Here is a 72089-nt window from a genome sequence, read left to right as displayed (position 1 = left end):
TGTTGCTGACTAACTTTGCCCGCTAATTGGCCAGTCAGGGGAGGATATAACTCGTATCGTTGCACTGATTTTCGTTAATGCGGACCACGTTGTCCGTCACGAAACTAATGTCGTCAGGCTAATAGGACGTAAGCCGTTCTGTCCTCTTTTAAGGGCTAGAGGATACTACTCTCTTTTTTCCGTGGAAACTCCACTGTTTTTGATAAATTGTCAGCGGAAACCGGACATCAACGGGTGGTGAATACGTTACTTGGTTTTGGTGGTCTTTTCTGCGGTTCGGGTGGCTTAGGAACGTTTAACTATACCTACTTATTATTCTAATATTGACATAATGAAATTAGATTTTGATTTTAATTCCAGTTTAGTTTACACTCTTTCGATATATGTTAAATAATTGCAAAAATACCTCATTTTTCAGAAGCGTTACGAGTGGTGAATTTACACTTCTCGCTTAATCCTACCAAGTACGCTAAACACGAATTGTATAGACGGTGCATTTTCTTATTTTGTAAGCATGATGTTTTAATGGTTACAGTATATCACTACTGAATTGTTCCGAGGCCCGACATTTCGTTTAAAAGTTATAAGTAAAAAAGTGAAAATTACCTGACACGATTTTCTCCGGAACCAAATGACCGATTTCAACGATCTTGGTATCGAATGAATGCTCTTGTTAACGCTAAATTTTTCGGGTAAATTTTAAAAGTTATGCTTAAAAAATCTGTTTTGACAAGGTAATAATCATCGCCTGTTTCTTAGAGATGACTAAACCGATTAAGGCGTTATTAGTCTCACTTGAAAGGTAACACAGCCTAATAGATCACTATTGATTTGTTTTTTGATTGGACGTTTAATTTGAAAGCTATGAGCAATTGAATACAACACATTAAAATTTACAATAATTTATAACGATTTCATGAAAGATGATTCATCTAGTTTGAATTATTTTGGCATCAAATTAGAGATTTTAATGCTGCAAATATATCTGCAAAATTTCAGAAGAATCGGTTTTGCCGATCAAAAGATATTAACCTTCCAACACTCGCGCCAACTTTTGTAACACGGTTACTCGCGCGCACAATGCACACTAGAATTTTGACTGGGAAAACTTGGTTTTAGGTTTATGGAACCTCCAGAAGAATTTCTTGAAATTAAAAGTTCAAGAAATTCTTCTGGAGATTTTGATTAATCCCCCTGAAAGTGAAACAAAAAAATTATTTTTCTTCAGTTTCAATATAACACATTGATATGTTCTGCAAAGTTTTAGAACATATTATTAAAAGAAATTTTGTGGGATACAGCAACCTTCTATCTATTCAGCGAAGATACAAAAATCGTATCCGTATATGAATTTGTAAAATCAGTTTTTTCTATTTTAGCTCTTTTTGTAATTGTTGTATGACTTTTTCATGAATTACAAAATTGTATAAATAGTAAAAATACACAACTTTGGTGAATGTAGTATACCTCTATGTTTGTTTGTTTAGGTACTGTAGAACTTTGATTAGATGCCTTAATTTTTACCCCGAATGACTCCACTACCAACAGACGAATACATTTTAAACATTTTATATTTGCTGATAGTTTTGCTGCATACAGACTCAATTTTTCCATATGAAGAAACGAGAGGGCCAATCGCGGTACACCTCACATGCTGATTGCTTCATTTCTGTGATGGCAGTTTATTTCTATCTTCCCAGCTGATCTATTTTCTCAACAATTTAAAGTATTAATGCATTGAATAATTATGACGTTTTGTTCATAACAAGTTAATTGAAGAATATACGTTAGTTAAACAGCGATTTGTAACTTTATAACAATATGGTATTCAAAAACCTACACGTGTTGCAACAGCGTAAGTAACCGAAGGTTAATAAAAATTGTGGAAATTTATTCAAGAAAACTTTATTGATGTCAATCAAAAAGAATGGCATTACAGAAATTTATGCATAGTTCACAAACCTATAAACTAGACTTTTACTACGCAAGGTATATGTTAAAGAATAATATTTCCTCTTACAACTTGCTTTTACTTGCACTTACTCAGATTGACAACCAACTTACCCTTACTCAGTAATTTCATGAAAAACAGGATCTATCAAAATTTATAGGTGCTGCTATTTTGTTCAAATTTTGTAAACTTATTCAATTTCCAAAAATTTTATGAAAACCAACGCACTATGCAACGTTAACCAATAGATGAATTATGTTCCGAAGACGTGTCGATTTCTATCTCAAAGAGCAAGTAAGACCATATAACAAAGGTTCCTTTCGCCACTAGATGGATTAAATCTGGTTTTCTTTCGAAGAAAGCACCTAAAGTCTTTTGCGTTTCTCTTGTTCCAAAGATAGGGTAACGACCCCAGAATACGCCCCTTTTATCAGGTTTTTATGCTGAAAAATGAATAAATCGCCATATTATTACACCCAAAACTCGGGGAGAATATTTTGTTGTATTTGAGCAATAATCTATTACTTTTTTCGTCTTATGACCGTACATTAGACGAAAAGAGTAACAACCTAAAAGTAACAAAAAAATGACAGCTTCATATATGTATACGTTTCTGCAATAAACCACACATTCGCAAATTGCACTATATGTGTTAGTTAGAGATTAGTCCTTGTAGCTGTATTGATGCGATATTCGCTCATTACTCTATTCTTCACTAACTAAATTTAGCGCTAACGTATGTGTACACTAGCACCGAAATCAAGCAGTTGTGATTTTAGAAACCTGTTTCCAGTTTCCAAACCACTCTTCATGGATCCATTCGCAGATCGACGTCACTTGTGTCCGTTTGCATCTTGATAGGGTATAATAACCAGAACAAGACGTTTTTGTACTTGAGTTAATTTCTCTTATGAGAGAAAAGTTGATTGTTGGTAGTTAATTGATTACCCGAAATACCCGAAATTATGTTTACATCTTTAACAATATTGTCATATCATATTGTTGAGCTGTATTTTTCACATTAATCTTACAAACAGAATCTGTAACAAGAATTCTAACGTATTTGCACGGAGAAGATTTGCAAAATGTGACATGTTTTGCCTTGTAAATAGTTTAATAGATTTTGCTAAAAATACAATAATAAGTCGCTTAGAACACTCTGTGCACCATATTCGTGCCAATTTTGTTTAAATTGTAGCTTATTGTGCCGGCAAGGATCAGATCAGTTCAAACTTGTGCTCGTTTGTTCAGTACGACAATGTTAAAAATTGGCAAGGCTGCTAAATTTTTTGCAAGATTTTAAAGTTTAGGTTTCAAAAAGGTGTCACTTGAGTGCACAGTGTGCAACAAATTGTACAATGAATGTACCGCAATTGTGATTAATGAGCTGAATTATGTAAGACATTGTTCCCTGGAAGGTGCCGAGCACAATGTTCTCAGCGACTTTCCGCTTCTAAAAATATTCGTTTGATGAAAATATTGACATTTATACAGTAATTATCGAACTCGGAAAATAAATAAATTAAAGTGTATTTTACGTTAACTTTATCCTGTTTCCAGTCGAATATATACAAAACTAATTATAAGCTAGAAAAAATTATATGCCTGGGTTCATAAAATGAAAAGGGTCTCTAACTGGTAGATGAACCCTATATTTGAAACCGATTACATGTTTGCATGACCAGAGCTGCTAGTATAGTTTAACTTTTGCAAATTAGTATTCGTTTGCATATCAATTCATTTATTTTCAGAGCGAACGATTAAAAATAAGTTCTATAGTTTATGTTTTCTAAGCGAAACTATATTCTACACTCTTAAATGATTCTACCTGTAAATAGGTCAGATTTAGTTAAAGCTAGGTTGAAACTACTCAAAAGGCCCTTAAAGTGTACAAACTCAAACTTTGGGTAAAAATTTCAACCAATTTTGGCTACTTGCTACCGATAATTGAATTATTCTCTATGACAAATACCGCACTTGTAAGTTCCTACTACCAATTTTTTGGTTGAAAAACTACTCAAAATCTGAGTTTGTACACTTTAAGGGCATTTTGAGTAGTTTCAACCTAGCTTTAACTAAATCCGACCAATTTACAGGTAGAATCATTTAAGAGTGTAGTATTCAATGACCGGTAAGAATAAAATAGTATGCTTCGCTTCTTCCGTAAGGCTTACACAATAAAAGCAATACAAACTGTTTTATTCATATGGCTCAATAGAACAATTTCTCGTTTACTCGTTCAACGTTGTACTTTAGCTGGAAAAATATATTGCAATTTAGTAAACAACCATGATTTTCAAAATATCCGATAATGGATAATTAGTTGCTTTTCGTCCAGAAATTCTGGCCGCGCAGTTTTACTGTATTGGAATACGCAAACAAAACTTACCAATACGCCCACACTTTACAGATGCAAACCAGGGAGCTGGCAGGCAGCCATATTTTGCAGCTAACATCGAACATATTGCTAGTCGGCAACAACTTTTCAAATGACCAATCTGCAAAATGTAAACAAACCGAGTAAGGGTTATTCTCTGCTGGGCTAGCATAGGAAAAGAAACCTCCACGCGGTTTATTTACATTTTTTAAATTGGCCCGTTTGAAAAGCTGGTGCCAAAGAGTTTTCAAATGTCGCTCACGTCCCATCTGATGCTCCTGTCAGTACGAGTACCAAAAGGTTGCTTAGATGTTTTGATGATTGCACAAATGGTAATGCTGTCGTCATCTTTACAATAAAAAACAACCGGACAGTTCCGGATGATAGTTTTTAGCCGAATAATTTTCGTTCGAATACGGCCCGCGGTTGCTGTAATTTGTTATAGAAAGGAATAGGGCTGCTAGTCCTCCGATGCAAACGGTACCGGTTAGCAAATTCAACTTACAACGCAAATTCACATTCAGCGTTTTTATTGAGTGCTATCCAACAGTCATGCTATGAATGTAAATCAAAGCGCAGGCGCAAACAACAAACAGTTGGGATGTATAATGTATACAATATGCATTAGTATATGTTATTATTCAACCGGCGACAAACGCTATTACTCTTTAAGTAACAAAGTTGTTACTAAAAGAAGAATTTTTCGTTATTCCATTTAAAGTAATAGTTTCAAGTTTTGGGTGCATTGTTAATCCCCCTGACGAATTATCTCTACAGGAGAAAATACTGTTATAACCATTGTAGTGGCGCACCCTTGGTGTTGTCGATAAAACAGAGCAGGCGATGTGTGTGAGAGAGAAATAGTGTCGAAGTGTGAAAGGCGAGAGGAGTGACAGAGGCGGGAAGGGACAGAAAGAAAGAGGAACTGGGGACAGGCTTTTGAATAGAACGGACTTGTAAGTTTAGCGTCGCGCGATATCATTTAAATAAATATTAAATGTAACTAAATATACACGACTAGTTTCCATGAAAACTATACCCCGCTACATCTGGCGACGAGGATGATGGAAAAACTGGTAAGTATATAACAGAGTTATTAATCGTGGAAAAAATCCTAAAATTGGCTTGTTGTAAAATGCCTGGTGGTGGCGTAGCTCCAAGCATCAGTGAAAAGAGGTTACAGCTAAGAAAAAGGTTTTTTTATGCTTTAAATTCTTAGTAGATTACTCTGAGGAGTGTCGTTATATATGTTCTGAGAACTAAACCTGTGTGTGTACATACTTTGAGAAGTATATGCTCCGAGAAGCTTGGATGTTATACGGAGAATAAACTTGCCTTTGAGAAGGCAGAGTGTTCTGAGGAAAATAAATTTGCCTTTGAGAAGGCAATGTTCTGAGTGATTAACTATATGAAAGTTTTTTTTTCACAAAGATAATTTTAAAAGCTCAACATCATTAGATATGTGCTCATATCTCGTGCTCATGTGCGCATATGCTAATATGCGTGTACTAATTTGATTTTAATGAATATTGCTGAATTACTAATGTCCAAAATAACTTAAAGCAATGTGTTAAATTTCGATTGGCAGATTGACGACGCCCGTCCGATTCCTCCTTTCCGATGTGAGGAAATCGGGAAGAACCAACTAGCGAAGGAATGGAAGAGCTGGAAATCATCTTTAGAAATTTATTTTGATGCATACGACATCACAGACCAACGGAAGATGAGGGCCAAGTTGTTACATTTTGGAGGAAAGCAGCTACAAAAGGTGTACGAAAATTTACCTGGTGTTGACAAATTACCCGCAGTTTCGATAAAAGAAAACTGATGTGATATTGCTGTCTCTAAGTTGGATGAATATTTTGAACCCGGACGGCAGTATATTTTGGAACGGTGTCGCTTACGGAAAATACACCAAGAAAAGGACGAACGGTTCGCTCACTTCGTTCTGCGTATTAGGCAACAGCTAGCCGACTGCGGGTTTGAGAAAAATAATGCTGACATTCGTGATGTGTTAATGGAAATTTTCGCTATTGACGTGATCGTGGAAGGCTGTGCTTCGCAAGAGCTTCGACGTCGAATCTTGCAAAAGGATATAACCTTGTCGGAAGCAGAGGAATTGGGTGCCATGATGGAAGGAGTAGAGCAGCAAGTTAATGATTTGTCGTCTTACCGGTAAGAAACAACTGCCAGAAAAAGTGTTCCGAGTAGAAGCCAGAGAAGTTGCTAGTCGTGCCCCAAGAGTTTTCAACCATAAGCTACAACATTACCGACAAGTTACATGTTTCAATTGCGGCACAAAAGGACACGTTGCTACTTCTGCTGAATGCAAGGCCCGCAATCAGATATGTCGCCGATGTAACAAACTAGGTCATTTCGAGGCAGTTTGCCGAAAACGACCAGCATCTAAATTCAAACCCTCAAGCTACGGTTCGAAGACAAGCAAAGTCCGCTTTGTTGAACATGCTGAACGGGATGAAACCGTACAACCTGTTATAAACCCGTCTCAGGACCAGGTTTCGGAATCAACTTACAAATCATATTATTGCTTTCATTTCGGGAATGAGTCGAATGTTCTTGTCTGTGCAGTTGGTGGTGTTCAGCTGGAGATGCTGGTGGACTCCGGATCGGACGTCAATTTAATCCATTCGTCAGCGTGGGAAAAGCTTAAGCAGCAAGGGATCAAGGTCCAGCAAATGCAAAAAGGATGTTGTGAAGTGATCAAAGGATATGGAAGTAACGTACCATTGCGTATTTTGGGATCATTCTCGACTGATATCGAAATTCATCGGAAACGTGAATTAGCTAAATTCTTTGTTGTGGATGAAGGTCAACGCTGCATCTTGGGAGATGCTACGGCGCTTGGAGTATTAAAAATTGGAGCTGAAGTAAACCAGTTGGGTAATGCTGAGCCGAATGTTCCTTTCGGTAAAATCAGAGATGTACAGGTTCAAATCCACATGGATTCTTCGTTCAAACCAGTGTTCCAGCCAGTGCGCCGCGTTCCGCTTCCCTACGAATCTGCTGTAAATAAAAAATTAGATCAGCGTTGGCACAGGATATAATTGAGGTAACTTCAATTTTTTTTTTCTCCAAATATTTTTCTTTCCGTGTCTGAAATAAATAAAACAGCTAAATCAGTTGTTCATCTCTCTAGTGCCAAAATCTATCCCAACAAATTTAAACCGAAATATAATCTTACCTTTTTTTATAAAAACAAAAAAAAAGGTTTATTTTTCACGCTTACCCACACTCAGTTTCCCTTCTCGTCTGTTTCTTGCTAAATGCATAGGAAAGTAGCACACGTTGAAATAATTAATTTTTTGCAGGTCAAAACAGGACCAGCAACCTGGGTGTCGCCGTTGGTAGTGGTTGGTAAAGCCAATGGGGAGCCTCGAGTGTGCTTAGATCTGCGACGGGTAAACGAAGCTGTATTGCGAGAGCGCCATCCTATGTCAGTAGTAGATGAGTTGCTCGCACGTATAGGAAAGGGAACAATTCGAAGCAGACTCGATATCCGAGATGCGTTTCTACAAACAGAGCTAGCCCCAGAATCGCGGGACATAACCACGTTTATCACGAGTCGTGGGCTCTTTAGATTCAAAAGGCTTCCATTCGGGCTAGTATCGGCCCCCGAAATTTTCCAAAAAGTAATGGAAGAGGTATTGGCTGGATGTGCAGGTACGATTTGTTATTTAGATGACATATACGAATATATACAATATTCGATTGAACGAAGTTTATCAGCGTTTGCAAAGACGGGGAATTGTTTTAAATCACGAAAAATGCGTTATCGGTGTCTCTGAGCTTCAATTTCTTGGTCATATAATTTCTGCAGATAAAATTCGGCCTTCACCATCTAAAATCGATGCGCTAGTGTCTTTTCGGCAACCGAATAACGCTGCTGAGGTTAAAAGTTTTCTGGGGCTTGCAAACTATATGCATAAATTTATCAACCATTTGGCATCTCTCGACGAATCTCTAAGAAAGTTGACAGAACAATCAGTGGTTTTTAAATGGGAAAACGAGCATCAGAAGTCGTTTGAATCAATCAAAAAAGCACTTTCAAACAGCGCGAGTCTTGGACATTTTAATATAGATCATCATACGTCAGTGATTGTAGATGCAAGCCCTACAGCTTTGGGAGCTATACTAGTACAGACAGATGGGAATGGACAACATCGAGTAATATGTTATGCATCGAAATCTCTCACTAAAACTGAAAAACGGTACTGCCAAACAGAAAAAGAGGCATTGGCGGCCGTTTGGGGCGTTGAAAGATTCCAAATGTATCTTCTAGGTAAAAGATTTGATTTAATCACTGACTGTAAAGCATTACAATTTCTGTTTGGGCCACGTTCAAAACCCTGTGCCCGTATTGAAAGGTGGGTGTTACGGCTACAAGCCTTCGATTATAACATAAAGCACATACCAGGAGAAAAGAATGTGCCGGACGTATTTTCCCGATTATCTACCTTGGAACCAACACCTTTGGTTATTCGGAAGAGCTGTTTGTCAATGAAATAGCAAGCATGGCTGCTGTAAGATGGGAAGAAATTGAGAGCATAAGCAGACAAGATGATGAAACACGGCATCTTTTAAACACGATTTCTTCCGATCGTTTGTTTGAACTTCCAATAGAGTACCGTATTATCGCCAAGGAACTATGCCAAGTAGGAAATGTTTTGATGCGAGGAGACCGAATCGTTATTCCCAAATGCCTACGTGAGAAGGTGTTATCTTTGGCACATGAAGGTCACCCCGGAACACATATGATGAAAAGTCACTTACGTTTGTCTGTTTGGTGGCCTAAAATGGATAAAGATGTTGAAGCATATGTAAGAAAGTGCCGTGGCTGTACGCTTGTTGCTGCTCCAGAAGCTCCTGAACCAATGGTTCGCCGTGATTTACCGTCTGCTCCCTGGGAGGACGTGGCAATAGACTTTCTAGGTCCACTTCCCGAAGGGCAGTTTTTGTTGGTTGTCATAGATTACTACAGCAGGTATTTCGAAGTAGTCGAGATGAGTAGCATTACAGCGGAAAAAACAACAGAGGCACTAAGAAGCATTTTTAGTCGTTTTGGCGTTCCTGTTACGCTCATCGCCGATAATGCTCCACAGCTAAGTGAAGATTGTGAGGAGTTCTCAGCATTTTGTCAAAGCTACGGTATAAAACTTATCAATACCGTACCTTACTGGCCTCAAATGAATGGCGAAGTAGAGCGGCAGAATCGAACAATACTGAAGCGACTACGAATTTCTCAAGAATTCGGACAAGACTGGAGGGCAGAGCTACAGAAATTTTTGTTAACTTACCGTGCTTCAATTCATCTTACAACCGGTCGATCACCGGCTAAATTGATATTTGGACGAAGAATTCGCACCAAGCTTCCTAAACTGGTGAACTCCTGGTTGAACGATGAGGAAACTAGAGATCATGATAGAATCCAAAAAGAGAAGGGTAAGGAGTACAGTGACAATAAGCGACGAGCCAAAATAAGGGATATAGTTGTTATATCTTTTAGCGTGCATTATACCTTACCTTACATACTAAATTACTTTGATCTGTCAAAAACAAACTACCGTTATAATTCTCTCTGTAATTCAATCGAAACCACGCGGAAAATAAAAACGTTTCACAATGTTAAGTGATTTCTTTTGCTATTAAAAGTTTCTGTCCGCCCGATTACAACAACTGACGCCGAGGATGGCTACTTCGCGGACAAGTGCGGATGCGGATGCCGCAGTTAGTGTGATTCCAGCTGGAATGCAGTCGACATTTACAATCGAACCATTCGATCGGCATAAAATGAAGTGGTCGCGTTGGGTAGAGCGACTGGAAGGTGCATTTCTTTTGTTCGGAGTTGGCGCTAATGCTAAGCTTCCGATGCTGCTCCACTATATGGGTGGAGAGACGTACGATACCGTGTCGGATAAGATAGCACCTGTGAAACCGCGAACGAAAACCTACGACGAGATAGTGCAACTGCTGGAAAACCATTTCAATCCGGAGCCATTAGAAATTTTAGAAAACTTTCGGTTCAAGTGCCGTAAACAAGGCGATGAACGTGCCGAGGAATCAATCGATGATTACCTCATTGCTTTGCGAAAGTTGGCTATTACGTGTAATTTCGGACAATACTTAAATACGGCTTTACGGAATCAGTTTGTGTTCGGGTTGAAGGACTGCAAAATACAGTCGCGTTTGTTGGTAGTGCGTGGACTAACTCTCGAACGGGCTCACGAAATTGCAGTGTCGATGGAGTTATCGGTAAAAGGTGGTCAAGAAATTCACTCACGGCAGAGTAGACCTGAATTAAATTTGGTTGAGCACCCGGCAACAAAACATGCTAAGTACAGAGCAAAAAAAGCGAATACAGCAAGTAAGGTTATGGCGAAACCTGATTCGAATAAAAAGGCCTGTTATCGATGCGGCGGTGCGGAGCATTTAGCTAACAAGTGTCCGTACATAAAGTCGGCTTGTCATTTCTGTAAAATGACGGGACATATACAGAAAGTGTGCTTGAAAAAGAAAGGTGACAGGAAAAGTGATGCTAACCAAATGGAAGAGAGTGACGTACATAACACTGCAGTTACTACGGAAGAAATCTGTGGTGTTGATAGTGCGATCGATTTTAAAAGTAAAGCTGATAAATTTTGGCTGAAGCTGAACGTGAATAAAATGCAGGTGAATTTTGAAATCGATAGTGGCTCTCCAGTTGCTATCATGAGTGCTCCCGATAAAGAAAAGTACTTTCCGTCTACGAAATTGCTACCGCCCGATTTGGAATTAGTGAGCTACAGTGGAAACTCGATCCAAATTTGCGGTATGTGCCTAGTTACTGTTCGATATCGTGGTGCAGACTACCAGCTTTCGTTGTACGTTGCAGAGAATAAAAAGCATCCCTTGCTGGGAAGAAGCTGGATGAAAGTGCTGAAAATCGATTTGGGTCAATGTTACGAAGATGTGTATACGATTTCGGCTAGCTCAACGACGAGTGCTAGTGAAGCGGTAAAAAGATTATTGGCGAGATACGACAACGTGTGTGATAAGTCCATGGGGAAAATTAACGGACTTGCGGCTAAATTGCAATTAAAGCCAAATGTGCGTCCGGTATACATGAAGGCAAGGCCGGTACCGTTTTCTATACGTAATGCAGTCGAAAGTGAGATCAACAATTTGCTAGAAAATGGAGTGCTCGTTAAAGTTAATCACAGTGCGTGGGCGACACCGGTAGTCCCAGTAATGAAGCTTAACAATAAAGTGCGTCTTTGTGGTGATTACAAACTAACGGTAAATCCCAATATTGTGGTCGATGACCATCCCCTGCCCACCGTCGAAGAACTGTTTGCTAATGTGGCAGGAGGTGAGAAGTTTTCGAAAATTGATCTTTCGCAGGCGTATTTGCAGTTGGAGGTTGATTCAGAATTTCAAGAAATTCTTACGTTGAGTACGCATATGGGGTTGTACAGGCCTACACGATTGATGTATGGAGTGAGTTCGGCACCTGCGATTTGGCAACGGCTAATTGAGGAGGTGTTGAACGGCATACCTGGCGTTACGGTGTTTCTGGACGACATTCGAATTACAGGACCAAATGATGAGGTTCACTTGCAGCGTCTGGAAGAAGTGCTTAAACGGTTAAGCAAATACAACATGCGAATCAACCTGAGTAAGTGCCAATTCTTTTCTGATAAAATCGAATATTGCGGTTACCAAATAGACCGGAATGGTATCCATAAAGTGCGCAAAAAGATCGACGCAATACAAGATATGCCCGTGCCCCAGAACAAAGAACAGGTTCGTTCGTTTGTGGGACTCGTTAATTACTACGGTCGATTCTTTCCACATTTGAGTACCGCAATATACCCGCTAAACAGATTGCTACGAAATGACGTGCCATTTCAATGGACGAAGCAGTGTGAGCAAGCATTCAGAAAGGTGAAAGAAGAGATGCAGTCTGATCGGTTTTTAGTTCATTACAATCCGAAGTTACCGTTAGTACTAGCTACGGATGCATCACCAGTAGGGGTTGGTGCTGTGCTAAGTCACGTTTTCCCAGATGGCTCTGAACGACCGATCCAGTATGCGTCACAAACCTTGAATGAGACTCAGCGGAAATACAAGCAGGTAGATCGTGAGGCGTATGCCATGGTGTTCGGTATTAGGAAGTTTTACCAATACTTGTATGGGAGGAAATTTACAATGATTACGGATAATCAGGCTGTGAAGCAAATTTTCTCGGAAACTAAGGGTCTACCAACAATGTCCGCGCTACGAATGCAACATTACGCAATATTTCTTCAATCGTTCGAGTATACAATTAAATTTCGTCCAACGAGTGAACATTACAACGCTGATGCTTTTTCCCGTTTGCCAACACGCCAGTGTACGCCCGAAAACGTTGTCGAAGAGGTTGATTTATTGGAAGTCAGTATCATTGAGACCCTACCGTTGACTGTGGAGAATCTTGCGAAATCTACAGCTGCTGATGCTACTGTGAACGTACTGGTACAAGGTCTAAAGAATGGGAAGGTGGTCGATGCTAAATCTCGATTTGGGATTGATCAAAGTGAGTTTTCGCTGCAACAAGGATGCTTCATGCGAGGAATTCGTGTTTACGTTCCACCTGATCTACGACAGAAAGTGTTAGCTGAGTTACATTCAACACATTTCGGGACTTCGCGCCTTAAGTCGTTAGCCAGAGAGTACGTCTGGTGGGAGCAGATCGACAAAAGTATTGAAGAACTGGTAAAGAATTGTTCTGCTTGTCAACTTACGCGTCCAAATCCTGTAAAAGTACCGACGCATTGCTGGGAGAGGCCGAAGCAACCATTCGAACGTGTACACGTGGACTTTGCTGGTCCATTTATGGGTCACTACTTCATTGTATTTGTTGATGCGTTTACGAAGTGGCCTGAGGTGAAAATGTTACGTGACATCACGACCAATACAACCATTTTTGCCTGCAGAGAATTTTTCGCAACCTATGGAATACCATCAGTGTTGGTTTCTGATCACGGTGTACAGTTTACAGCAGCAGAATTCCAAAGGTTTTTGAAACTGAACGGTGTGTACCACAAAATGGGTGCGCCGTACCACCCCGCGACCAACGGACAGGCGGAGCGTTTCATACAGACGTTTAAGTCAAAAATGAAGGCGATGAACTGCGATAAGTCGAAAATGCATATGGAACTTTGCAATATTCTTCTTAGTTACCGTAAAACTATACACCCTGCTACAGGAAAATCTCCATCCATGATGCTTTTTAACCGACAGATTCGATCACGACTTGACTTGATGATACCAGTTCCTGATATGACTACAAATAATACAGAAATGAAGGTCAAAACTTTGTGTGAGGGAGTGAGAGTTGCTGCTCGTGACTACATGGGAAAAGACAAATGGAAATATGGATTCGTCGCGGAAAAGCTCGGAAAACTACACTACAGCGTTCAGTTGGACGATGGTCGAGTATGGAAACGCCATATAGATCAGTTGCGAGAAGTTGGAGCAAATTTAGAAACTGTGCGACAAACTCCGATTAACGTTGAATTCGAACCGAACGTTAGTTCAGCGTTTCCGCGCGTTTCAGCAGAATTTGCAGTGAGAACTGAGGAAACCGTTGAACCGTCACCAGCGCCACCTAGTGAGCAGCCTAGTATCATTCAGGAACAATCTACATCTTTTTCCCCGTTACAACAGCCAGTTACATCCGCAGTACCAGCAGACCTTCCACGGCGATCTACGAGAACCATTAAACCACTTCAAAGATTAAACTTGTAGGTGCTCGCCATTCTCAAGGGAGGGGAGAGCTGTTATATCTTTTAGCGTGCATTATACCTTACCTTACATACTAAATTACTTTGATCTGTCAAAAACAAACTACCGTTATAATTCTCTCTGTAATTCAATCGAAACCACGCGGAAAATAAAAACGTTTTACAATGTTAAGTGATTTCTTTTGCTATTAAAAGTTTCTGTCCGCCCGATTACAACAATAGTAGTGGGGGATTATGTTTTACTCAAAAGGATGAAGAGAGATAACAAACTAAGTACCGAATATATGAACGAGGAGTTTATCGTATTGAACAAACTAGGAGCAGATGTAACCGTGAAATCATTAGCTAGCGGAAAGGAATACAGGAGGAATATAGCACATGTAAAGAAAATAGAGAAAACGGATACAACAACTTCAAGTTACGGTAATGCGGACATAGGAATGATTAATCCTCCAGATGGACCAGTTTCGAGTTCTTCATGTGAACTCAACACGCAAGAAGCTGTTTTGGACCATGCAGAGAAGCGAAAGCGAAGAGAGCCTTCTTGGTTTGAACATTATATGCCTCATTACATCAAGAAGTGTTGAGGGGGATGTAGTGGCGCACCCTTGGTGTTGTCGATAAAACAGAGCAGACGATGTGTGTGAGAGAGAAATAGTGTCGAAGTGTGAAAGGCGAGAAGAGTGACAGAGACGGGAAGGGACAGAAAGAAAGAGGAACTGGGGACAGGCTTTTGAATAGAACGGACTTGTAAGTTTAACGTCCCGCGATATCATTTAAATAAATATTAAATTTAACTAAATATACACGACTAGTTTCCCTGAAAACTATACTCCGCTACAACCATCAATGTTATACAATAAAGTGTTCCCTTTTTTAATCCACGTTTCCCCAAGAATTATCACATCAATAGGGATTGTTAGCTGATCAACTGACAATAATATATCATCAAACTTATTTTAATCATTTATTCCTCTCACGTTCCACTGTAGCACACGTAGGTGTTTGGCTGGGACTTTCTCATAAGCTGTGTTGAAATCATCGATATGATCGTGGTAATAATTTAGGATTTGATGCATTTTAAGTAGGAAAAAAACACATTGATTAACAAATATACTTTATAGTTTTTTTTATAACTTTTTCTTAATTCTTTTGACGTAGGACTACGTCTTACGGCAAGTTTTGAGATAGGGTGTCATTCCAAAAAATCGAAAAATGCGAGCGTCACGAAAAATGAAAGGTTTTGAGCGCTAATAGCTCAGCGGTTTTCCAATCGATTTTCAATATTCTTACACCAATCGATTGGAAAATCTTCTAAGAATTGACCCAAATAAAGAATAGTGTGGATTCGTGATGTTGAACTAATTGAAAAATTGAAAATAATGAACCTATGTTTTACCGGAATTCTCGCTTCGTGATTGGTTGTTGGAAATGACGTCATCAAAGTAGAAACGCATTTTCACGCTTCGGCTTATAATTCAGTCAATTTTCAATAGATTTCCAAGATATTTACACCAATTGATCGGGAAATCGATTGAAAATATAGAAAAAACTATTGATTTTGTTTTTGAAATTGAATTTGAAAAATTGTTGTTTTTGAATTGATTTTGAAAATTTGAATTATTTTCATATTTTTGCCTTCCCTCGTCAGTGCTTCCCTAGCACGGATGACAGAAATATATACGATATAAGCTATGGGTTAAGCTTCCTTATGATTGTATTTAATTTACGCCCTATAGAATCCGATCGAAAATTGTTGAGCTTCAGCTGTTGCTGCTTCCCACGGATAAGGCAATGAAGACATGCAAATTCACCAAGCGAGGTGTTGGAGCTGGAGCACTCAATGATCGCTGCCGTGATGGAATATCTGGCGACAGGAGTTCTGGAATTGGGAGGACATATGTTGCTCGCGATAACGAAACGATCAAAATTATCGTCACTTGCAGCTGGCCATCCGCAACAACGAAGAGTTGAACAAATTGCTGTCCCGTGTCACCGCTGCTATGAGAAGTGTCTCCGAACATCCAAACTGTTTTGTTGCTGCCCAAGAAGATGGAAAAGAAGGCTTAAATTTCCAGCATATCACGTCGAAACTTCGTTCTTTTAAGAACGAAACATATGTTCATGAAGATTTGAGGAATTTTCGCTCACAGATTTAAATTCCATTTAACTTAGATTGATCTGATTGTTCGCTTCTCTCAAATAATTTTAACCGATCACCTCTCGCGCTGCTGTTCGCTTGTTGCTGCTGGACGCTGGTTGCGCTGGTTGCAGCCAACAAATATACTAGCTCCAAGTAAATGTGTTCGGCCAAGCGTCAAAATAAATGAAATTGGATTTAATCAAATGAAAGAGTTTTAGTAACATCTTTTGCATCTTAGCAACACAAATTGATCCATACAGTAATAATACGTAGCGTAATTTTTCTTTGGCAGCAAAAGACAAACGGCTCACTGGTAACTTTGCTCTTTTGTTCAGACTGAAATTGAAATGCTCTATTTTTCATTTCACGTAGATGATAGAATGAAGGACCATGAAAAATGGGTGTGGTCGTTTCTTGCCGCTTGCTCTGGTACATAATACGTGGTAAGCCGGCGAACAGCATTATTCAAACGCTAGCTGAGCTAGTGCCAATATCGTTTCCCAGGCAAACGGAAGTCACGTACGACTCGTGCACGTGTTGATCGGCGGCTGACCGTGTGACCGTGTGTTGGAGCTGAAGCACTCATTTCGCTGCCGTGATGGAATATCTGGCGACAGGAATTCTGGAATTGGGAGGACATATGCTGTTCGCGACAACGAAACGATCAGAATTATCATCATTTGCAGCTGGTCATCCGCAACAACGAAGAGTTGAACAAATTGCTGTCCCGTGTCACCGCTGCTATGAGAAGTGTCTTTCCGAACATCCAAACTGTTTTGTTGCTGCCCAAGAAGACGAAAAGAAGGCATAAATTTCCAGCATATCACGTTGAAAAACCGTTCTTTTAAGAACGAAATATGTGTTCATGAAGATTTGAGGAATTTCTGCTCACTGATTTTAATTCTATTTAATTTAGATTGATCTGATTGTTGACTTCTTATCAAATAATTTTTACCGATCACCTCGTGGTTTTGTTCGCTTGTTGCTGGTGGTTCATTTCGTTGCCGTGATGGCCGTCTAAACTGTTTTGTTGCTGTCCAAGAAGACGGAAAAGAAGGCTTAAATTTCCAGCATATCACGTCGAAAAACCGTTCTTTTAAGAACGAAACATGTGTTCATGAAGATTTGAGGAGTTTTCACTCACAGATTTAAATTCTATTTAACTTAGATTGATCTGATTATTCGCTTCTTTCAAATAATTTTAACCGATCACCTCTAGCGCTGCTGTTCGCTTGTTGCTGCTGGACGCTGGTTGCGCTGGTTGCAGCCAACAAATATACTAGCTCCAAGTAAATGTGTTCGGTCAAGCGTCAAAATAAATGAAATTGGATTTAATCAAATGAAAGAGTTTTAGTAACATCTTTTGCATCTTAGCAACACAAATTTATCCATACAGTAATAATACGTAGCGTAATTTTTCTTTGGCAGCAAAAGGCGAACGGCTCACTGGTAACTTTGCTCTTTTGTTCAGACTGAAATTGAAATGCTCAATTTTTTATTTCACGTAGATGATAGAATGAAGGACCATGAAAAATGGGTGTGGTCGTTTCTTGTCGCTTGCTCTGGTACATAATACGTTGTAAGCCGGCGAACAGCATTATTCAAACGCTAGCTGAGCTAGTGCCAACATCGTTTGCCAGGGCAAACGGGAGTCACGTTCGACTCGTGCATGTGTTTATCGGTTGCTGACCGTGTGTTGGAGCTGAAGTTCCATTTCGCTGCCGTGATGGAATATCTGGCGACAGGAGTTCTGGAATTGGGACGACATATGCTGCTTACGACAACAAAACGACCAGAAGCATGAAGCATCCCACGTCACTTGCAGCTGGCCACTTGGAGTGGTATTTCATCGTGATTCAGGACCACACACGAACGGTTTCGTTGATCGCATAGCTGCTGAGGCTTTCCGGTTGGTCCGTTGCAACCAGCCGTGCCTGGTTAGCGGTTATCGGTACTCCAATTTACCGATCAGAGAATTACGTTTAATGCGTTAGTGCAAGTTTATTGCAAGCAGGAGTTATGATAATCAAACAATCGGTTCTTTTAAGGGCCACACAACGATTGAAGAGTTTATTATATTTTCTTGCCCAGTTAATACCATAATTAACACAGTCAACGAGGGAACAGATGAATTTTTCGCCATTGCGGACGACCAACCAATGACGGTAATAAGTTTTCTGGTCACAGGTGACATTTTTTGCGACTTCCAATACGTCTGCAGGTTGTAAATGCTTTATCCGTGTCCTTTTGTAAGCCGCCAGAAAAGCTGCGCAAAATTTTCAACTTTTTGAAAACTCGCGCGTACCGTCTACCGATTACCAAAGGAAAAGCACTATTCAACGTAGAAACATATCATACAAATTTATTTACTGTTTGGTTTAGTTACTAACTTGGTTTCGTTTTAATAAAATAAATTCAATCAATTCATGGATATAACTCCAAAATCGGTTGAGGATTGAATGTATACAATGTTTCCACTTTGATGACCGATACGGATGTAGCTTGTATACATCAAGAATCGTATTATTATATACATGGATACATCCTACTATCGCTACAAAGAGACTTACGTGGTCCTACGTCACCTATGTGGTCGTGTCTTGTGCACAACCCCTCAGATTTTTACGCTTAGGGGACGGAGAGTGACTAAGAGGGGCAGAGTACTGAGCTACTAGACGGCTCAAGTCTTCCCTGTTTTTTATCATAACAGGTTTAGATGTTTCATCCCTTTTAACAAGAATATCACCTCCTCTTCCTGGCCATATATATTTAATTTTTAACGATTCTTGATATTCGCGCATTTTTTTGAGAAGTTCTATTCATAGAGGAGTTAATTCATCTCGTATTGTTACGTGGGATGGTTTATTATTGATTAAGAGAGATTTTTTGATTCCTGTTGAAACACCCAAAACTCGGGGAGAATATTTTGTTGTTTTTGAGCAATAATCTATTACTTTTTTCGTCTTATGACCGTACATTAGACGAAAAGAGTAACAACCTAAAAGCAACAAGAAAAATGACAGCTACATCTATGTATGCGTTTTTGCAATGAACCACACAGCTGTAGCTGTATTGATGTGATATTCGCTCATTACTCTATTCTTCACTAACTAAATTTAGCGCTAGCGTATGTGTACACTAGCGCCGAAATCAAGCATTTGTGATTTTAGTAACCTGTTCCTAGTTTTCAAACCACTCTTCATGGATCCATTCGCAGATCAACGTCACTTTTGTCCGCTTGCATCTTATAGGGTATAATAACCAGAAGACATTTTTGTGCTTGAGTTAATTTCTCTTATGAGAGAAAAGTTGATTGTTGCTAGTTAATTGATTACCCGAAATGCCCAAAAAGTTATGTTTACATCTTTTACAATATTGTCATATCATATTTGTCGAAAATAATAAACGCGTGGACTGTATCGTATAATTGTCTTTATTCTTATAAAAGCGGAAAGAGAAAAAATATATCAGTGTGCGTAGAAACGCAATAATGAAATTTATAAGTTTGCGGGGTGTTGCCAGTTTTGTTTGTATGACCCAACATCCTCCCGCCGGCGATAGATATCTTAGTCACATCCTCTGTACCTGTCGCTGTCATCAATGGGAAGAACCGCTAGTTTGACTATAGAACGCTGGAATACTCCAGTTGCAGTTTTTACAGAGACGACGCGTGTGTAGGCATCCTGGCCTGGATGTAGCTCGGTAACTCTCCCCATCTTCCATTGGAGTGGTGGGATGTTGTCCTCCTTCATTAGCACTAAATCACCTACACGTACATTGGTATGTTGCTTGTTCCATTTCTGTCGTTGTTGCAGTTGCGAAAGATAGTCTACGGACCAACGCTTCCAAAAATCCGAACGCATTTTCTGGATATGTTGCCATCTTGAAAGTGTGCCAGGTTTGATCGCATCGTATGACGGTTCTGGAATGGCGTTTATAGCACGTCCAGTCAATAAATGAGCAGGCGTGATGATCTTGAAGTCGGTCGGATCAGCTGTTTGTGCAATCAAAGGCCGAGAGTTTAGCATGCCCTCAATTTGCACCAAGAGCGTATGCCATTCTTCTTCCGTTAGTTTCGTTTCTCCCGCAGTACGTCTGATAAAATATTTCGTTGATTTAACTCCGGCCTCCCAGAGGCCTCCTACATGGGGTGAACGTGGCGGTATAAAATGCCAGCGAATTTCCCGTGGCATACGAAAATCTTCAATTGCATCGATTGTATGCTGCTGTCTTAGTAAAAGGTAAAGCTCGTGCAGCTCGGAACTAGCACCTGCGAAGTTAGTAGCGTTATCGCTAAACATATCTGACGGGAGCCCTCGTTGTCCAACAAATCTGTGTAAAGCCGCTATAAAACACTCGGTTGTGAGGTCGAATACAAGTTCAATATGGGTACATTTGGTAACCATACATATAAAAAGCGCAACATAACCTTTTGTGTAAACCGGTTTGCGAGGATGTCCCTTACGAATGTAAATTGGACCTGCGAAGTCGACACCAGTGCGCTCAAACGGACACGCTTGCGTAACCCTATACTTCGGCAAGTCACCCATGTAATAAATATTTGTATCGAATGGCTTTACTTTAAAGCATTGTATGCACTTGCGCAATTGACTTCGAATAACATTTCGACCGTTAAGAATCCAATACCTTTGTCGCAAAATGGAAAGCGTACCACTTGGTCCTACGTGAAGGTTTTCATTATGAATAGCTTCAATCAAAAGTTTCGTGACACGATGTTCAGCTGGTAAAATCGCAGGGCATCTTTGTTCGTAGGCGACGTTAGCATGTTTGATCCTTCCATTAACTCGAAGAATTCCAAAATCATCCAACCAAGGGTTTAAACTTTGCAGTCTTCCAACGTATTGATCACCAGAGGGATTTTTCTGACACTACTCGATTTGACGGATCTCTGAATATAAATGATGTTGCTGGAGTAAACGTATGATCAAATTCAACGACAACCGCAGCTCACTAACCGTTAAATGCTTTGTTTTTACTTCGTCGTTAGTCTGCTTCCTGGCGAATGACATAAGCCAGCACACGTTGTAATTTTCGAAACGAACTGAACCGCGGTAGTACTGGAAGTTCATCGTTCACGGACACAGCTAAAGAAGTGTGAAATTTGACCACTGTGCCACTATAATTTATAGCAGACAACAGCGGTATTGTCTTATCATTTATCTATTGGCATGAGCATTGGAGGCTCAATTATTCTTAACAATAAATCAGTCTTAAATTAGCTTACTGTAAAAGCGCATGCGTTTCACTGTCCGAGATCCGAAATTAACGGCCCCCAGATTCAGCTAAAAGGGTTGTTACAAAGCTGTAGACAGGATCTGAATCTCGGATTAACAGAGGAGATAACAATTTTGTAGTAAAATCGAAGTGGAAGCTGGTTAATATATCCTGTATGATGTCCACGTTTCATTAATTTCATACAGTGGTGATCGCTAGACAAAGGAGTGACCGTGACAGACAAAAGGTCTCTTGGGTTTGATTGCGCGGCTACTGTTTGTATGCTTAGTGTAGTACGCAGAACAAGAGAAGCCCTTAGTATTCACGAGACAATAAGAAGTCGGTGAATTGTGCAAAAGAAAATCGGGTCGTTCACGTGGTTCGGTTGGAGAGAAAATCCATCGCCGGGGATTTGTCTGTCGCGTGTAAGACATATCCACCGTCGGGGATTGATCTGAGTCGGATCGAAGTGTAGATATTTTCCATCGTCGGGGAATCTATCGAGTCGAAAAACATACCACACGGAAAACTCTACCGTCGGATAGTTGTTGATTAGCTGCAGTCCCCAGGCTGGGTTAGACCGTTGAGCGCCGGAGAAATTATCTAGTTTTTGCGCGTTGGGATGTACAATGTCTGATTCGGACACATTCGAGGAAGCAGCTAGTAAAGTGACGGACAGAAAAATCAAAGTGACGCTACAGAACAAAATGGAGAACGAGTTAAAAGCCCAAAATGAGGCATTAAAATTGCAAATCGAACAATTGCAGCTTTCCGGCGGTGGAGAGGGGACATCGACACCACGTCCGCCAAATTCGTATCGTTTGCCCGATATGCGTGAGTTAAGAGAATATGTTTCGGAATTCTATCCCAAGTCACCGACCTGTATGTCTGCCGAAGCATGGGTGAAAGCTATCGATGATACGGGAAATAGTTATGAGTGGACGGATAAAATAAAGCTTCATTGTGCTCGGTTAAACTTGGGCGGATGCGCAAAGCTTTGGTTTGAAGGCTGCCAGAACACCGTTACAGAGTGGGAAAAGTTCAAATCGGAAATTGTGAAAGGGTTTCCTGCTAAAAAGAACCCCGTTTATTACCATAACCTTATGTCGGCTCGTAGTTGGAAAACTGGAGAGATGATTGAAGAATATGTTTATGAGATGGTTGCCATGGGGCGCAACGGAGGCTTCACGGAAGATGTTATTGTGACATACATCATAAGCGGGCTGAAACAATTTCTTCAAAAATCCAGTTTGTCGATCGGGAAGACGGATACGGTGCAGAAACTGTTAGAGCAGCTACAATGGGTGAATAACGTTGAGTCGGTATCTTCTACTAGCCGCAGTGGGACCAACGGTCGTGAAAGACAAAGTACGAGTCTGAAAACAAACAGGATTGCCAATGAAGAACCTATTTGTTACCAGTGCAAAGAACCGGTACATGTGGTGAGGAAGTGTCCAAAGGTCAAATGTTTTCAATGTTCATTGGAAGGTCACTTGAAACGCGACTGCAAAGCTAATGTAGGATTCAAAAGTGAACAGAAGCGAGAGGTAAGAATTTCCACCGGTGGAACGAATTTGATGCGTATGGTGGACAAAAAGAGCCTGTTTCGAAAAACTGTAGAGTTAGCTGGAAAGCAATATGAAGCACTCATCGATTCGGGTGCGGATCGGTCGACCGTCTGGGAGAAATTAAAGAGCCAGATGGGGAAAATAAAATCGTGTAACTTTTGCTTCAAGGATTTGGAAAAAGCGATAAGGTGAAAGTGAAAGAAGTAGTCACGGCTAGGTTGATAGTGGATGGCATATCGCTAGATGTTTTGTTGGCGGTTGTTCCAGACTGGGCCCAAGATGTGCCAGTGATCCTGGGCAAAGACATCATTGAGCGCGACGAGATGATGATGATCAAGAAAAGAGGTGAAGTTCGATTCGAGTGGGATGAAGAGGTTCGAGGAAACGTATCGGATACATCATCGGAGGATGAAGTTCAGGTGGCTAACATCTACAAAATTGATTGGAGCGATCAAAAGGAAGAGATTCGGTGTGAGCAAGTGAACAGTGAAGGATCGGCTGAAAATACCCGAAAGCTGGTAAAAGTGATTCAGGAATATCGAGATTGTTTCGCGTTAAAAATGAGGGAGATGGGGAAAGCCAAATCATCGGAAATAAAAATCCAACTCGTCGATAAGGATCCAGTGTTTATTATACCGCAAAAGATGGAGTACGCTAAAGAAGCCGCATTAGCCGAGACAGTGAATGACCTGTTGGAGGCCGGCATCATCGAAGAGACCGAATCTCCGTTCAATAGTCGTGTGGTGTTAGTGCCGAAAAAAAACAAAGCATATCGAATGGCCATTGATTACCGTCTACTAAATTCGAAGACCGTAAAGGACAGATTTCCCATGCCGGATATAGAAACATGCCTAAACAAACTCGAAGGGTCGTGTGTGTTTATCGCGGTAGATTTATTCAGCGGACGCGGACGAAAACGCGGAATAGTGATTGTAGCCTATATCGACGATCTGATTGTAGCAGGACGAGAGGAAGAAGAAGTGCTGTCGAAATTTGTAATCCTATTAGATGTGGTGCGAGAGGAAGGGTTCACAATTAACTTGAAAAAGAGCTATTTCTTTATGCGCAAGGTGACTTTCCTCGGATTCAAAATTTCCGGCGAAGGGATACAGCCGGGAGCAGCAAAAACGGTTGCAGTTGCAGAAATCGCTCAGCCAAGAATAGTACATGAAGTTCGCCAATTTCTGGGGTTGGCTGGCTTTTTCCGGCGTTTTGTTAAAAATTTCAGTATTATAGCAGCACCGATGTACAGTCTTTTAAAGAAAGATGTGGAATTTAAATGGGGTGATCAGCAGCAGTTAGCGTTTGAAAACCTCAAGCAAATTCTTATCACGCGTCCGATACTGGCGTTATATGATCCAAAAGCTGACCTGGAACTTCATACGGATGCATCGAGTAGCGGTTTGGCAGGAGTTTTATTAATCAATCAAGAAGGTGGCTGGAAACCGCTTGGGTACTTCAGCAGAAAGACGAGTTCAAGTGAATCGAAGTACCACAGCTACGATCTCGAAGTCTTGGCGGTGGTGGCCAGCGTAGAACGGTTCCGGTTATATTTGCTCGGACGGTTCTTTGTCATACGAACTGATTGTTCGGCTGTTCGAGATACTTGTGCAAAACGCGAGATGGATGGGCGGATTGCTCGGTACTTCTTAAAGCTGCAAGAATACGATTTCCGTTTAGAGTATAGAAGCGGATGTCAGATAAAACATGCGGATGCGTTGAGCAGAAATCCGGTGGAAGAGTCCAGGGATGAGGAAACAGTGGTGGAAAATATGTTAACGATCGAAATGAGTAACAATGACTTTTTGGTCTCACTTCAAAGACAGGACCCGAAGCTCATTGACATTATAAATAAACTGGGTAGCGACCCATTATGCGATGAAGATCGGCAGGTAAATGAGTGTTATGTCATAGAAAACAATAGGCTTTATCGTCGGATTGAAGGGGCGAAACGATGGGTTGTTCCAGTCAGAGTTCGTTGGAGAATAGTAAAGAGTTTCCACGACGACCGTGGACATTTTGGCGAGAAGAAGGTGTTGAAAATAATTAAGGAGCAGTTTTGGATTCCTAATATGAGGAAGTATGTTCGAGGCTACCTTAAAGCATGCCCCAAGTGTGCTTTCATCAAGAGCAAAGTAGGTCGCTAGGAAGGTTTTTTGCACCCGATCCCGAAAACACCGATACCGTTTATTACCATTCACATGGACCATTTGGGGCCATTTATTCGCTCTAGCAAGGGCAATGAACATTTACTCGTGCTGATTTGTGCGTTTTCAAAGTTTGTGGTGATAAAAGCAGTTAAATTAACGCAGACTGGACCGGTACTGAGCCTGTTAGAGGAAATCGCGGCTACATTCGGATTTCCGGCAAGGTTAATCACAGACCGTGGGACAGCATTTACTTAAAATGCATTTGAAAAATACTGTCGCGATAATGGAGTTGAGCATGTGAGAGTAGCCGTTGGGACCCCACGTGGTAACGGTCAAGTCGAGCGAAGTAACAGAACCATTTTGGTGGCGTTGCGAGCCATGATCGACGAGGATGATCGCAAGTGGGATAATAATGTCAGGCAGATCCAGTGGGCGATTAATAATGCACCGAATTCAACAACTGGAGTTACACCTACATCGTTGGTTTTATCATTCAAGCCCAGAGACTACGTGTATAACGAGCTAATTATCGCGCTACATGACGGATCTGATAGCGCGGTACGCGACGCGGATAGTTATCGAACCCAAGCAGCAGCTTCGACGAGTCAACGACAGTGTTCACAGAAAAAGTATTTCGATCAACGAAGAAAAACAGCTGAGCGGTATAAGGTCAATGACCTGATATTGGTGAAGAAGGACCAGTTCATGCCCGGAAGTAGGAAATTAGAGCCTCGATATAAAGGACCTTTTATGGTAGCTGAAGTCCTAGACAACGATCGGTATCGGATTGAGGACATACCCGGAAGCGATAGACATGGAAGGCGTTTCCGCACGGTTTACTCAGCAGACAGAATAAAACGTTGGTGTTCTATTTCTGAATTGGACGAAATTGGCGGAGACGACGACGAAGGCTAACGGAGATCACATTCTGGAGGTTATTGGCGCAGTTGAATAAAAGTTGAATAAATTTTCTTATTGTTGTAAAATTACTAATCGGTGGATGATGAGGGCATTCTGGGTTATTCTGGGTGTCCAAGCTGTGAAATTTGACCACTGTGCCACTATAATTTATAGCAGACAACAGCGGTATTGTCTTATCATTTATCTATTGGCATGAGCATTGGAGGCTCAATTATTTTTAACAATAAATCAGTCTTAAATTAGCTTACTGTAGAAGCGCATGCGTTTCACTGTCCGAGATCCGAAATTAACGGCCCCCAGGTTCAGCTAAAAGGGTTGTTACAGAAGTGTATTTCAATTCAGGTAGCTCACCAGGCTCCTGCAGTTTCTCTTCCTTGTAGGGATTTTCTTTCAGGTATTCCAGTCCATACCACCATGTTGTGTTTCGAATCATCATTTCTGGATATAGACCTCTAGTTAAGAGATCTGCGGGATTGTTATTTGTTCGTACATATTTATAATCGTAAGTAGGTTAGCTCTAGCACCTCCGTAACTCGATTCGCGACGTATGCCTTCATAGCACGAGGATCCTTCTTCAGCCACCATAAAACAATTTGTGAGTCGGTCCAAAGCACCTTTTGACTAAACTCCAATTGCAGAGCCGTTTCAACTTGCTTCACTAGCCTTGCCATCAACCGAAAAGCGCACAGTTCAAGTTTTGGAATTGTTACACTGGATGCCAATCGTGTCTTACTGGTAAGTAAATGAACTGTGACGGTACCATCATTCAGGATGCTGCGTAGATAAACACAGGCGCCATATGCTTCCATTGATGCATCCGAAAACGCATGGAGTTCCAAAGAAATTCTATTAGAGGAAAAAACTAGCCTTGGCACTTCTAAATTGATCAATGATGGTAACGCATCTCGAAACTGATGCCAGCTGCGTATCTGTTCTTGCCGTAGCTCTTCGTCCCAAGGTATTTTTAATCTCCATAGTTGGCGCATGATAAATTTAGCAATTATAATTACCGGTGCGAGTAATCCTAACGGATCAAATATCTTTACAATCTCCGAAAGAATATAGCGCTTAGTAACGGGATGCTCGTTCGAGTAATGGGTTCGAGCCGAGAGCTCGTTGGAGGTGGACGTGCTGTCTGCATCGTCGTGTTTAGATGTGTCGTTAGTCGCGAAGACGGGGAATTAAAGTGCCGCTGTGGTATGCCAAGTGTTCGCGAAAACGTAATCTAAAATTTCGCGCGTTAAAGTGTTTTCGAAACGCGCCCCAAAATAGAATCAGAATGTTCTGATTTCTATCAAACGAAAGCTACCGCCATCAGTGCGGGGCTTTTTATTGTGTTCTCAGTGTGCTCCATATTGCCGCTAAAGGCAAATTCTGTTGTGTTAGTGCCTCTCGCATATCTCTCAATCAAGTGATCTTATATGGTCAAAAGCACCAAAAGTGCCGATAAAGTGTATTCAAAGGGCAAATTATTGAGTACTAATTTCAGGATACCAAAGCAAATAAATTTTTGCAGTGTTTTTCTGGTGGTCGAAATTAAATCAACAAGAGTAACAAATTTTGCGTGACGGAAATCGCAATGGTGTAGTATGGAACGGCGCGTCGGACGAATGCAAGCGAACGGTTCGCTTGTATCGGACGGTGTCTGACGAAGCGGCTCTTGCTGGCAGCTTTGTTAGTGGAGGGAAGTGCTTCAATTGTTATAACTGCCCATTTCTCCACGGCGCGCGGCAGTGAAACAATATTGCGTTCGAACTGAACAGAGAACGAAGAACGTGGATGTTCTAGTTCGATACGGTTCAGTTCGTGCGCTCTTTCATCTTATCAGCTGATTGACTATATTAACAGACATATTAGGGGTGTTCGCGTAGCGCTTGCTGTGTTGCGTAAACGGTGTATTCCGTGTGTGCACTGCCGCTATTCGCATTACAGTCCCAGTTTCTATGGAGTTGGAGCAGTTATGCGAGTAGCGGCAGTATATACATGCATGCGCAACGTAGCGGGCGCTACGTGAATACCCCTATTCTGTTTGCTATGTCTTTCAGTGATTTTGGGGGAAGAAGTGTAAATGCTGCTCAGCGGCGGATATCAACCTTGTAACAAGGTGGCAAAATTTCTTTTGCAACACCTTAAGTTAAATTGCAGTGTACTTGTCAGATTACTGACCAGTCGCTGCATACTTAAGGTTCAAACATGCATAATTGATTTGTGGGGATTCAAGGGCGGTTCTCATGCTCGGAATATGGGGGGTGTTCGGGGAAAGTTGTCATTTTGTACTTTGCATCTGTCAGAACACCATGATAAATTTTCGTGAACATATCTTTGGTTTTTGAGCGCGGAAACTGCTTTTGAAATTTCCTGGAGCTCATGATGCGTGTTTGAACCTTAATTATCACACGGCTATCATTCAGCTTGCTGAATCTTTTATTGTGTTTTATGTGAATCCAGCTACGGTACACGTAGTTGTATCACCGTATCACGTAATTTGCAACTGTCTTGCAGTAGTACAATTACGTCAGAAGATCTTCGGATCTTACATCTTAAATGAATCAAATTTCAGGAAACTGACATTGCGAGACATTTTGATGTTTCTTACCGAAACCGGTATTGAGCTAATGTGCTCTTATTTATCATGTGTATACCCCCCAGGGGGTGTACTATTGATAATATAACTACCAAGGATTACAGCACCCCCTCGGGGGTACAGTAATCACTAGGTATCTATGTGTTTTTGTGTTTGTAAAATCCTCTATCCACCCCTTCCTATTCCTTCTGTTTTCCTTCCCGTCCTCATCAGGTAAATGATGACACGGGCAAGATGGGCAAGGTACAAATCTTCCACACGATTGTGAAGAACGTGCTGCTCGAGCCACAAATGCTGATACCTGAACGGGATGCTCGTGGTCAGAGTGATTAATTTGAAATAAAAACGTCTCTTTGCTAGGGTTCCATAGCATACCTAATGTTTTAATTACGTTGTTGGTACCTTGTTGTTTCAATGCCATCTGATTTTCTCGAATCGAAAACGGTGCGTAACTTCGTAGTAGATGACGTGGGCTTAAGAATGGCGTGATGTGGTAAAAAGTATCCCGTTAAAACATCTTCAGATGGATCGATGACTCGACAGTGGCCAAGCGTGATGTATTCTTGAATAAATGCACAATAAGCTGTTTTGAGATCAGGATCCTTAGCAAGCTTTTTCTTCAGGTAAGCGAATCTCTGCAGCGCGTGTTGTTTGGAATCACCAAGTTGATTCACCTTTTCACGAAACGGCAACTTAACTACATATCTTCCGTAAGCAACTCTGGTATGAGTTCGATTGTAGAATTCCTCGCACATTGCTTCCTCTGACTGCAGTGTTGTATCAGTAGGTACCTCTTCACATTCCCAAAATTTTTGTATAAGTACATCAAGGTCTGCTTCTTGTGATGCAACATGACACTGCATGACTTTGTATGTCCAGCTTGAAGAGTCAACTAACCCTCCGACTACCCATCCAAATGATGTCTCCTGTAGATAAGGCAAATTCTCTGCAAGTTTTACCTTACCTGTCTTCAGTAGTTCGAAAAAGTGTCCGATACCGACTAGCATGTCTACTCGTTGCGGGCGATAAAATCCAGGATCCGCTAGAAAAAGACCAGTAGGCATCGGCCAAGATGACGAGTCAATTTAATTCGCAGGTACAATCCCTGTGATTCGATTCATCACCATACACTCGATGGTACGTGTGGATTTATCACTCCGAGATTGCACTTCCATTTGCACTAACATTGTTACCTTCGTTTCTGTGCCGTCAATTCCTATGATTTTTACATCTACGGGATGTCGCCTTAGTTGTAGTAGAGTGGCTATTTTTTCGGTTACTACTTGTGATCCACAATCAAGCAGCACCCGACAAGGTTGTGCTGCTCCGCTGTTGTCAAAAGCATTCACAATTGCAGTACATCCCCAGTCGCACACTTTTGTCATTTCTGGTTGCTGCAACCTATTTATGATTGAATTTAGTCATTAATCGGTTACCACAACTAGTAACCACAATAACAACTGTGCTAGTAGGGATAGCAAGGCCCGTTGTTGATAGACCGTACATGACGCGATGATTGACGACTGCGTAGAGGCATCGTTGTTTGTAGTAGTAAAGCTTTCCGATTGCACTTGAGGCGACGAAGTAAGTTGCTTACGCAATCCTTCTGTAGGTGTGTTTGAAGTAGTATTCAAATGCAATGTTGAGTGGTGCCGCCTTCTACAGTATTTGCATGACATTGTAGACGTGCATCGAGATGTGATGTGTCCTTTTCGTAAGCAATTGTAGCAAACTCCGTTAGCTTTTGCTTTCTCGTAGCGTTCGTGACCTGAAAGCTTCAAAAAGTCTTCGCATTGGTGGTTGGGATGAGCTTGCCCACAAAACGTACACTTTATTTCGACCGATGCTGCCAATGTTGACATCTTCAATGGAGGAATTTTGGCAGTTGTGCCAGAACCAAATGTTTTCTTTTGCTTTGACGAAACCAACGTTGGGCAAACCCGCTCTAACACTTGGCAACGGGTAGTCAAAAACGAAATCGTATCAGCGGAATATCACGTATAATCGCAGGAATATCACCGTGTTTAATACTGCTTTCCCAAAGCTTGCGAGTATCCATGTCCAACCGAGACGCAAGGATGTCGGCGACCAGAATATCAGATAGACCAATCAGCTCATAGTTGAGAAATTTAAGCGCTTCGACATGACGCTTGCATTCATCCACTAAATTCCGCAGCTGTTTTGCATTCTCGCTATCCATCGGCTTTAGATTTAAAAGACTACTGACGTGAATACCAACAATTTTCCTCCTGTCCTCATATCACTGTGTAAGAAATTCCCAGGCTGCTGCAAAATTGTTGTCGTTTATTGTTTGTTGGTTGATTACTCCTATAGCCTCTCCTATTAAACATTTGTCCAAGTGGTAGAGTTTCGTTGCATCGGATTGGCCGGGGTACTTGCTCATCACGTCTGTAAAAATGGCCTTCAATTTGAACCAATTCTCCGGTTTTCCGTCGAATACAGGTAATGGTGTGTGAAGAAATGATGTCTGTCGTGGCTGTGGAGCAGCTGCCATGTTGACATGCGGAGCTCCGTCTAACGGATTTGCTTCCTGCTTCATTCGCTCAAGTAACCTGCACACACACGATCTCACATCATTGTACAACTCTTCGAACTCGATGTATTTCCCTTCCTGTTCGTCGGCATTTCCCGGCACCAGCGCGTAGATTTTATTCTGGAACGCGTTGAACTCTTCGTATGCGGCGTCAATTGTTTTCATATAAATGCGTAGTAGAAATTCATCTGCTGCTATTCCTTCCTGTACGTTTCGTTGTATTGCATTTTTAATGCGCGTAAGTTTTCCTTTCACTGTGCCTCGTTGATGCACTAGAACCTGAAGCTCGTCCGCCATCTTCTTTTTTTGTTTCTTCTCGGCTTGGAGTCGTCTCTGCTCCCCAACTGGTGTACTGTATAATTCCGGCTCAACTTCACTCCTTCTCGCGGGTGTCGATAACATTTAGACTGCTAAACGATCGTACTTTCCAAAATTACTTCTTCCGAGATTAAAAACATTGATTATCCGGCGATACGGGACTAAAATGTCGAGAATAATAAACGCGTGGACTGTATCGTATAATTGTCTTTATTCTTATAAAAGCGGAAAGAGAAAAAATATATCAGTGTGCGTAGAAACGCAATAATGAAATTGATAAGTTTGCGGGGTGTTGCCAGTTTTGTTTGTATGACCCAACAATATTGTTAAGCTGTATTTTTCACATTAATCTTACAAACAGAATCTGTTACAAGAATTCTAACGTATTTACATGGAGAAGATTTGCAAAATGTGACATTTTTTGCATTGTAAATCGTTTAATAGATTTTGCTAAAAATACAATGCTAAGTCGCTTAGAACACTATGCACCATATTCGTGCTAATTTTGTTTAAATTGTAGCTTATAGTGCCGGCAAGGATCAGATCAGTTCAAACTTGTGCTCGTTTGCTCAGAACGACAATGTTAAAAATTGGTAAAGCTGCTAAATTCCCAGATTTTAAAGTTTAGATGTCAAAAACTGCAAGGTATACAGCCCTACGGGTTGTAAGAAAGGTTGACGTAGGACTACATCAGATCATCAGATCAAAGACTAATGTAAACTGCATTTCTGGCATATGTATGTTTATAAGAATCTGTGAGTGCCATTGTTTAAGTGAATGTTTAAAAGAGAAGAACAAAATATTCAGATTCAATTCTTAATTTAATGCAATGCTGACTTTGAAAATGCGTGGACGGGGGTTCATAACTACAATGCCTGCAAGCTTTGAGGCATAGAAATTTCTTTTAAAAATCACTTGTGTGCATTATAAAGGTTAAAATGGTAATGAATTATCCTCCTACCACAGGGGTGAGGGGTCTCAAAGCATCATAAAATAAATAAATTCAAAATAATTCATGCCTCCAAAAAACCCCACACGCCAAATTTGGTGCCATTTGCTTGTTTAGTTCGCGAGTTATGAAGAAATTTGTATTTCATTTGTATGGGATCTCCCCTTCTTAAAGAAAGCAAAGGTTCTAATCCATCATAGAAAAAATTCCCCCCCCCCCCCTGTTAAAAGACGGGTGGGTCTCATTATACCATAGAAAAAATTCCTGCTTTCTAAAACCCCCACATGCCAAATTTGGTTTCATTTGCTTGATTAGTTCTAGAGTTATGAGAAAATTTTTATTTCATTTGTATGGGAGCCCTCCTTCTTAGAAGAAGAAGGGGTCTCAGTACACCATAGAAAAACATCTTACCTCCAAAAACTCTCACAAGCCAATTTTGGTTCCTTTTGCTCGAATAGTTCTCGAGTTATGAGGAAATTTGAATATTATTGGTATGGGGGCCCCCTCCTAAAGAGGGGAGGGGTCTTAATTTACCAAAGAAAAAATTCTTGCCTTCTGAAACCCCTATATTTCAAATTTGGTTCCATTTGCTTGATTAGTTCTCGAGTTTTGAGAAAATTTGTGTTTCATTTGTAGGAGCCCCCCCTCCCCTCGTACGCCCCCCTTAAAATTGCTCTCTTACCCCCCTTATTGCAGGTCATTTTATCTATCCAACGACATATAAATTGTTCAGTTTCGTTCAGTAGTTTAGTAGTTATTAGCATTTGAAATCTTTCATTCAAACGTTACACTTCTATTTTCGTTTTCATAAAGTGCTACCCAGTACCAGTATAGTAAACAAAGACGTAGTCCTACGTGAAAAGGTGTCAGGTATCAGGTATCAGCATCTTTGGCTCGAGCAGCACGTTCCTCACAATCATGTGGAAGATTTGTGCCTTGCCCATCTTGCCCGTGTCATCATTTACCTGATGAGGACGGGAAGGAAAACAGGAGGAATAGGAAGGGGTGGATGAGGAATTTGGACAAACACAAACATATATATATATACCGAGAGATTTTTGTACCCCCGAGGGGATACTGCAATCCTTGGTAGTTAACTTATCAAAAGTACACCCCCTGGGTATACTCATGATAAATAAGAGCTTATAGCTCAATACCGCTTTCGGTAAGGAACATCAAAATGTCTCGTAATTTTAGTTTCCTAAAATCCGATTCATTTAAGACGTAGGATCCAAAGATCCTATGACGCAATTGTGCTACTGCAGGACAGTTGTAAATTACGTGATATGGTGTACCGTAGTCGGATTCACATAAATTATAATGAAACGATTCAGCTCGCTGAATCGTAGCCATATGTTAATTTAGTCTGCAGTGACCAGTCAGTGATCTGACAAGAATACTGCAATTTACCTTTGAGTGTTGCAAAAGAAATTTCGCAACCTTCTCACAAGGCTTAACAATGAAACTTTTCGTTTGACGACAAGTTTCAAGATTTTCCCAATAACGTACATGTTCAGATGAAAACCAAGATCGAATCTTTTGTTTTATCCAACATGCCGCAATTGGTAAAGCAGGTTCCGGTCCTAAAACCGACTTTTCTGCTCCAGATCTTGCTAGTTCATCAGTCCATTCATTTCCGGTTATACCAGAATGGCCAGGAACCCAAACCAGATGAACGGCATTTAGAATGCTTAGTTCTTCTAATTGGGTGTGGCAGGCGATGACTGTTTTAGATTTAGAATTTGCCGCACAAAGGGCTTTTATAGCGGCTTGACTGTCAGAACAGAAGTAGATAATCTTGCCTATCAGTTCTTTCTGAAGTGCAAACTGAGCTCCGCACATAATTGCAAAGATTTTAGCTTGAAAAACGGTGCAGTAACTACCCAACGAATAGGATTCCTCCAATTCCAGCTCACGGCAGTAAACACCAGCACCCGCGCGACCTTCGTACAAGGAACTATCGGTATAACAGACCACATAGTCGGAAATTTTCCTTTCCATGTAGCCTGACATCCAATCCTCTCTAGGAGGAAAGTCACTTGAGAAAATCCTATACGGGAAAGTACGCATGAGCGTTACATCGCTAGGAGCAAGGGCAAACTTGTCCTCAGCAACAATTTGCGACCACAATCGAGTATGGCCAGTGGAACCGTCCACAGACTGCCAAAGGCCAATCGCGTGTAGTCGATAAGCACATATTAGTGCCTCTTGCTTCAGGTGGAAGTGTAGAGGTTTAATATTGAAAATAGTTTCTAGGGCGGCAGTAGGAGTTGTAGTAAATGCACCAGACATTGCCATTAAACACATCCTTTGAAGATGGTTTAGCTTTGTCTGGACAGTCACAACTTCCCCTCTCTGCCACCATACAAGACAACCATACGCCAGTATTGGTCTGACAATGACCGTGTATAACCAGTGTATGTATTTGGGTTTAAGCCCCCAAGAGTTGCCAATTGCTCGTCTACATTGCCCAAAGGCCATGCACGCTTTTTTAATTCGGAAATCAATATTTGTGGACCAGTCAAGCTTGGAGTTGAGAATCAACCCCACGTACTTCACTTCGTTCACAACATCAACATCCGAATCGTAAAAGCGCAGAGCGCGAGCTCCATTGGTATTTCTACGTCTTGAAAATAAGACGATAGATGTTTTGCTCGGATTTACCGAAAGTGCAGTTTCTTGGCACCACGTTTCCACGACGCGTAGTGCCTGCTGCATTAAGTCAAATAATGTGCTTATGCACTTTCCAACTACTAGGATGAGATAGTCATCCGCAAAACCATATGACGGATAGCCTAGACCATTGAGTTTCCTCAATAGGCCGTCCGCCACAAGGTTCCATAAAAGAGGCGAGAGAACGCCACCTTGTGGACATCCACAAACACTTTGCTTCCAAATGCTTGCTCGCCGTAAGGACGAAAAAAGCAATCGGTTACTAAGCATTTGTTCTATCCACTTTATGATTATTGAAGGCACATTATGATAACGAGCAGCCTCCAAAATGTAAGCGAAAGATACGTTATCAAACGCGCCTTCAATATCCAAAAAAGTTCCTAAGCAAGATTCCTTTTGTGAAAAAGCAACCTCAATTTTATCCACCACATCATGTAATAAAGTGGTTGTAGACTTGCCACTTTGATAAGCATGCTGTGCTGAATGAAGAGGAACTTCTACTAAGCTTGTTTCGCGGATGTGGTGATCAACAATTCGCTCAAGTGATTTAAGCAAGAAAGACGTTAGACTGATTGATCTAAAACTTTTTGCTTGCTCGTATGTCGCGCGTCCACCTTTAGGAATAAACTTAATGGTTATTTCACGCCATTGAGTTGGGATGTACCCAATAGCAATACTACACACAAACATCCTTCTCAGAATGTGTTTGAAGTACTTGAATCCTTTTTGCAGTAGAATAGGGTATATTTCATCTGTTCCAGGAGATTTGTATGGAGAGAAGCTGTTCACGGCCCACTCAATCGCTTCAGTTGTGACAAGTCTCCGAGCAAAAGCCCATGAGTCTAAGCCACCTAAAACGATTTCTGGATCGTTTCGAACTTCAGGTTCCACACAGCCCGGAAAGTGACTATAAAAGAGACATTCCAGGATTTCATTGTCATTCGAACAGTATTCACCGTTCAAACTTCGAATGTTATTAACCTGATAATCTTTCGATTTTGACAGTATTTTATTAAGTCGACTTGCCCCGCCGAAACTGAAAACGTTGCCACAGAACCTGTGCCAGCTCGTGCGTGCTGAAGATCGTAGAGCCTTTGCATAGGCTTTCCGGGCCTGCTTGAAAGGCTCCACGCCAACCCTCCGACGTCTATTCCAGGCTCTCCTGGATCGTTTCTTTAGTTCCGCGAGATGAGAGTTCCACCACGGTGTTCCTCTAGTCGTTTTAATAGTTTTTAGCGGGCAAGCTACTTCAAAAGCTTCCGCAATAAAAGATGTTGTGACATCTACAGCCACATCCAAGTCGATCGATGACTCAATCGTCGGTTCGAATCCTTGAAATTTCGTCGCCAGTTCCTCCTCAAAGAGTTCCCAGTCAGAAAATCTCGGATTGCGAAATGTTGCAGCGTTCAAGACACCCAAATTATCAAAATATATAAAGCAATGATCAGATATTGGTGTCTCATTTGAAACATGCCATTGTACCAACTCATGACTGATCCTGTTAGAGCAGAGTGTTATATCTAACACTTCCTCTCTACCAGCTCGTATGAAAGTTGGACAATTGCCAATGTTGAGTATTCCAAGGTTGGTACTACTCAAATATTCCATCAAATTAGAGCCTCTCAGATTGATATCCGAGCTGCCCCAAATGATGTGATGAGCATTGGCATCACTGCCTACAATGAGCGGAAGCCCATTAGATTGGCAGTATCTCACCACATTTCTGAAATCGTCGCTGGGAGCCGGTTCATCGTGTGGTAAGTATGCAGAACAGTAGACATAGCGCCTATGGACATCATCCACGACGAGTTCTACTGTGACTGCACAAATATCTCGAGTAGTCAACTCAGAGATAAGGCATGCACTAATTGACCTATGCAACAATATGCATGCCCTGGGCATCAAACGAGGATTTGTCATACCAGTTTTGCTGGAAACAGCAAAGTTCTGGTTTCCAATATCCGTCGAATGAAAGTACCCCTTGCGAAAATATGGCTCCTGAACCAATGCGATGGTGACAGAGCCATTAAAAAGTTTTTCGCATAAATACAAATTTGCTGCCCATTTGTGTTGAAGATTTATTTGTGCGACTCTAACTATTTGACTAGCGGAGTATATGCACAAACAATCTCCAACACAGATCAGACAGCAAATTGTAAGCGAAGCCAATTAAGTTGGCCAGAACGCACTTGGCGTAAAACCCATAAGGGAAATTGGGCAGGACTACTATGCTGTTCCCACGAAACGCAAGGGACAACAAAGATCGACCGTACCAGAGCCCCGCAGGGCACAGTAGGGGCAAGATACCCAAAGCACTCCGTTCGCGACTGGCATGTTTTCACCCCTCCAGCCATTCAGTCATCGGCACGGAGATAGACCTTGACTTAGGGGCACCTGATTTGTCGACTCCCGGCAGGATCAGGTCTCGTGGCTCAATTTTTGCCCAAACGTACAATTCGGCACCGACCGCCAAAGGGCCTAAGTGCAGATGGTGTAAAACAGACCGATTAAGAGTCTCTCTCTCTCTCTGTGCTAAGCCAGCTGAGAAAATAAGTCTCTCCTGGTGTGCTCACACCCCGCAGCCGCGCCCTCCGAAAATCCTGCGCCGAACTGCATGATTAGATAGCCGGAAACCACACGGCGAGTGTTCCACCTTCTCTGTCTGCATACGACAACCAAAGTTGCGTACCACCAGGTGCGCAACTTTGGCTACCGTACCCCAGCCGGCACCTCGTGGAGGTAGAGATAGGACTTAGAAAACAGAGGTGATATATTTGCACATGTTCACTCATTTGCCAGCCTAATTTGAAAATTATTGGTATGGGGGCCCCCTCCTAAAGAGGGGAGGGGTCTTAATTTACCAAAGAAAAAATTCTTGCCTTCTGATGCCCCTATATTTCAAATTTGGTTCCATTTGCTTGATTAGTTCTAGAGTGTTGAGGAAATATGTTTTCATTTGTACGGGAGCCCCCCCTCTTAGAAGGAGAAGAGGTCTTAGTACACCGTAGAAAATTAATCCTGGCTTCTGAAACCCCCACATGCCAAATTTGGTTCCATTTGCTTGATTAGTTCTCGAGTTTTGAGAAAATTTGTGTTTCATTTCTTACCCCCCTTATTGTTGGTCTTTTATCTATCCAACGACATATAAATTGTTCAGTTTCGTTCAGTAGTTTAATAGTTATTAGCATTTGAAATCTTTCATTCAAACGTTACACTTCTATTTTCGTTTTCATAAAGTGCTACCCAGTCCCAGTATAGTAAACAAAGACGTAGTCCTACGTGAAAAGGTGTCACTTGAATGCACAGTGTGCAACAAATTGTGCAATGAATGTACCGCAATTGTGATTAATGAGCTGAATTATGTAAGACATCGTTCCCTGGAATTGATGTGATCAACTGCTGTATGAATGGCATCAAAAAAGAGCTTGCACAAACCAATGAATGCATTAAACGTGTTTCTGATAAAATGCTATCCGTTGCATCCCCATCCGTTGCAATTTCAGTGCAGTGCATTCGCCGGATGCTACCCCGAAGCTACCAAAAGTAACGAAAAAATTGTATGGTGGAACTCGGATAATATTAATATTGCTATCGAAACAGTGCCTAAGCCAGCTGAAAAATTTTGGCTGTATCTTTCGCGCATTGCCTCGTACGTCTCTGAAGCTGAAGTTTGTACACTTGTTGAGTCATGTATGCCTGGCGCTCATTCCGTTGTTAAGAAATTGATTAAAAAAGATGCCGATTTGAACTCGTTTGCCTTTGTGTCATTCAAAGTCGGTGTTGATTTAAATCTAAAGGAGCTTTCGCTGGATCCATCTACCTGACCTAAGGGAATTTACTTTCGTGCCTTCGAAGAACGCGGAACTGTATCCCGGGATTTTTGGCTTCCCAGTGCGAACGAACTTCCGCGAACCGATCCTTCAGTACCAGCCCAGGACACCGCTACCCCTCGTCAGACAGCCTAAATTTGAATGGTCATCCATCGTTGGACTATGGGGGCCACCGGGCCCCCAATCCAGTTAAGTTAAGGGGAAACCGAAAGTGGCTCAAAGATGGCTGGGTAAATGGCTACCATTCGAAGCATGTATTGTTTTGCGCCTTAAAAATGCGTCTGTATTGGCAGAGCACGCTTTCGCCACGTAATCAGTGCTTCCAGCGCTGTTACAATTTCCCAAAACTTGTAATTCAATTTATCGATCTGCTATGTATCAATAAACGCTCAGCAAAACATAATTGCTAATGGAAAATAAATTTTACTGATCATATCGATCATTACGTGTTCATAAAAGCGACCAATGTATAATTTGGAATTAGTTAATAGATATTTGGTTGCGCACATATTTCGTTGAAGTAGCGATTTCCGAAAAAGCAGCAACACAGTATCAAACTTTCGTCACATCAATGAGCTTTTAAAGAGCTTTCAACTTTCGCCGCATCAATGAGCTTAGAGTGAAGTAAACAAACAAAACGCAAAAGCAGGAATCAAAAACGCAATCCGATGCAAGCGGATTAATTAAACATCCTAGTGATCCTACGCATTATTCAGTTACTGCTGTTAATTTTGATTGAATCGGAATGCCTTGATAAAGAAAACAAACCCTTTTTTGGGATGTTTGTAGTTAGTGCGGTTGGCTGCGGATCAGCTGTTTATGTTTGCAAGTTCCGCTATTTGACATGTATTACCAATACTAATGCAATATTCAAATAAACGTTTAGGTTTTTAACGAACACATGAGATGCACAGTACAGTGTTTGTCGCACTAACACAATAATGTTAGCCACTTTCGGTTCCGCCTTAATGCCTTCTAGTAATTCGCAAAAAGATTATTCTGTTCCTTTCTGCCATAGCTCTTAATTCGGCGACACCGCAGCGCATGATGATGTGCCTCAGCTAAGAGTTTCTGTTCCTGAGCCTGTCCTTCTGTTTTATCAGAACACTAGGGGTCTCCGCAGCAAGATAACCGAATTCAGCTTGGCAGTGTCGGATTCTTCATATGATTGTATTGTTTTAACTGAAACATGGCTTGATTCTCAAATTATCTCAAATCAGCTGTTTGGCGAGGACTATACTGTTTTTCGCACTGATCGCTGCCCAACCAACAGCAACAAGTCATCTGGCGGTGGTGTGCTAATTGCAGTTCGGCGTAATTGGTCGTCCACGTTATTAACGAATGCAATTGATGAGTTACTGGAGCAATTATGGATAACGGTTTCTACAGGAACTACAAAGTTAGCGATCGGTGTTATTTATGTTCCTCCTAACTTACGCAATGATGCTGAAGTGATCCAACGGCATATTTCAACGATTAATAAGGTAAACGATTCTCTCGGTCCCAGTGATGATCTTTTACTGTTTGGCGACTACAACCGTGCTGGTCTAACCTGGAAGCTACATGATATCAACAGATATTTGATTGTCAACACTCTGCATTCTCATATTAACTCTGGCAGTTCTTGCCTTCTAGACGGCGTTGCCTTAAATGGCCTCTACCAGGTCAACCCAGTGCTCAATCATAATGGCAGGCTTTTGGATCTAATTTTTGTTAACAGTCATGCTCTGCCAGCCTGCTCAGTGACCACTGCAGTTGATGAGTTTTGCAATATTGATCCTCATCATCCTCCCGTTATGATTAGATATGACAAGCCTATCAGTTCGCTATTTAATGATGAATTTGACTCTAATGCGTACGATTTTCGACGAGGTGATTTCGATGCAATAAATGTGGCTTTACGCAATGCTGATTGGTCCTTTTTAACCAGCTATACTGATGTTGATGATGCAGTTGCTAGCTTTATTGTCAAAATTCATGAGCTTATATTGCAGCATGTCCCCCGAGTACGACCGCGCTGTAAGCCAGTATGGGGAAACCGCGAACTAAACCGTCTAAAACGCCAGAAAAATCGTTGCCTTCGTGCTTACCACTCATCCAGTAGTGCACGCAATCGTCAAAATTTCAAATTGGCTAGTCAAAACCCGATTTAATCCATCTAGTGGTGAAAGGAACCTTTATTTTACGGTCTTCCTTACTATTTGAGATAGAAACCGACACGTCTTCGGAGTATAACCCATCTATTGGTTAACGTTGCGTAGTGCGTTGGTTTACATAAAATTTTTGAAAATTGAATAAGTTTACAAAATTTGAACAAAATGGGAACACTTTAAAATTGTGGATAAGTAAGGATAAGTAAGTTGTTATTAATCTGAGTGCAAATAAAAGTAAGTTGTAAGAGCAAATATTATTCTTTAACATATACATTGCGTAGTAAAGGTCTAGTTTATAGATTTTTGAACTATGCATAATTTCCTGTAATGCCTATTTGATTCACACCAATAAAGTTTTCTAGAATAAATTTCATCAATTTTTATTAACCTTCGGTTACTCACGCTGTTGTATTTTGTATAACACGTGTAGGTTTTTGAACGCCATATTGTTATATAGTTACAAATCATTGTGTAACTAACGTATATTCTTCAATAAACTTGTTATGAGCCAAATGTCATAATTATTCAATGCATTAATACCTTAAGTGAAAATCGGACAACCGGTGGAAACTAGGGTCGTATGCGGACAGAGAAGGGGGCACTAATGCGAAAGCTGAAGTGTAAACTCTCCGCCTGCAGGACGGTTCTCTTGACTCCCAGGAACCAAAGCAGAGGGTCCAAAGCCCCTAAAGGAGATGGTTGTAATAGCTGTTATCTATGGCTATTACGTAAAAATTTGAATGGATAAACCCCTAATCCAAGGTGTGACGCGACCCGTGCCGAGGGATGAATGGTGGAGGGGGTTTTATAAATTCTCTCGCCGCAACGGAGCCTGTGGAGTACCAGGGCGCCCTCCACAGCAATTTGCCCTTGCTGCATCAAGCCGGTCACTGATGCAGTGGACGATTTCTTACCGTGCAAGCTCGCTCTGCCGAAAAACAAAGAAACGAATGAGGCGGAGAGGAGAGTAGTGGAGGAGCAGGACTTGAACGATGCGCTAGCAGAGGTTCAGTCCTGATCCTCGTCTATCTTCAACACGTCGAATCGTTGTGAGTCGACAAACGAATATGTGGCTCCAACTCTCTACTCACGGGTCGAGATTCACTCTGCCTGATCTTTGACTGTGTGCTGGAGGGTGGGCTGAAACAAAAGGAGCCGAACAGTTATGGCCAGTAGGATGGCTGTACAATCGCTCAAACAATCTATAAAAGAATATATAACGTCTAGTATCCACCCCTAGGTTACTCAAAAGTTGCTGAGTCTCAATAAGAGAGATCTCAGTAAGCTTACCGGTCTTGTGACAGGACATTTTCCGAGTAAATATCATTTTCGGAATCTCAGTTTCATACAAGATGATATTTAACTTCGGAACACTTGCTCTGCTATCGTGGAGCACTAATAGTACGCAGACTGCAGTATCTCAAAACGGGGAGATCTGATTGGCGTCGCCGATCAGGATACTAGGTTCATAAACCTAGTCATCCCTGATTGGCACATGTCTCGCTCCAGCTACCAGCCTGTCACTTCCTCAATAAGTGATAGGTAAGCTTGAAGCGTATAGTATAATAATAAAACGGGGCATACCACAATAGTTCAAAATAATGGACGCAGTGGTAAGAGTACCCAACAAAGGAGAAGAGAATACCTTAAATTGTTGGGAAAATTGATCAGCATAAACTGACATCACAGAAATGAAGCAATCAGCATATGAGGTGTACCGGAATTAGCCTGGAATTTTCTCTCGTTTCTTCATATGGAAAAATGGTGTCTGTATGCATCAACACAATCAGCAATAATGTAAAATGTTTAAAATGTATCCGTCTGTTGGTAGTCGAGTAATTCGGGGTCAAAATTAGGGTATTTTTTATAATCAAAGTTCTACAGTTCCTAAACAAGCAAACATAGAGATATCCTATATTCAGCAAAGTTGTGTATTTTTACTATTTGTGCAACTTTGTAATACATGAAAAAGTCATACAATAATTACGAAAAGAGCTAAAATAAAAAACTGATTTCACTAATTCATGTACAATAAATAAGATTTTTCTAGCTTCGCTGAAGAGATAGGGGGTTATTGTCTTCAGCAAAATTTTTTTTTTTTTTTTTTTTTTTTTGTTAGATTATAGTCACTTTAACAGCTTATGTCATTCGTGACTTCTGCGGGGCTTGGATTTGAACCCGGGTCCTCGGCGTGAGAGGCGTGAATGCTAACCACTGCGCCGGGACTGACCCCTTCAGCAAAATTTCTTGTAATAATATACTCTAAAACTTTGCAGAATACATCAATGTGTTATATTGAAACTGAAGAAAAATATTTTTTTTTTATTCCACTTTTAGGGGGATTAATCAAAATTTAAATTGCACCACACGATAGAACTTTTAATTTCAAGAAATTCTTCCAAAGGTTCCATAAACCCAAAACCAAGTTTTCCCAGTCAAAACTCTAGTGCGCATGTCTTTTTGGCTTTGGGCCATTGTGCGCGCGAATAACCGCATTACAAAAGTTGGCGCGAGTGTTGGAGGGTTAATATCTTTTGATCGGCAAAACCAATTCTACTGAAATTTTGCAGATATATTTGCAGCACTAAAATCTCTAATTTGATGTCAAAATAATTCAAACTAGATAAATCATCTTAGATGAAATGGTTATAAATTATTATAAATAATTCAGTTGCTCATAACTTTGAAATTAAACGTCCAATCAAAAAACAAATCAATAGTGATCTTTTAGACTATGTTACCTTTCAAATGAGACTAATAGCGCCTAAGTCGGTTTAGCCATCTCTAAGAAATAGGCGATAATTATTACCTTGTCAAAACAGGTTTTTTAGGATAACTTTTAAACTACTTGTTTGTTTTCAATAAAATTTACCCAAAAAAATTAGCGTTAACAAGAGCTTTCATTCGATACCAAGATCGTTGAAATCAGTCACTTGGTTCCGGAGAAAATCGTGTCACGTAATTTTCACGTTTTTACTTATAACTTTTAAACGAAATGTCGGACCTCGAACTAATTCAATAGTGGTATACTAGGCAATAATACCTTTCAAACAAAAGTAATAGCGAACAAATCGGCTCAGTCATCTCCGAGAAACAGGCGATAGAAAAGTGGCGCCCCGCACATACATACACACATACACACACACACACACACACACACACACACACACACACACACACACACACACACACACACACACACACACACACACACACACACACACACACACACACACAGACATTGCTCAGTTCGTCGAACCCTGTCGATTGGTATATGTGGCTCGGCCCTCCGGGCCTCGGATCAATTTCGTTTTTTTCGACCAATTCCTAAACCTTTGTTATAGTATAACAAAGGTAAAAATATAAGTCTCTAAACAAAAGTCTTTATTGCAACTATGTACGCTACACCGAACGTAAACTGCGAAGTAACCCTAAACAGTTTTGGCGATTTGTCAATAGTAAACGGAAAGAGGACGGCCTTCCATCTACTATTTTCTTGGATAATGATGTTGCATCCTCCACTAGTAGTAAATGTGCTTTATTTGCTAAATACTTCGAGAGTGTGTTTTGTACGGAGTCAGTCTTGCCTGATAGCTTGGAAGATGCCCTGTTTTACGTTCCTGACGCCGAATTCTCGGTTGGACCTTTTATTGTTGTTGCAGAAGACGTTGCTAATGCTGTTCATAAAATGAAGCAATCGTATTGCCCTGGACCTGATGGAATTCCTGCTGCCCTGTTAAAAAAATGCTGTGATACCCTGAAAGCTCCAATCGCTACTTTATTCAACCTTTCTCTACGAGCGCAAAAATTTCCCGAAAGTTGGAGGTCGTCATTCATGTTTCCTGTATTTAAAAAAGGCAAGAAGCATATTGTGAAGCACTACCGTGGAATCACCTCCCTATGCGCTTGTTCCAAGATTTTTGAGGCAATTGTCTATGACCATCTCTTGTTCCGTGTGAAAAGTTATATTTCCACATCGCAACACGGATTTTATCCGGGCCGATCAGTTACTACAAACTTACTGGAGTTCACCTCGCTATGTCTACATACTATGGAAAAGGGTAATCAGGTCGATGCCATTTACACTGATCTGAAAGCGGCATTCGATCGTGTTTTGCTAGCCAAGCTGGACAAATTGGGTGTCTCATCTAGTTTACTTTCCTGGCTGAGCACTTATTTACGCAATCGCAAAATTCCCGTAAACTAGGCCCTTCTCATTCGAGGTGGTTTCAGAATGGATCAGGAGTACCTCAAGGTAGCATTTTAGGACCACTATTATTTTCACTGTTCGTTAATGATGTCACTCGACTATTGCCTCATGGAACAAGGTTGTGCTATGCAGATGACCTAAAAATTTATTTGCAAATTAAGACAACCACTGACTGTTTGAGTCTGCAAAAATTGGTTGATATGTTCGTGAAATGGTGCAGCTCCAATCAGTATCAGTATCAGTATCAGTATGCTAATCAGTATTCAGAAATGCACTGCCATCAGCTTTACCCGCAAAAAGTACCCGATAGTTTTTGATTACTGTATTGACGGCACACCACTACAGCGCAATGATAGTGTGACGGACCTTGGCATCGTATTGGATAGCCAAATGTCATTCAGGCAGCATTATGATTTTATTATTAACAAGGCGTATCGTCAGCTGGGAACCATTTTCCGAATCGGCGGAGAATTTTGTGATCCTGGTACTTTACGTACCCTTTACTGCTCCTTGGTTCGCTCTATTCTGGAGACAGGCTGCGTTGTCTGGAATCCGCATTACGATTACTGGATTGTTCGTCTTGAGCGAATTCAGAAGTGCTTTATCCGCAAAATTTGTCGCATGCTGCCATGGAGAAACCCTGATGCTCTGCCTCCATACGAGGAACTCTGTCTGCTTGTTGGCGTATTACCTCTTGAGCAGCGGCGAAAAGTAATTGTAGCCAAGACTGCTTATAAAATTCTGTCGGGCGCTCTGAACTGCCCTGCTATTTTGTCACAACTGCATCTATACTGCTCTCTCCGGCCTCACAGAACCAACGGCTTCTACGTGTTGACCCGCACCGGACCAACTATGGCCTTAATGAACCTATTCGGCAGATGGCGCTGGAATATAATCGACGTGAAAATGAATTTTCTTTTTAGTGAATGTTGTGTGTGTGAATGCACCGATACCAGACGCCATTACACAACGCTCCGGAGAATTACTCGACACGGGAAACTGCTTTGCACACAAAGTACGTCTTACCTGTCCTAGCGCCTGTCATCGAAAGAGAACGATGTGCGAGCGATGTTGCCAATGTTTATAATGACTTCGCATGACAGCGCTGCCAATATTTTCGTTAGTAAGGAGGAAGGAAATCTAGAAGCTAGAGAGTCTCGTATGCACGTACCTCACATCCTCCTCCTTCTCTAAAAAAAACCTTACCACAGATAAAATCAATAATTAAACGATAACTCTCTACGGAAAACATGCCGCTCTGATGAGAAAACAAGAACAAGATGTGGAAAAAAAACTGACGTCATACCTCAAGATCAAACCTCTAAAATATCTTACCTTTACTTTCGTCTGACGTGACAATCGTCACGACTCGTCACTATCTCGCTCGAAACTGCTTGATTTATTTTGACGTTTGATGTTTAGCAACTGTTTGACATTTATTTTCATTATCACTTTTGTTTTTTTTGACGTAGTACTACGTCTTACGGCAAGTTTTGAGATAGGGTGTCATTCCAAAAAATCGAAAAATGCGAGCATCACGAAAAATGAAAGGTTTTGAGCGCTAATAGCTCAGCGGTTTTCCGATCGATTTTCAATATTCTTACACCAATCGATCGGAAAATCTTCTAAGAATTGACCTAAATGAAAAAAAGTATGGATTCTTGATGTTGAACTATTGAAAAGTTGAAAATAATGAACCTATGTTTTACCAGAATTCTCGCTTCGTGATTGGTTGGAAGATTCTTTACGATGATCAAAACCAATTTGATATCTGTGCTTGGGAAGTAAGCCAAAACAAGTGATAAAGTTCCTTCATTTCAACATGATTTCTTAACACCGCGGTTAAACCTAGACCATTTTGATGTCCTTGCTTGGGAAGTACGCCAGAAAGAGTGACAAAGCCCTCTCCTGCCAACACATTTCTTACGAACGCGATTAAACCTAGTCCAATTTGATGTCTGTGTTAGGGAAGTGTGCCAGAAAAAATGACATAAGTTCATTGTCCCAACAGATCGCAAATTCTTTACTGCGACTGCGAGACGATTAAACCTCGGCGAATTTGATATCTGTGTTGGAAAAATGTGCTATAGCTGTAGCGTTCGGTTATAATAAGACTCTGTATGAAAACGCATGCTTGCCGTTTCATTAGAAGTATAGTGAAAAGATGTGCTGTTGATAAAATAGGATAGAATTGGTAAAATTGGTAAGAATTGGTAAGGTAACAGGAAAGCAATAGTTTGTGTGCTTGATTTTGTTAAATTGTTTTCAAATGCACAATCTTTTGAGAATTGAGCGTATGCAATGTTACTACTTTGATAAATGTTGCATACAACGCATGTAGCATGTATATATGTTGCATATAGCATGTATACATGAAGAATCGAATGATTACAAGCATGAATACATGCTACTATCACTACAAAGAGACTTACGTAGTCCTGCGTCACCTATATATGCGGTCGTGTCTTGAATACAACCCCTCTGATTTTTTTTTTAAACTTTGACGATCTCAGTAGGCATCAGATAAAATTTCATTTTTTTCCGGACACCGCACATTCTACTTCATTCTATGTTTTCTGCATAGGCTTCCGCATTGTACTAGAAAGGAACTACCAAACGAAACAAGCAGATGTTTTTTTTATAAATCCAGGTGACGGAAAATGGTGGAGCTTTCCTGCCTGGACGGGCGATTTGCCGCAATTATTTCCGATGAATTATTAAAATATCTGCAGCGGTGTGCTTTTTCGTCTGAGTAATATGGCGACGTACCTGGCAATCGTATTCGTCACTAAATAGTAGGTTACCGTTATTTTCCTGCATTACGGTGTATCGTTTTTTTAGTAAAATCTCGTGTTTTCCTTCAGTTTTGATTAGTGTTCCAAATGATTTACTCTCCCAGATGGATTTCACATGACTTCACCTATCCTCCAACATTTTTTGTTCCGCTGAGCAAAACTGCGTAGTTGACACTTGGGATGCTCCACTCGTTCCTGTTGATCCGCATCATCCCCGCTAGTCTTATCGATGATGTTTGAAAGCAGAAGTAATACAGCACACTTTTTGCCCGAGAATAACACACGTGCCTTGAACTATCGCAAAATTGACTTCGCTGCTTTCACCCAGTTCATAATGAGTATTGAATAGGCTACGTTATTTGAAATGAACGATGTTGATGATATTGCTAGCTTATATAGTGAGATATTGAACCAGTGGTTTAGATCTAACTTACCATTCGCGAAAAAGCCAGCTTCTCCCCCGTGGGCTACCCGTCGCCTGCATGAATTGAAGCGTGTGCGTAACACTTGGCAACGTAAATATCGAAATATACGAACTGATGCGACACGATGTAAGTTTAAACAAACAAGTGCTGAGTATCGGCGCCTGAATTCTAGTCGGTACAAAAGCTATGTTTTGCGCGTGCAAACAGACCTCCGCCGAAATCCCAAGCAGTTTTGGAATTTTGTAAACTCTAAGCGGAAAAGTTTTATTATTCCATTGAATGTTCGTCTTGATGGCAGTGAAGCTACGTCCGCATTGGATTCGTGCGAAATGTTTGCTCAGTTCTTTTCTTCTGTATTTGCCAACAACACTGCTACCGAGTTAGATGCCGAGGCTGCATCCGAATGTGTTCCGCTCGACCTGATTGATTTGGACACTTTTGAAATAACTAAGGACATGATAGTATACGCTGCAAAAAAACTAAAAACTTATTTTTCTGCTGGTCCGGATGGGATTCCTGCAGTAGTTTATACTCGCTGCGCTGAAGTTCTGGCGGAACCATTATGTTGCATCTTTAACAGATCGTTTGAGCAAAGAAAATTTCCAGCCATTTGGAAGCAATCTTATATGTTTCCGGTTTTCAAAAGTGGTGACCGAAACAATATAAGGAACTATCGCGGCATAACCAGCCTTTCAGCGTCGTGTAAGCTATTCGAAATAATAGTAAGCTCTGTTGTTCTTGCGCATACGAAAAGGTATATTTCGGTTGACCAACACGGATTCATGCCTGAACGATACGTTAGCACTAATCTGCTGGATTTCACGTCGACTTGCATCCTGCATCTAGAGCAGAAAGCTCAAATTGATGTAATTTACACCGACTTAAAAGCTGCGTTTGACCGAATATACCATCGAATACTCTTACGAAAACTTTCACGACTTGGTGGATCACAACATTTTATATAATGGCTGAGTTCCTATTTATGCGATCGAACACTTCGCGTACAGCTCAATTCATGCCTTTCCACCCCATTCTCAAACAAATCGGGTGTACCACAAGGCAGTATTATGGGGTCATTGCTGTTCTCGCTGTACTTCAACGATGTGGCATTACTTCTTGGTGATGGATGTAAGTTGGTGTACGCCGACGATCTGAAATTATTTATAGCTGTACGATCGATTGAAGACTGTCGTTATTTGCAAAAACTACTGGATATTTTTGTTAACTGGTGTCACAAGAACTGGCTCACCGTTAGTACTGCAAAATGTCAGATTATGACTTTCCATCGTATTGTCAGCCCAATACTGTTTGAATACAACATTGATGGTGATGTTCTCAAAAGAGTCGAGCATGTCAACGATCTGGGTGTTGTTCTTGATGCAAAACTTAATTTCAATATGAACCGCTCGTCTATCATCTCGAAGGCTACCCGACAACTAGGTTTTATCTCCAAAATTGGACGGGATTTTAAGGATCCATACTGCCTAAAAGCACTGTACTGCTCACTGGTTAGACCACTGTTAGAAAATGCATGTCTGATTTGGACACCTTTCCAACTTGCCTGGACTTTGAGAATTGAACGAGTGTAGAAGAGGTTTATTCGACTGGATTTACGTGATCTACCCTGGCATGATCCTGTGAACTTACCACCTTATCCTGATCGCTGCAAGCTTATTGCCCTTGATACACTTGAACGTCGGAGAAAAATCCAGCAAGCCATGTTTGTTGCCAAGATGTTGAATGAGGAAATTGATTCGCCGAGTATTCTTTCGTTGTTGGACTTTCGTGCTCCTCAACGTTCGCTTCGTTCTGCTGGATTACTACAATCTCGACTGCACCGTACAACATTCGGTTTCAACGGACCTATCGCTGCGTGCATTCGTACGTTCACTTCAGTTGAGCACCTGTCCGAATTCGGTGAACCGTCGCATAGATTTTACCAAAAAATTTATAACTCTGGAATTTTATAGGTTGACCATGTATTTTAGTTCTATTATATGTATTTTAGCTTATGACAATTATTTATATGACGAAAATTAGTTAAGTGTGATGATATTTGTACGATTGTAACTTATTTATGTATGTTCTGTGAAAAAGATGATGGGGTTTTATGCCCACATGAGGATGGCCTCAATTGGGCTTTTCCCCATCCAGTTCAATCCATTGAGACCATTCAGGTCGGATGGATATATCTATACCTATAAAGAAGGATTTCTGTCTGTCTGTCTGTCTGTCTGTCTGTCTGTCCGTATGTTCCTTATAGAATCGAAAACTACTGAACCAATCGGCATGCAAATATACATGTAGAGGTTTTTTGGGGACAGGAAAGGTTTTAGTGATGGTTAGAAACCCCTCCCCCCACTAAGAGGGGGGGCTCCCATACAAATGAAACACAAATTTCTGCATAACTCGACAACTAATCAAGCAAATAGAACAAAATTTGGCATGTGGGTGTTTTCGGTGACAAGAATTTATTCTATGGTAAATTGAAACCCCTCCCCTCTTTATAAGGGGAATTATAACTCCTCTCCTCTTTAAAAGGGGGGGCTTCCATACAAATTTCCTCATAACTAGAGAACTATTCAAGCAAATGGAATCAAATTTGGCATGTGAAGGTTTTCGAGGGCAAGAATATTTTCTATACCCCCCACTTTAAGAGGGGGGGCTCCTGTACCAAAGAAACACAATTTTCCTCATAATTCGAGAAGTAATTAAGCAAATGGAACTAAATTTGGCATGTGGGTGTTTTTGGAGACAAAAATTTTTTCTATGACGAACTGGGACCCCTCCCCGTTTTAGGAGGGGGGGATCCTTTACACATGAAATACAAATTTCCTCATAACTGAAGAACTGATCAAGCAAAGGGAACAAAATTTGGCATGTTAAAGTTTTCGATGGCAAGAATATTTTCTATGGTAAATAAAGACACCTCCCCACTTTAAGAGGGGGGGCTCCTATACAAACAAAATACAAATTTCCTCATAACTCGAGAACTAATCATGCAAATAGAACAAAATTTGGCATGTGGGTGTTTTTGGAGACAAAATTTTTTTCTATGATGAATTGGGACCCCTCCCCACTTTAGGAAGGCGGGCTCCTATACAAATGAAATGCAAATTTCCTCATAACTCGAGAATTAATCAAGCAAATGGAACCAAATTTGGCATGTGAAAGTTTTCTAGGGCATGAATATTTCTTAAGGTGAATTAGAACCCCTCCCCACTTTAAGAGGGGGGGGGGGGGGGGGGCTCCTATACAAACGAAATAAAAATTTCCTCATAACTCGAGAACTAATCAAGCAAATGGAACCAAATTTGACACGTGGGTGTTTTTGGAGACAAAATTTTTTTCTATGATGAACTGGGAACCCTAACCACTTTAGGAGGGGGGCTCCTATACAAATGAAATTCAAATTTCCTCATAACTCGAGAACTAATCAAGCAAATAGAACCAAATTTGGCATGTGGAGGTTTCTGGAGGCAAAAATATTTTCTATGGTGAATTAGGACCCCTCCCAACTTTAAGAGGGGGTGCTTCTAAACAAATGAAATACAAATTTCCTCATAATTCGAGAACTAATCAAGCAAAGGGAACCATATTTGGCATGTGGGTGTTTTTGGAGGCAACCATTTTTTCTATGATGAATTAGGACCCCTTACCTTTTTAAGAGGGGGGGGCTCTCATACAAACGAAATACAAATTTCCTCATAACTCTAGAACTAATCAAGCAAATGGAACCAAATTTATCATGTAGGTGTTTTTGTAGGCAAGAATATTTTCTATGGTATATTTTCTATGGATTTCCCCACTTTAAGAGGCAGAAATTTTTTCTATGGTGAATTACGACCCCTTTTAAGAGGGGAGCTCCCATAAAAATTCAAATTCAAATTTCTTTATAACTTGAGAACTAATCAAGCAAATGGAACCAAATTTGGCATGTGGGACATTTTGGAGTCTTGAATTTATTTTAGGATAGTTAGAGACCTCTCACCCCTGTGGTAGGGGGATATGGACTCTTATACAAATAAAACAGAAATTTTTGCGAAACTCAAAAACTAATCGAACTCAAGAAATTCGAGACTCTTCCATAAAACATTAGTCAATACAAGACCACAAAAACTATCTATAGTAACACTAGATCATTCAGGACGAGACGGTCGCGAGTGTTGCCGGTGACCCGCCATCGGAAGCGCCGCCCACTAGGGGGCTTGCAAAACTCGAGATTGTGACAAAGATCATCCGAGATTCATGATTTATGTACAACACAGGTTAATTTGTGGCAATACGAAGTTTGTCGGGTCAGCTAGTAAATAAATAAATAAACATCTATGGCAATGCCTGGCCACCACACCCGTTCACGAAGGATGCTTTGAGTTTTGTAGCTAATAGGTGGCCACTATGTGCCACTTGAAGAGTTTTTTTGGCATAGCTAGTGAGGATTTACAGCGCAACCTAGTCTTCTTAATATGCCATCTCAGTATACCATTTGGCTCGTATATTGTTGTTGTAACTGCGATATACGAAATCATATCTGAACGAAAAAAAAAATTATATATCACGCCATATAAGAACATATGTTTCTTATGTACTAAACTGGAGGCGATATACGTGCGAAAATTTTGACAACTATTCGTAGTTCTATTTTGCGTAGTTTTTATAACACGCAACTAAATGCTCCTTAATATATTATGATTAAGATATAATTGCAATCGTCTATACTGCTTTATAATTCACACTCATGAATTGTATATGAAGACACGCACGACTGCAAAACAACTTATTGTTTACTTTGGTTTGACATACTCTAATCATTATACAATTCCAATGTAAAATTGACATGAAAAAGAATTAATGTGAACTTTCTATTACGATTTTGTGTTATCTGGGATCTTTCATTAATTGAATATCTTACACTGCTTAAAAACGACTTATATGCTTTGGCCAGTTTAGCCCGTGTCTAAATCCTATATTACCTTTTTGTTTCTTTAAATTACCTTTTTGTTTCATGTCTAAAGCATCTATTGCCTTTTCCTTGTCTTCAGCTAAAACAAAAAACCTGGCTTCTATATGGGCGACTTCCCTCTGGTTTGATTCCTCATTAAAGGGTGCATCTTCACCGAGGCATAAACGAGAAGACGGATCAGCTATATTGTCAGCCCCTTTAACAACTACTCTGGTTATAGCCCCTTTTGAGCTTTACCGTGATCGATTCAAAATCAACGTAATTCCTTTTGCGTCAGTACGTTAAGTAAAATGACGAATCCGGTAGAAGTACAAGAAGTGTTCTACCACCCAGACTGTGCCAAGCGTACTCGTTGATTCTGAGGGTATCTCTTCGATTTCCGTCAATGCTTTTTTGACAACATTGAAAACGTGATAATTCTCACGGTTCATTTATTTATATCGTTTATATCGTTCATTTATTTATAAGCGGCCGTCCTGATGCGCCCAGGAAATTTGTCTAACGCACCTCTCTTTTCGTAGTTTTCATTACCTATTTATTTATCAGCGGCCGCCCCGACGCGCTCAGGTGGTTTTTCTTACGCACCTGTATTTTATGGTTTTCAATAACAACTTAAGTGACTGTCAACTCGCCGTTCTGAGGTGGTTTTCTTTACACACTAATTTTATGGTTTTCATTACCCATTTAGGCGGTTGTCCCAACTCGCCCTTTTGGTGGTGGTTTTCGTTACACACCTTTTCTCAACACGTTGTGTTGTGTTTCGTGTGGTTTTCATTACCCATTCAAGCGGTTGTCCCAACTCGCCATTTTTAAGGTGGTTTTCTTTACACACCTTTATTTTATGGTTTTCATTACCCATTTAGGCGGTTGTCCCAACTCGCCCTTCTTGGTCGTGGTTTTCGTTACACACCTTTTCTTAACACGTCGTGTTGTGTTTCGTGTGGTTTTCATTACCCACTCGGCGGACGTCTCGACACGCCATTTTGTTGTCGTTTTCTTTACAGACCACGTCACTTGAATAGCTTTCAAAGTTTATCCGTGCCGAGTAATTCTACGAGATGAATGAACAAAACAAAAACAAATATGACAACTGTCCTGTCACGGTCGCCAATGTGAATGCACCGATACCAGACGCCATTACACAACGCTCCGGAGAATTACTCGACACGGGAAACTGCTTTGCACACAAAGTACGTCTTACCTGTCCTAGCGCCTGTCATCGAAAGAGAACGATGTGCGAGCGATGTTGCCAATGTTTATAATGACTTCGCATGACAGCGCTGCCAATATTTACGTTAGTAAGAGGGAAGGAAATCTAGAAGCTAGAGAGTCTCGTATGCATGTACCTCACAGTGTGTAATTTGAATAATGTATGTAGTTATGCCATGTACTATGTGTTGCCTCTGTTCAATTAAAAGATGCTGGGTTTTTATGCCGCTTTGAGTAACCTGTTGCTCTAGGCGGCTTTTCCCAGCCAAATCAAATTTTCATTAAGACAGTTTGTCGGATCAAGCAAATAAATAAATAATAATAATAATAATGACCAGAGCTGCTAGTTTGTTTAACTTTTGGAAATTAGTATTCGTTTGCATATCAATTCATTTTTTTTTCAGAGCGGATGATTGAAAATAAGCTCTATAGTTTATGTTTTCTAAGCAGAACTATATTCTAGAATTCAATGGCCGGTTAGAATAAAATAGTTTGCTTTACTTCTTCCGTAAGGCTTACACAATAAGAGCAATGCAAACTGTTTTATTCAAATAGTTCAATAGAACAATTTCTCGTTTACTCGTTTGACGTTGTACTTTGGCTGGAAAAATTTACTGCAATTCAGTAAACAACCAAGTGTTCAAATGTCGGTCACGTTGCTCTTTGTTATGTCCCATCTGATGCTCCTGTCAGTACGAGTATCAAAAGGTTGCTTAGATGTTTTGATGATTGTACAAATGGTAATGCTGTCATCATCTTTACAATAAAAAAAACAACAGACAGTTCCGGATGATAGTTTTCAGTCGAATAATTTTCGTTCGAATACGGCCCGCGGTTGCTGTAATTTGTTATAGGAAGGAATAGGGCTGCTAGTCCCCCGATGCAAACGGCAACGGTGAGCAAATTCAACTTACAACGCACATTCACATTCAGCGTTTTTGTATTGAGTGCTATCCAACAGTCATGCTATGAATGTAACTCAAAGCGCAGGCGCAAACAACAAACAGTTGGGCTGTATAATGTATACAATATGCATTAGTATATGTTATTATTCAACCGGCGACGAACGCTATTACTCTTTAACCGTTATGTGTGCAACAGGGTACCCGGGTACCTTTTCAGTTTTAAAATAGTTATAACTCATTCAGTTTAAAACATACGTCATTGAAATTTTGCGACATCGTAAAAGTCGTTGATCTTAAGTAATTGAGGTATTTTTGGTGCATATCCATAAAGGGGATTAGCCATGAGAGGCACTTGAATTTTTTTATTACGTAGGAGGGCGACAAGGGTACCCGGGTACCCATGATTTGCTATGTACATAACTTTGGCTATCTTGAACCGATTTGGATGAAACCAGTGGCATTTGATTCGTACATTTGTCTAGTTTTGATTAAATAAAGCATTTGGCTATCAAATGACATATACTTCCCGGGAATCGGTAATCCCGGAGCAACGTCCGGTAAAACGAGGGAAGCCGCTTGTTTTGAAAGAATATCAGCCTTCAGTAAAGCTATTAGTTTTGAACTTTACATTGTGGACTCTTTTTTCATCTTATTATGTAAATTGGTGACTTTAGATTGCATTGGCCATTCCAGAATTGGGTTTCTGTAGGGTTACAGATGGCCAGTTGGGTGCCTAATCCAATATTAGAATTGGTTTAGCGGATCTATTAGACGTTTTGAACCGATATGGCCAGTTTAGTACTGATTAATAATTTTGGAACTGGTTCCAAATGTATAACGGATGGTTCTACGTTTTAAACTGTTCTGAAAATGCATTATCTTGAATTCTGCGGTATCATCTGTGACCGAAATAATCGAAATAATCAATCAAAATATATCGAAATGTAAAAAATATCACCTACCGAACTAATTCCAAGAACTTTGATACCCATATTGCCTGGTTTTACCTCCAATCCTAGACTGGCCACCCATGACCCCATAGGAACCTACTCCGGAATGGCCAACCTGATTCATCTCATTATATGAAATAGTTCATTGTATGAATTTTTAGAGTTTTTATATCCGCATGACTGATTTTCCTGCAATACAATCAGTTCTCTACCTCACAGCGGACACTCTGCCGGAATTCCGGATTTTCGGGCCCCGTATGTCTTTTAATGGCCAAATGGCCAAGTAATTCAAAACTAGATTAATTAACGAATCAAATAACACCTATTTCATAAAAATCGGTTTAAAATTGTTGATGTTATATCAATATCAATTTTGGGTACCCGGGTACCCTTGTCGCCCTGCTAAAGGTGTTTTTTTTGTCGCACACATAACGGTTAAGTAACAAAGCTGTTACTAAAAGAAGAATTTTTTGTTATTCCATTTAAAGTAATAGTTTCAAGTTTTGGGTGAATAGCCCCAAAGCTTCGTTTTTTGGAGAAGATCTCTACTTTAACATTCTTGTTTTTGAAAGTAACTTGTATTGGTATCAACAGATTTGGTTTATTACTTAAATACAATCTTGTAGCAGTGAGTATCGAATCCGTTTCTAAATTGACTCCAATGTGTGCAAGGGTTTTTTCGACTAAATTCTTAACATTCTCGTTGGGTTCGCATGGGACTCCTAGTAAGACATCATTATTCGAAATCGTTTTGCGATCGGATTTGTCAACGTTAGCTTCTTGTTGGACCACCAAATTGAAAGTCACCGCACTGGTTAAATGAACAGCTTTATACCGATGAATGAGTGCTTCAAATCTATTAAGTTTAACATAGTTTAGTTGTTAGTTTTAATCTAGTATTAAGTATACATACAAATCAGTGGCTCTTTCGATTTTCCTTCTAATTTAGTAGTTAACAGGGTAGGTTAAGTTTCATTCTGTAGCATTAATATAGTTCATAATTTAGTATTAAGTATTCAACATTTAGCTTTATAATTAATATTATTAGTTTACCTTGCTAGTCGCAATATTTAAGTAAGATTTATATGATGATATATGTTAAGTTAAGTTAAGTAAGATATATGATGATGACACAAATAACAATTTAACTAGTTTTAATTCTTTAGACAATTAGACATTGTTCGCGCTGACTGACGTTTGTAATATGGAGCACGTAACGCATAGACGAGAGCTTATCACTTGTGATGCGTTGTGTTACGATCACAACCGCGTTGCCGGTTCACTCGATGTCCCTGTGGCAACATCCTCCCCCGGGTGTGGTCCTCGGGGACCGACGACCTCACTGTTACCGTTAACATCGAGTACTGCGAGTTTAGATACTGGTCGATGAAAGACTCCTCCAGCGGTCTGGACTAAAGCCTGTCGCACATGGCCATTTGACGCTCTGATTACCTCGATCACCGTCCCTCGCATCCATCCATTTCGTTTACCTTCGTCCGCTATCAACACCGGGTCTCCGTCTTTTACTGGTCGAGACTCACCAAACCATTTAGATTGTTTTCGGATTACTGGAAGGAACTCCTTAAGCCAGCGTTGTCAGAACCGGTTGAGTTGGCGATGAATATGATGCCAAGACTCCAGAGATGCTCCCTGCTGAGGCTCAGTATCCACGGATGGTTGCTTGACTCCATTGGAGCTCCCCATCAAAAAATGGTTTGGAGTAAGTGATGCAGATTCCGCAGAATCAAGTGGTTGGTACGTAAGTGGTCTAGTATTTACAATGTCCTCTGCCTCTACGATCAAAGCTTGCAAATCCTCGTCATTGAGCTTTCCCTCGGCATATGCATCCCCAAACGCAGTCTTTACTGAGCGGACCAGCCGCTCCCAGGCACCGCCCATGCTTGGAGCAGTAGGTGGAATGAAGGTCCACTTTGTATTAGCGTTAGTGAATGTTGCTGATATCCCCTCGTTGATCTGTTTCCGGAGCAGCCGTTCGGCTCCGTGGAAGTTTGTAGCATTGTCGCTGAAAAACTCTCTGGGTGCTCCACGACGGCAGACGAAACGCCGAATGCAGTAGATACACTACGATGTGGACAAGCTGTATGCGACTTCAAGGTGGACGGCGCGTACTGTCAGACAGGTGAATAGCGCTATCCACCTTTTTACGTTCGAGCGGCCCTGTTTAACTAGCAGCGGCCCGAAGTAGTCCACTCCGACGCAACTGAATGCACGATCATGTACAGCTAATCGTGCGAATGGCAATGGTGCCATCGGGGGAACTGTCGGAAGTGCTTTCCGAACTTTACAAAGTTGACAATTTCGTTCAACAGCTTTCACTACGGATCGAAGTCTTGGTACAACGAACAGTTGACGAATTTCGTTCACCACAATTTCGAAGTTCGCATGACGATAAAGGCGATGATAACGCGCAGCAACTAGCTCGGTGTATCGATGCTTTCTGGGCAAGATGACTGGAAAACGAACGCTGTGGGGTAGATGTTTCGCGGCTGCAAAACGACTGTTCTGCCGCACCAATCCCTGTTCATCCATCATCGGCATCAGTTGATAAATGGTGCTTGATCTTTCGATTGATTGCTTCTGGTCTTCCGGTAATGTTTTATTATTTCTTAATGTCGCCACCTCATCCGCGAAGGCTTCCATCTGTACTTGCTTGAGGATCACGATGTCGGCGGCATACAGCTCTTGTTGTGTCAGTTGCCTAGAGCTTTTTTCTCCTTTCTTTCTCGTGTTAGAAATAAATCGCAGCACAAAGGCCATACTACGTTGCAGCCTTTCCCATTTAGAGAACCGGTAGTAATCGATCACTGGAATCCAATTGGCATGGAAGAGAACTGACGGCCGGCCTTCTTCAACTGTGTCTACGACGATATCCGCAGGACTCGGCCACTCTGGTTCCGGAAGACTCAAGAACTTTGGACCATTAAACCATTTGCCGTCGTTGCTGAAGTAGGGTCCGCTGCCCCACTTTGTTGCTTCATCTGCTGGGTTTAACTCCGATGGTACCCACCTCCATTCGTCGACTATCGTGTTTTCGAGGATTTCACCGACTCGGTTCGCCACGAACGGTCGATAGTTCTCGGATCCGCACGAATCCACGAAAGCACAATCGAACTGTCTGTCCATATAAGTCGCCTCCTGACGGTAATGGAGTAATTTGCTTGTACGAACTTCATCATTCGTACTCCCAGTACGCATCCTTGTAATTCCAACTTAGGAATGGTCATTGGCTTCAGCGGCGCCACCTTTGCCTTCGCGGCAATCAGCACACATTGGGGCGAGCTACTTTCGTCGATTGTTCGCAGGTACAGTGCACAGGAATTGGCAAGCAAGCTAGCATCTACGAAGACGTGGAGTTCAGTATCCTCATACGTACGCGTTGATGCTTTCGAGAAATAGCAGCGAGGAATACGGACATTTGCGATATATAATAGCATTTTGGTCCATCTTCTCCAATCTGCATACTGACTGTCGCTGACTTCTGCATCCCATTCGATTCCAGCACGCCACAGGTCTTGTATTAAGATCTTCTCGTGAATTAGAAACGTTGCTAATAAGCCCAACGGGTCAAACAGGGTCATGACGCAGCGTAGTACTTGCCTCTTCGTTGGAACTTTGTCATTTTCTAGGAGATAATGAACTTCATCGCTCATTCGAGTACTGAACGATAGTTCGTCCGTCAATGGATCCCATAACATCCCAAGCACGCGCTCAGCATCATTGCTGGTTGTCGTTAAGCTTTTCCTGACAGCAGCTTGTGTCTCACCAAGGTGCTGCAGTACGCTTTCACTATTTGAAATCCAGTTCCTCAGTTGAAACCCACCGTTACAGAAAATCTGACGAACTTCCTCAGAAATACGACAAGCTTCTTCCTCCGACCCAAAGCTGTCAAGATAATCGTCTACATACGTACTCTGGAGTATACCCTCTGCTGCTCTGGGAAACCGGTCGCTATGCTCTCGCGCATTCTGGTTCTTCACAAATTGGGCCGATGCTGGCGAACACGTTGACCCAAACGTAGCAACATCGACCAGGAAGATTTCCGGATCATGCTCTCTATCCGTACGCCAAAGAATTCGCTGCGCATGCTTGTCGGCAGCACGCATTCGTATCTGCAAAAACATTTCCTTCACACATCGGAGCACACTGCGATCTTGAACTGCCGAAAACGAAATAGTACTCCCAACAGCGGCACCAGCTGATCCGGCCCCTTCATTAACACACTGTTCAGCGAAACTCTACGCACCTTGGCTGTAGCATCCCAAACAATGCGCATTTTCCCTGGCTTCTTCGGATTAGTTACGACACCTATGGGGAGATACCAAATTCGTCGAGGATCAGCTTCAATTAGTTCGTCGGTTGTAGCTTTATGGATATAGCCCTTTATCACGAAGTCTTGCATCTGTTGGAGAACGTTCGCTTTCAAACTTGGATCACGTAACATTTTTCTCTCCAGGCATTCCAGCCTGCGAAGCGCCACTGTGTAGCTATCCGGTAACGCCACGTCGGGATCCTTCCATAATAAGCCGGTTTCAAATTTTTGACCGACACGAACCGTCGTCTGCGCCAACAAATCCAGTGCGCGTTGCTCTTCCTTTGATCGCAGAGTGACATTCCCCGATCCTATTTCTTCGATTTCGTAAAACTGATGGACAGCATCATCTTCTTCTTCTTCAGCAGCATAGAGCCGGGGTGGCTCGTGCTGTTTCAAGCACTCGTCTCCATTCAACTCGGTTTTGGGCCACTCGTCGCCAATTTCCTAGTCGTCTCAGAAGTCGCAAATCGCTCTCGACCTGGTCGAGCCATCGTGCACGTTGGGCCCCCCTGTTCCTGGTGCCGGTGGGGTTGTTGAAGAGGACTATTTTCGTCGCACAGTCGTCCGGCATCCTTACGACGTGTCCGGCCCAACGTAGCCTGCTAACTTTCGCTAGATGTACGATGGGAGTCTCCCCAAGCAGTGCCTGTAGCTCGTGATTCATACGCCTCCGCCACTCTCCGCTTTCAGTTTGTACTCCGCCAAATATCGTCCGCAGCACTTTCCGCTCAAACACGGCAAGGGCGCGTATGTCCTCCGTAAGCAGCGTCACGGCTTCAAGTCCATAAAGAAGTACCGGTCTAATAATGGTTTTGTACATTGTTAACTTCGTGCGGCGGCGTATGCTTCCAGATCGTAGCGTTTTGCGAAGGGCAAAGTAGGCCCGATTTCCCGCTTGGATGCGCCGCTGGATCTCCTTACTAGTGTTGTTGTCCGCGGTCACCAGCGATCTCTTCCTTTCATGTATTTGGTCTTCGACGCATTTATTTTTAGCCCAATTCTCCTAGACTCCGCTTTCAGTCTGGCGTAGATTGCCTCCGCCGTCGCAAAGTTCCTGGCAATGATATCGAAGTCATCTGCAAAGCCTAGAAGTTGGCTACTCTTGGTAAAAATCGTGCCTCTCGTTTCGATGCCCGCTCGTCGGATCACCCCCTCAAGAGCGATGTTGAACAGCATGCAGGATAGACCGTCACCTTGTCTCAACCCTCGTCGCGTCTCGAAGGGACTCGAGAGTGTCCCAGAGATGCGTACGAAACACATCACTCGATCCAATCTAGCTCTGATCAGTCGCGTCAGTTTGTCCGGAAAACCGTATTCGTGCATTATCTGCCATAGCTTGTCTCGATCGACTGTATCGTATGCTGCTTTGAAATCAATAAAGATGTGATACGTGGGCACGTTGTACTCCCGACATTTCTGCAAGATCTGTCGGATAGTAAAAATTTGGTCCGTAGTTGCGCGAGCCCCCATGAAACCCGCCTGATAATTCCTTACGAAACCTTGTGCTATCGGTGACAGCCGGCGTAACAGGATCTGGGAGAGTACCTTGTAGGCGGCATTTACCAGCGTAATACCGCGATAGTTGCAGCAGTCTAGCCGATCCCCCTTTTTGTAGATGGGACAAACCACTCCTTCCATCCATTCTTCCGGTAGCTTTTCCTCCTCCCAGATCCACGAAATAACCCAGTGTAGAGCCTTTGCTAGCGTTTCTCCGCCATGTTTGTAAAACTCTGCCGGTAGGCGGTCCTTCCCAGCGGCTTTATTGGTCTTCAGCAACCTGATTTCTCGTTTGACTTCTTGGAGATCAGGTGCTAGGACATCACTATCTTCCATGGGCGCTCCTAGGTTAATTTCCGTTCCGCCTCCTTCTGCGACTTCGCCATTGAGGTGTTCATCGAAGAACTGCTTCCACCTGTCGACCACCTCGCGCTCGTTTGTAATTAGATTCCCTCCCTCGACCCTACACATGTCAGGTTTCGGTGTGTAGCCCTTCCGAGTTTGGTTCACCTTCTCATAAAACTTGCGCGTGTCATTAGCTCGGAATAGTTGCTCCAATTCTTCACGATCTCTGTCCTCCTTTTGGCGCTTTTTTCTCCTCAGGATCGAGGTCAACTTGTTCCTAGCTCGTCGGTACTTGGCCAGGTTCTCTCAAGTGGCAATACTTAGATAATTTTTCCAAGCATTTTTTTTCTCCTCCACCGCTTGTTGGCATTCCCCATCAAACCAATCATTTTGTGTACTCCGAGGCTCAATACCTAGTGCCGCGGTAGCGGCCTCTCCGATGGCCGAGCGTATTCTGCCCCAACCGTCTTCGAGGTTTGAAGCACCTAACTCCTCTGAAGAAGGCAGTGCCTCATTCAGTACTCGCGCGTAGTTCTCGGCAGCTTGTGGGTTATCTAGCTGCCTGATGTTCAGCCGAGGAGGGCGGCTTTGACGTGTCCGGTATACGGTGGACAGCTTTGAGCGCACATTTACTGGTACTAGGATGGTCAGAATGGATATCCGCACCCCGACGGGAGCGTACGTTCGTGATGTTAGAGAAGAACCGGCCCTCTATGAGAACGTGGTCAATTTGGTTCATTGTACGTTGGTCAGGTGATCTCCAGGTGGCTTTGTGGATATCCTTGCGCGGGAAAAAGGTGCTTCGGATCACCAGGCATCGGGAAGCTGCGAAGTTTATACATCGTTGGCCGTTATCGTTTGTGTCAGTGAGCAGGCTATGGGGTCCTATCACCGGTCTATACATTTCTTCCCTACCGACCTGGGCGTTCATATCCCCGATGACGATCTTGATGTCCCGTGACGAGCAGCTGTCGTACGTTGCCTCCAGCCTCGCGTAGAACGCTTCTTTCTCATCGTCGGGTCTACCTTCGTGCGGGCAGTGCACGTTAATGATGCTATAATTGAAGAAACGACCCTTTATCCTCAATACACACAGTCTCTCGTTGATCGCCTTCCAATCTATCACGCGATCCTGCATTCCGCCCAGCACTACAAAGCCCGTTCCCAGTTCGTTGGTAGCGCCACCGCTCTGGTAAAACTGGGCCTTTCCGCCACGTATCTTCCATACCTTCTCTCCTTTGCGACAATGTAAATTGTCAAGTCCTATCAGCAACTTCGGCACGGCGTTCCGATAGCTCTGTATCGGTAGCTGCTTTAAGTGGTCGAATTGCTTGACTGCTTCTTCCATTTGGAAGGTCTGGCTGGGCAGGTTCAGATACGATACGTGCGAACGTTCGACATCTTAAACCGCTTCTGCGAATTCACTCCACTGACAGTTAAGGTGACAATCTTCGACTTTTCCTCGATTCTCGACGTATTACCCGTCCACCGTAAACAAAGTGGCTAGGTGGCTCCATTGACTCCGAGTTGTTCTGCAATTCCGTTCTCTATTAGAGTCAGCGAGGACCCTTCATCCAGGAATGCATAAGTATTTACTTCACCTGTCGGCCCATGCAACGTAACGGGCACGATCCTAAACAGGACGCTCGATCCGATATACTGATGAGTGTGGCTTTCTGCCTGTTGAGCTGGGGTAGCTGCTTCCACAGTTCGCCTCACTGAATGTAGTAATGGATGATGGCGATACTGACAGCCATCAATGTTGCAACGGTTGTTGCTTCTACACGATCGCCTACCGTGACTGAAGAGACAGATCTGACACAGTGACAATGCTCGAACCTTCCGCCACCGGTCGTCAACATTTAAATCCTTGAATCCCGGACATTCTCGTAACCGACGACCTATCTTCCGTCAGAAGATGCATTCGATTTGCCTGCCTGTTGGCAACACTTGAGCATCAACGTTGTTTCCAGTGTGGGAATTAACGTATCCTCTTGTTTTCGGTTTATCTTTGCTCCTACTAGACTCAGGCGTAATCAAGACTACACTAGATGCATCAGTTACAATAGATTCCATATAATTGCTAAATGTTTTCAAGTCCGCCACGCCGAACTTTCGTTTATACCCGGCCCACATCAGCTTCTGATCGGCCGGCAACTTTTCGACGAGCTCCTGAAGAAGCATTGGATTCGAAAGGTGTACATGATCATTGGCTGGTTTAATATGGTTTCAAAGAGCTTGCACTGCCATACCATATTCTATAAATTGTTCCAGCCTTTCAGACTTCACAGCCGGAAGCTTGCGCACCTTTTCCAGCAACGCGTTAATCAGCAGTTCCGGGCACCCATACCGCATACGGAGTGCTTCAATTACTTGCGGTACCGCAGCAGGCAACACCAATCGGCTACGTACTGTTTCGAGTGCAGGTCCTTTGAGGCACCGTTGTAGCCGGAGCATGTTCTCCCCATTCGTGTACCCGCATGATGGCGTCGTATACTCGTAGTTCGAGATAAAAATGGGCCAGTCGGCAGGGTCACCTGAAAACTGGGGAAGGTCACGTGCCAACGACTGACGTGCCACGAGCTGCTGCAGGGACGGGCCGTTCTGGTCTGCATTCCATCGTCGTCGTTGCTGTGGCTGGTACCACTCTTAACACGGTGCAGACTGTACATTGGGATTTGCACAGTGTGCTGAAGGATCACGCTGCTGATCATAGTAGGTTGAGGGAATGCATTGCTGGCAATGAGTATCGAGAGGAATTTGCTCAAAATCGCGAGAGACGGACTGTTGTCTGATATTATGAATGGGAATCGTATTGTAGGAAATCATGGAGGGCTTATGAGGGACATTACCACCGTACATTTTATTGGACAAACCACTTTCATGCACATTACTCTTACCTGCGCCGCTAGTATCATTTGCATACGTTTTCTTGTATGCACCCAGATTTGAGTGCTGCTGGCTACCTGTACACTGAACATCATCAGGTGGGTTCGGAAGGGTGTACCGACGCTGAACCGCCAATGGACTGATGCTCCAATCAGACTGGTCCCTTCCGCGCTGGTCTATGCACTGCTGCAACTGACGTGTTGGATATTCCATCTGTTGACTAGCAGAAACCGACTGCAACTGGCAGCTTTGAAGTTGCTTTCCCTAGTTGCGTACCGTTTCCACTGGCGTTATTTACTTCCGCGGGCTGAGCGGCTGCTGGCGGGCTCGAGTTACCACCCACCGCACCGTCTTCTTGCTCCGGATTACCGTTAACCCAATCGGCTACTAGCTTTCCATTTTCACGGTTGCTTACTCGGTTCCTAGTCGAGTCCAACAACGCCAATTGCTCGTTCAGGAACTTAACTTGCAGCTCATGTTCCATCCGTTGTCGTTCGAGATCCTGGCGTTTTTTCAGTTGAGCGAGACTGCGCTGGATACTCGCATCAGAACTGCTCGAAAAACTGCATCTCGGTTCGGGTGGATTCTGCGGTGCTGTTTCTATACAGTTCGAGCACATCCACGCTCGGTCTCTGACGGAGTCAGACACATTAACGCACGAGAAGTGCCACCAAGAATTACACGCGTCGCACTGAACATAGTTGTTATCGGTATCCGGATTATTGCAGGCAGCGCAATTGTCCTGTTTATCCGAATTTCTGGCGGCGGTCGACATCTGTCCGATGATTTATTTGAAGAATGTTGGACCACCAAATTGAAAGTCACCGCACTGGTTAAATGAACAGCTTTATTCCGATGAATGAGTGCTTCAAATCTATTAAGTTTAACATAGTTTAGTTGTTAGTTTTAATCTAGTATTAAGTATATATACACATCATTGGCGTAGCTAGGAACTTTCCCTGGAGGGGGCCTAGAGGGTGCCTTCCAAAAATTTGAATTTTGATTATGATCTTGTTACTCTGGCTGTCGCCGATAGCACAATGTTTTGTAGGGAAATACCAGGCGGGCTTGATGAGGATCCGCGCAATTACCAGATATGTCGTGAGTACAACCTATCCGCGCATCACATCTTTATTGATTTCAAAGCAACATACGATACAGTCGGTTGAGACCAGCTATGGCAGATAATGCACGAAAACGGTTTTCTGAATAAACTGACGCAAGCGAGCAGAGCACATTGGAGAGAGTGTTGTGTTTCGTGTGCATCTCGGCGATACTTTCGAGTTACTTTGAGACGCGGCGAAAGTTGGGACAAGGTGACGGCTTATTTTGCATGCTATTCAACATTGCACTTGAAGGGGTGATCCGACGAAATCGGAATCTAGGACAAGTGTTCTAAACGTAAATGCGGCCAAGACCAAATACTCAAAGGAAACAAACGCGTGCCTCTCGCGGACGGTAACTTTTGATGGCGATGAAGTAGAAGTGGCAGAAGGGTTCGTGTATTTGGTATTGCTGGTGCAAACGGACAACAACACTAGTAAGAAGATCTTGTTGCGCATTCAAGCAGGATTAGGCTTCCTTACTCCTCCGCAAAACGCAAGCCATACGCGATTTTCGAGCGGAGGATACTGCGGACGATATTTGGCAGAGTACAAACTGAAAGCGGAGAGTAACGGAGACGTATGAATCATGAGCTCCAAGCACTGTTTGGAGAGATTGCCATCGTCATCGGCAAAAGTCAATAGGCTACAGTGCAACGAAAATAGTTCTCTTTAACAACTGCACCAGCATCAGGAACAGGAAGGCTTAACGTGATGGCTCGACCAGGTCGAAAGTGATTTGCGACTTCTGTGAGTGGGAAATTTGCGACGAGCTCAAGATGTAGTTGAATGGAGACGAACGCTTGAAACAGCATGAACCGGGGTGGCTACTGACGACGACGACAACTACGCTTTTGCGATGCCTGCTGAACAAGAAAATATCTACACAGCGGGAACATATACACTGAGTTTTTTCCCGGTTTCCAATTCCAATGAGGAAAATTTCTGGAGGGGGCCTGCAGAATTCTGGAGGGGGCCTGGTACCCCAGGCACCCCCTCTAGCTACGCCAATGATACACATCAGTGGCTCTTTCGATTTTCCTTCCAATTTAGTAGTTAACAGCGTAGGTTAAGTTTCATTCTGTAGCATTAATATAGTTCATAATTTAGTATTAAGTATTCAACATTTAGCTTTATAATTAATATTATTAGTTTACCTTGCTAGTCGCACTATTTAAGTAAGATTTAAGATATGATGATGACACAAATAACAATTTTAACTAGTTTTAATTCTTTAGACAATTAGATTCACGTGCCGCCTGTGCTTTTACCAGTAAGATTCTAACTCATTGTTCGCGCTGACTGACGTTTGTAATATGGAGCACGTAACGCATAGACGAGAGCTTGTCAGTTGTGATGCGTTGTGTTACGATCACAACCGTGTTGCCGGTTCACTCGATGTCCCTGTGGCAACACTTCTAATTGATGAACTAACTTGGTTAACTCAGAGTGAGACGTAGTTAATTCACCCAACTGGTGTTTTAGGTCCTCGTTTTCAAGTTTCAGGGTTCTAAATTCCAACACAATATCATCGAACTTGGCCGATAGAAAGTCCTGTGATTTTTCAATAGCTGCGGTTACTGAACGAACCTCAGCTTTCACATTAACCATTTGATCTGCCACTGCACTGAATACAGAAGCTTTCAACTCAGCAGCGAGCGAACTAATCATTGAAGATTTGCCATTCTGTATTTCGATGATACGTTTATACATTTCAGAACAATTTGCTGTACAGAAAAACATATTAGACTTAATTCTATTAATGGCAGCGCCGATAGATTGTATAAAATTTCGCCGAATACCATTTCGCGGAAAACCAATTCGCGGCAAACATTTTCGCGGAAAGTACCGTTTCGCGGAAAACATTTTTGCGGAAAGTACTATTTCGCGGAAAATTTTTTCGCCGAAAGTACTATTTGGCGGAGAACCACCGTTCATTCAGTTTAGAAGCCGCAAAAAGCGGCTTCGCCGCTTTGTATTTAACAAAAGTTAAATCGATGCGAGGACTAGGTAAAACTAACTAGAGGTCAGTAGACCTAGGAAAACGAATAGACCTAGACAAATGTGATCTCTGCGGGAGGGCTGCCCCCCGCAGTGGCTGGCGCTTCCGACGGCGGGTCACCGGCGAACACTCGCCGTTGCCTGCGGCCGGCTCGCCCTGAATCATCTAGGAAACATTTGCTACTAACATGGTTTTCCGCGAAACAATATTTTCCGCCAAATGGTTTTCCGCGAAATGGTTCTTTCCGCCAAACGGTTTTCCGCGGAATAGTCTCCGCGATATGGTCTTCGGCGAAATGTTATACAACCGCGCCGACAATGTTTTTACACTTGAAGTGTGATGCAGAAAAGCAATACATGCATGTTATAATTTTATTAGGATCAACTTCTTGTTTTTTGCACACTGCACAAACAATATCGTCATTCATAATAAAGCCGTCGCAACTGACCCACCGAAAGATCACGCAAGAATGAAAACAAAATCAAACAGTGACCAAAGTAAGCTAAAAGGGACGCAGTACTGGAACGTATGTGAATGGTATGTGCGTATGCAAAAGCAGTCTTGTTGAGTCTGTATATGTATATATAACGAACCAGAGTTAAGCTAGCAAGATGATACTGTAAATGAGATCGCAAGTCCACAGCTACTTATAAACCGACCGTTGAAGTATGTTTTCCAACCTACCAGACTAAATCGCTGAACCACTAACGAAATATTTGCTCGTCAAGTAACCGTTTGGGCGGCAAAGAATATCACAAAATATTAGGCTGTTATTGCAGGAGCGAGACCATAATGCGAATCGAACAGGGTTCAAACAATTGCTAAACGCTTGTCAAGTGACCGTTCGGGCGGCAAGGGGCAGCACGAAGAGCTCTCGAAAGAATCTGTGATGTCACAAATGTATCTATAGGTGTACTTACAGTTGACTTCTGCTCAATTCAGTATAAGTTTTACCAGCAGACTTTTTTTTACTCCAATACAGCAACCCGCAGCAGCATAACACAGCAACAAACAGCAACCACAAGCGCCGAATTTTTTCAAAGATGCTAACTTTTGAACGCATGGTATTAACATCAAAATATCAAAAAATCTGCTATGAACACATATTTCATATTGTCAATTCAAAACAAGTTTCGTATGTGGCTCTGAAGCCCGAAAGTTAAGACCGTCTGTAGACCCATTGGAGGGTTAATTTCTAATTTTCTATACAGTCAACCAAAAAAGTCAAAAAAGTCGGACAGCAGCGCATAAAATTTTCATTTAGTAATTTTGCACAATATTTTTGCAAAGAATGGTAACACATATTTTTTAAAACAATGTTTAACTAAAGCATATTTAGATGCACAACAAAAATTCGGGGAAAAGCTTTCCGTTTTGAAGATAGGGTACATATAGTTTGAATTGCTCAAAAATGCAGCCAAAAAAGTATTCGGACAGTTAACTATTAGTTGAAACAAATGTCCTTCCTCGCTCAACTACTACCTTGTAGGACCATTTACATTCTTGATGACCTGTTTTAATCTATTTGGGATAAAATTAACAATTTTTCAAATATCCCTCTGTGAATTGCTGACCATTTTTTTTTTCAAGAGCTCGGTTAAAGTCATTGTGATAAGAAATCGAATGATTTCTCATTTAGAAATGAAATTATCTAAAAAGATGTTCAAAAGGGTTCAACTCTAGACTGAATGCTGATGTTTCGACAGCGCTAGGACAATTGTATGGTGCCTACCGCTTACAATTATCGACAGTATGTTTAGATTCGACATCCCGGTACAATATGTATGTACCACACAATTACAATTTTGGTTTAATTTCACCTAAAATTATTCAGATAGTTAAGTTTACATTTAGTTCTATCCAAAAATATTTGTCTTTGCTGCCTCGGAGCCCAGCCTAGCTTCGAGGTATGATGCTGGTCTAACAAGCCAGTCGTCGTATGTTCGAATCTCGGCTAGGCAGTGCTTGCTAGTTAGTGTCAGTAGGATTGTTGCACTGGCCCCGTAATTTTCCTGTACTCTAACAGCCGGCTGCGAAGTCTGTCGATAAAGAAGGGTAATGTCTAAAGACGGTATAAACCCATGGCTTTTTTTTGCCTCGGAGCTTTCCATGCACCCCAACAAGGTATGACATCAACAACCCTTATGCAAGAATAACTAAAAGAGAAGGGTTACAAGAGAAAAATCACTCGTCAGCAAGTAAACAAGCAATGCGGTTAGTGTCATACCTTGTTGGGATGCATGGAAAGCTCCGAGGTAGCAAAGATATATATTTTTGGATAGAACTAAGTGTAAACTCTATTATCTGAACAATTTTAGGTGAAATTAAAGCAAAATTGTAATTGTGCGGTACATACATATTGTTCCGGGATGTTGAATCTAAACATACTGTCGATATTTGTAAGCGGTAGGCACCTTACAATTGTCCTAGCGCTAACGAAACATCAGCATTCAGTCTAGAATTGAACCCTTTTGAACATCTTTTTAGATAATTTCATTTCTAAATGAGAAATCATTCGATTTCTTATCACAATCACTTAAACCGAGCTCTTGTAAAAAATGGTCAGCAATTCACAGAGGGATATTTGAAAAATTGTTAATTGTATCCCAAACAGTTTAAAACAGGTCATCAAGAATGTAAATGGTCCTACAAGGTAGTAGTTGAGCGAGAAAGGACATTTGTTTCAACTAATAGTTAACTGTCCGAATACTTTATTGGCTGCATTTTTGAGCAATTCAAACTATATGTACCCTATCTTCAAAACGGAAAGCTTTTCCCCGAATTTTTGTTGTGCATCTAAATATGCTTCAGTTAAACATTGTTTTAAAAAATATGTGTTACCATTCTTTGCAAAAATACTGTGTAAAATTACTAAAAGAAAATTTTATGCTGTGAGTGAGAAAGAGAAAGAGTGACAACTGTAATGTTACTGTTTTCTTTTGTCATATACATTGGCATTAGAGAAAATAATCTGGATTAATCCAGGTACAGCTGCAAAGCACAATATTATAGAACTAAATAAGGTGTTCATCAAGTAACATAAATGACGCTTAACCGTTATGTGTTCGACAGGGTACCCGGGTATCTTTTCAGCTTTCAAAGTACGAAATTCTAAAGTTTTCTTTGATCAAGGATACTGAAACTCTGTGACATCTAAGAACTAGTTGAATTGCAACTTTTCATAAAATAAGTTTTCATGTAGCACTTAAGGGGGTGGAATGGGGGGGCTTCGAATTTTTTTACCCCTTAAGTGCTCGACAAGGGTACCCGGGTAC

General features: G+C 41.7%; 3 protein-coding genes across 3 annotated transcripts; 1 reads left to right on the top strand and 2 right to left on the bottom strand.

The window, feature by feature from the left end:
• The first annotated feature begins 6484 nt into the window (after positions 1-6484).
• On the top strand, positions 6485-14089 carry LOC128740062 (uncharacterized). Its single transcript, XM_053835572.1, has 3 exons — positions 6485-7354; positions 9999-13977; positions 14034-14089. Exons 1-3 carry the CDS (start codon positions 6485-6487, stop codon positions 14087-14089), a joined length of 4905 nt encoding a protein of 1634 aa, XP_053691547.1.
• Positions 14090-19819: 5730 nt separating this feature from the next.
• Positions 19820-20554, bottom strand: LOC128740061 (uncharacterized). Its single transcript, XM_053835570.1, has one exon. It carries the CDS (start codon positions 20552-20554, stop codon positions 19820-19822), a length of 735 nt encoding a protein of 244 aa, XP_053691545.1.
• Positions 20555-26361: 5807 nt separating this feature from the next.
• LOC128740060 (uncharacterized) lies at positions 26362-60787 on the bottom strand. The gene is made up of 4 exons (XM_053835569.1): positions 59849-60787; positions 58776-59801; positions 58425-58727; positions 26362-26433 (listed from the first exon to the last, which is right to left on the bottom strand). Exons 1-4 carry the CDS (start codon positions 60785-60787, stop codon positions 26362-26364), a joined length of 2340 nt encoding a protein of 779 aa, XP_053691544.1.
• Positions 60788-72089: the final 11302 nt, after the last annotated feature.

This window comes from Sabethes cyaneus, chromosome 3 (assembly GCF_943734655.1).
Source record: "Sabethes cyaneus chromosome 3, idSabCyanKW18_F2, whole genome shotgun sequence".
In the NCBI taxonomy this organism is placed as follows: Eukaryota; Metazoa; Arthropoda; class Insecta; order Diptera; family Culicidae; genus Sabethes; species Sabethes cyaneus.
The sequence above is the reverse complement of the archived record's forward strand: the minus strand, read 5'-3'. Positions and strand labels throughout refer to the sequence as shown.

What these genes read in the sequence shown, in the direction of transcription:
- LOC128740062 (XM_053835572.1), top strand. Translation starts at nt 6,485, where the DNA reads ATGATTTGTCGTCTTACCGGTAAGAAACAACTGCCAGAAAAAGTGTTC. An exon ending in CGCTTCCCTACGAATCTGCT is followed by an intron (nt 7,355 to 9,998) that starts GTAAATAAAAAA and finishes TGCTATTAAAAG; the next exon opens with TTTCTGTCCGCCCGATTACA. An exon ending in ACCGTCACCAGCGCCACCTA is followed by an intron (nt 13,978 to 14,033) that starts GTGAGCAGCCTA and finishes CCGTTACAACAG; the next exon opens with CCAGTTACATCCGCAGTACC.
- LOC128740061 (XM_053835570.1), bottom strand. Translation starts at nt 20,554, where the DNA reads ATGTTTAGCGATAACGCTACTAACTTCGCAGGTGCTAGTTCCGAGCTG.
- LOC128740060 (XM_053835569.1), bottom strand. Translation starts at nt 60,787, where the DNA reads ATGTTTTTGCAGATACGAATGCGTGCTGCCGACAAGCATGCGCAGCGA. An exon ending in TACAAGGATGCGTACTGGGA is followed by an intron (nt 59,802 to 59,848) that starts GTACGAATGATG and finishes CATTACCGTCAG; the next exon opens with GAGGCGACTTATATGGACAG. An exon ending in TCGTAGAGGCAGAGGACATT is followed by an intron (nt 26,434 to 58,424) that starts GTAAATACTAGA and finishes CAACCCTTTTAG; the next exon opens with CTGAACCTGGGGGCCGTTAA.